A 72,089-nucleotide genomic window follows, 5' to 3' on the forward strand; every position below is an offset into this window, starting at 1 on the left:
CCGTTATTTTATACATTTTTGAAAGTCTTCAAAATTTTCCACAATTGATAATTTTTTGAAGTCCCGAATTTTTTAATACACATTTTGTATGATTTTAAATTTGAAACCAAATAAAAAAAATGTTTTCATATGATAACAGAGGGCCAAGGATCTTAAACATACGGGCCGCATGTGGCCCGCGAGAACTTTTGGTACGACCCGCGATTGCTCAAAGATCTGAAAATGCCCATCAAACTTTTAATTTTACGCGACTTTTTCGCACTGTAGCCTAATGTCGCGCCATTTTATTGCGCGCGAGAATATCGTATTGTTTAGGCCTAGCACATTTTCATCGCCTAAAATAAGGACACGTTTCGCCAGAAAGTAGAATTTTACGCTTGAAGAATCTTTTACATGTGTTTAGATCATTACAGTATAGGTACTGGTATCAAACACACAAGAAAACAGATTGACTGAACGTTTAACTTATTTTTCTCATTTCTAGTGCTTCCTTAAGACAACAAATGATTTTATATTTTTAAAAGTCAGCAAAAGGTGAAAAAAATACCTTATTTTTAGACAGTTTCAGTCAGAGAGCAATGATCACAATATTCTGCAAAATGTGACAAATCATCCACGACCTCCAGGTCAAGCCTTAACTGTTTTCAACAAGATATGGTCAGCCCTAATGAAGTTATTAAATTATTTGCAAAAAATAGGATTAAAACAGTAGGCTGCACTGTGCGGTGGCCTTGAACTCCTGATACAGACCCGGTCACTGAGGTTGACAGAGTTAAGTTTCTGCTTGTAGAAATGGAGGGGTCTGTGAATTCGTTCACTCATGAGTTGCTCCTGAACGAACAGCGTTGGAGTGGAGCACTTTTAGACATTCGTTTTGTTTGTTTGTTATATCTTTACCCTGCATTGCGGGAAAGCGGACTTGAGCGCTATGCATCGGTGTACGCCTTCCGATGTAGCCTACACCTGACCCACGCTGCAGCCGACTGCAATGTCTGTTTCCGGTTGTCTACTCTAGGCTACTTATGACTTAAATTTGGTACTACCCATTACTCGAAATCGATCACTGAGTAGAGGCAATTATCGTAAAGTTTCTTGCCCAGAGAAACAACAGGAAGTGCGGGTGGCTGGAGTCGAACATGCAGGCTCTCGACTGCGAGCCCAACGCGCTAACCACTCGGCCACTGCTGCCAATTGCGTCCTTGATGAATTTGTTTGAATTATTAAAACTCACAAAAAACGACTGAAGTGCGTTGATCTAGGGACAGTGGAATGCGTTGATCCCGCATCATAAAAGTTGAACCATAGGCTATAGGCTACAGTAGTTTAATTTTTGCCTAATCATGCTGTTTTTTTTTTGTTTTTTTTTGTAAAGTTGTTTGTTTATCTACAGACTACTAAGTATCGAGACAAACAGTGCTGTGTTAATACCTTTGAGAGCCTTGGAGCCAAAATAATTTTTGTCTCCCCTACCGGCCAAGAAGACATGATAAAATGGCATGTAAAGGTGGTTTACTTCAATACACTACCTGACCAGTTTATAAAAGAACACAAATGCAAGTAGGCTCATAGCAAGCACAAGTCCATCATGCCATAGAATCACCTTTGCTCGGAATGAAAGTCTAAAGCAGTAGGCTACAGTGAACATGTTTGCTTCTGAAACGTAAAAGTTTATCATATGTGGGCCTTCTGAGATGGTGCACCGGGAGAACGAGCCTCTTAGCCGGCTTGACACAGCACTGGAGATAGCCTAAACAAGGACCAATCTGGGCACGCCTGGTGAACTTGCAGCTCGCGCAGTGCATGTTGCTCTTTTATCGATTTTATGCGGCTCTTACTCTCAGCAACCTAAAATTCGCCTATGTCGACTTCGGCTAAGTCATTAATTTGCTGCAATTTCACAAGAAGCAACTTGTTTTTAAACAAATTTAGTCAACGTCATAATGCATGTGATCGAAATCGTCAACTACGTTCGCACTCATGCGCTCAATCAACGACAGTTTAAAAATCTTATCAATGAAATAGATCATGGACTTTCAGTTGCACTTGCACTGCAAGTTACCGTAGCCTATCGTAGGCTACAAGGCCGTTGAGAGGATACTTTTGGCCCGGTACCAGTGAGACTCTCGGACCCCAAGTTAAGACATTTCTAAAAAAATGCACTAAATCAAAATGATACGCGATATATTATGGGTCAGGCCTTTTTGGTCGTCACCGACGTCGTCGTGGATCCGCCGCCAATATGTGAAACCGGGCTGGAGGCTTCCAATTTCACCATGCCTGCCCCATTACCCGTGGTATCATCGTCACTGGGCTTTGTTTGGTCCAGGTCTAAATTCAGACAAAGGCCATTCGCCTGTATGGTTGTTTAAGGTGATCGTGGCTACGCACACGACTCTTGGCTAGCTCATCGCCCAATGCGGTTCAACAAGGTCAAAACGTGCAGCTTCAAGGGAGCTGGTTGCAACGGGCTTCCGGGTGCTTTGCTCATCGAGGCCCGCCTTACAGGATGCCTGTCCGTTGGGCACTGCCCTCTACCGCAAAAAAAAAATATTGTCGTTGGGGACTTTTACGTGTGTCTATTAGCCCCAGGAGTTGCTGGGAATGAGCCTGTAGCTTCCAGTCTGGGTTCACCTCTACACCACGTTGAGACATCTCCATAGATATGGCGACTGAATAAAATCAGATCCCTTGACACTACGATTTCTTAGCGTACCTAACCGACATGTGTGTTAATTACATGGAAAAATATAGCCTGTTAAGCCTGAAATTTCAAGTTAAAAATGCTACCGCTAGGCCTACTTGACCTGATGAAAATAAGCGCGTTTGCAGTTTTCGCTAAAATGAAACTGTTTAAAGTGCGTAGCCTATAGGCTACAGAATGGAGATTAATTACATTTGCCACTTTGCAAAAAAAAGCAGATAAAAAGTCCTTAACATCACACACATATTCGCCCCCAGTTGGATAAGCAATAAGCACCTGATTTCACGAACAAGAAACTGCGAGATCAAGCGGAGCTGGTTCGACTCTCGGAGTGTGCTCTTAAGCAAAGCATTTCAAAGACAGCTCTCCATTCAGCGCCTCGGGTTGATGGAACTTATTGGTAAGGGACCATTAAGTTATGAGAAAATCTGTCAATGGAAAAATACCTCAATTTGTGGCTTGAATTGTTTTTATGACCACGTGGAATTAAATCAGATGCAAAGAGATAGTTGAAATAATATTTCAGCTTATTTCAACAGTATTAGTGAGTCTACTAAGATCAACAATACGACATTGAAAAATAACAAAAGCTGAAAGAGTAGTTGAGTTTAATGATTATCACACAATAAACAGTTTACAAAATGATAAAAACATTATATACGATAGTTCTAATTTTATAATAAAAGAACAAAACAAAACACCAAACATTTTAATTAGGTTTTTGACCTTTGATTTTAACAATTATAGTAAGGTCGACCTTGGCCTAAACTGTTGCTAAATACGTGAGATAAGTAAAAAAATAAACAAGGGATAATTTTCTGAGCTAACTCATGATAAATAATGATTCACTCTTGCAATGAATTCAAAAGTGTATTTTCTTTCTGGTGTCAATAATTACGAACAATAGTTGAATGGCGTTAAGTGTAATCATTAAAACAATATTACGATTAGTTATTTGAAATAATAATGAAGCACTGTGGGGATATGACGCATAAAGGGTCTTTCTGTTATGCAATGATTTTGCATCTTTCGTTTCAGTGTGTCTATTCAACGTTTAATTTCAGTAAAAGTGGGAGCTTCAATATCAGCAAGCGAGAAAAAATGTTGTGACAAGGTAATCGGAACTTTTACTTCTAATCACTGCGTGTTATTTTGTGAGACCAATTAAAACAGAGCGGATCAATCTATTGAAGCGTTTGTAGGTTTCTCCCAAATTTTGCTTGCGAGATAAGCTGCATGAAAGTTAATGAGTAACCCAAGCTGATTTGGAAAAAAAATAAGCTACAATTCAAATATATTTTTTCATTATGCAGGCCAAAAGTAACGTCGAGAAAAACGTACAAACGATGAAAGCTAGTTTAGTGATTTTGTTTGCAATTATTTGTGGTGTGAGTTCCCACAGTTGGCTGGCATGCTCCGACTATATGGAGAAAAATGGAGCTGATTGGGATCCAGAAAAGTGCCGAGGTTTTCCTCGATCCGCGAATCGTCACGCGCAAAAGAACAATTTTGGCCAAGACACCGGTTGGTTGTTTTTATGAAGTTCTGATAAGTTGAACAGAAATAAAAGTAAATTATTGAAAGCAAATAAAGAGAATTTGCAATATAATACCACAAGTTAACCATGTGATTTTAATGTCTTAAGTTTGCACTTCTTTGAACAATTTTACAATAGTGCAAATGCATCGCTTTTTAAATAGCTTATGGGGGCTATTACAAAGAAAAATGAGAACTTAAAAAAACTTGTTTCGTAAAAGTTTGACTATTTATATTTACAGGCTTCGATTTCAGGCCAAAAGTTGATGGGAAAGGTTGCATGACAACTTATGCTGATGGAGGCTATTCAGACGAGTACCCAAAAGCTGTGTACTATCCAGGACAGCAAGTAGTTCTTGCCCACCCGATGAAGGTAAGCTTAACATCAAGTTACTGTGGTGAAATATCTTCATGGCCAATGTCCTGTTAACGTTTTGTCATACAAAAAAGTAAGGCGCAAGCAAAAATGAACTAAATTAAGCTAAAACAAGAATAATTGTAGCTCTGCAATTTTCTTATGATCTGTGTGTACGATTCCTTGCATTTTTTCGGCTAATCCATGTTTCCGATCTAAATCTTTAACCAAGTGGCATAAGTGTAGATTCGACAAAACGAAATTAAAATTATTCGATTACCGATAATATTGAAAGGCCTGGCACTAAAAAAAAGAGGTTGTTGCAAATTGCAGAAAATTATTGCAAAAAACACTTTCCTGTAAAGTTTGAATAACTTGTGTTAGCCCTAAAAGTTAAGGCAGTTTCAATTTGTCTATTTTGGTTTCAGAATCACGGTGCAGACCCAAAATGCACCAACGCACATATCCCTGACAATGGAAACGCAATTTACCGAGGAAGGGTGAACCGAGATCGAGATGAAAAATTTTCTCATTACAAGAAGCGACTAGTCGCTGACCTTGGGGTGTCGAAAACAGGAAGCGCTGGTGGAGATCTTAGCTCATACCCAAAACCAGGATATCAAAACGCCCCAAAATTCTGTGAAAACACAGACAGAGCAATGGGAACTTATTCTTTTAATGTACCAAAGGATCTGGCTTCCGGTAAGTCACCTTTACATTAACATGGTAATAGCTTACTTAGTCTTTCGTATGTTCCAAATATATAGATATTCAAAAGTCCCACAGTATTAAGTTGAACATAAACTGCATAGGCTAATAAACGATACGTTGCTTTTTGCTATAACCTACGTTTCTTTTTCATACACAAAAATGTAAACAAGAATTCAAAAGACACATAAGTTTGTGAAGCTTTTGAAAATTGCTCTCACTGGTATTCTAAACCAATCTTGGTAAAACAGTAGCTACAACTTTCCTTTGTTCAAAGTAAAGTTGGGTTCAGAAGTAAAGGCATTCCCTTCCCATAACAAGTGATGAATTCAACTCAAAACGCGGTCCCTTTATTCGCGTACTCTATGAGATATATTACCTATATTATATAATATATATATTATATATATTACCAATAAATTTTTGTAGTTACCAAACCTGGTTGATTTTTTATTGAATACTCTATGAGATGTTGTTTTGTTGTATGTCACTATATTCTTTCCAGCGATGTACGCGCATACAAAAAATATTGACGCCCTCCGCGTTAACGCAAACGTTCGAAAAACCATACGCCGTATGCGTCAACGCAACTTGTAAAAAAAGTTGACGGCGTCAGCGCATACACTAGCGTAAACTAATTTTGTTTGCTAGGTGCCAAACATTCACACGGTATAAACCACTCGAAACAAACAAGTTTTATTTTGAATTTCCACGAAGATACACAAGCATCTGAAAGTGTTCATCTGACATTTTGCTGTGTTTTGATTCCAATATGTCTTTACCCATTGAAAACGTTCTTTCAACTGCAGCGCTGGAAGGTATTGGCGTATTGTAGCGAAAAAAAGGCATTGAAAAGTATGCGTTGACGCTATGCGCTAAAAAAACGCGAAAACTTTACGGCGTAGCCTCAAGCGCAAACTATCCAAAAAAATGTGGCCGCAAGCGTTAGCGCAAACAAAAAGTCTACGCCGCAAGTATGCGGCGTAGAATTTGCGGCGTATACGTACATCTCTGATTCTTTCTATCAATCAGCACAAAACTGAGCGCTCTCCACAGCAGCGCGTCTTGCATAATCAACGTCATCATTTCTTTCACAGGTGAATACACATTTATGTGGAGATGGTCATTCAATTCACCCAATGATTTATACGCGACGTGCTTTGACGTTATAATAACACCAAACAAAAAAGAAAGAGACGAAATACTCAGGGTAAAACTTAATAAGAACTAATGTACAGTAATTGAATGGCTTTTACGTTTATAATATTTGCTTCGCTCAAATTTGCTCCATTATAGTTTGGTAACATACCTTGAAAATATGGTTTGCTTAATCGAAGTATGAGACGTTAAATTTTATTCATTCAATAGATTGAGTTTCGCTTTTAGCAGCAGGATCTTTGTTTGCTTCACAAATGGAAATTCAAGCAACCTGTTTCAGTGTAATGCTGGGGGTTCGCTTTGGTAGTAACGGTTAGCACGAGCTTTTCTGAACATAGTTTCTTAAAGACTTAAAGTCATGTGTTATGACGAATGGTGTTGGAGTCAGTGTGTCATTGTTTCATAAGATTTTTTCCTATAGCTTGAGGCTGCTGTTTTGATTGCTGTCTGTTGAGTTTACTCATTCAGTTAACCCGTCATCTTGGTAAAAGTTATCAGTTTTATTTTCCTCTTTAAAATGCTTAAATAACGAATTAATTAAGTTAATTGACCATAGAACTTACTCAATTAATTTTGAGAACTTTTATTTTGATTTTAATCTCAAGCTATCACAATAGGAAAGAGGAATGGGACTCTACGTTGCATGCGGAGGAAAAGTATCTGACGACTCAAATGGATATGATATCGGATGTGATGACGTAGTTGCTCCCTCTCCACCTACAGAAGTTAACCCTGGTGTTGGCCCCGGGAAGCCACAACCACCAGTTCCTCCAAGGTATGAAAGAGAAGTTACTTCAATATAAAAGTATTGATATTACAACTTAGTTTGAGTAAAGAATGATTAAGCATTAGATGTAACATCATATTTTATCAGTTGAGAAAATACGATGACATGTAAGAAAGCGATGAAAAAATGAGATCTCCCATAGAATATGTTTTTGGAGATTGAGGGACACGATATCAAGTGTTCCCCCTGGATCGGCTAATTTAATGAGCTTTACCCTACCGAGTCAGAAAACAACTACCGAACAGTTTCTAATTGACAATTAGACCTACTGTAATCTAATTAACAAAGCGCTTGCATTGGCTGCGTCTAAGTGATAAACTGTTTTTATTTTGAACGCGATAGTAACCATGTCACGAAACAAAAGATTATCATCAAAGCAATCTGATTATAACGATAATTTCACAATCAACTATTTTACCACAGACCCACGCTCCCACCAAATAGCCAACAAGTTCCAATTCAAGCCTACCAGATGGCCGGGGAGATATCTCTACCTCCCACGAGCAAAGGAATCTTTAGGAGGCACATTTCAGTTCACTTCGACTGCCCTGTTGATGCTAACGTAGGTCTAATTAATGCAACTATCAAGATAACAAAGCATGTAAAAATTCCTATCACTTTACATGTGACTGATTTTTTGTCATTATTCTATATATATATTTTTAAATGTAGTTTAGTGTAATAATAAAAGTACGAAATACATTTTGTAACAACAACCATATTATGTATATTAGTACCGGTAATTGATAATTTAGGCAAAGCCAGTGTTACATATTGGTAGCTTAGTTGAGTGTGAGACCAAAGTGGAATGGATATATTTAACGGTTGAACTTTGGCAAAATGACCGTAAGTTAGCTTTACTTGCAAAGCAAAAGAAATGGTAGGGCCTATACGTTGTTGGTATATGTGATCTATAATGTTGATTTTGTATGATTTCAATTTATAATTGTTAAGACTATTAATTTTTTTAAAAGTTTTTTTTCAGATACTATAGAATGAGTGCTTGCAGTTATTTAACATGTTATTGGAAGAGCTGAGTGGTTTAGTTTTGGTCTTAACTGATATGAACTTGAAAGGGTATAAGAATGTTGACAATTATTTTGGTACTTCCACAGTCTTTTAGTAAAAACATAATAAATCTTCTTGGCAAACACAAAAGCATTTTAAATTTATAATACATTTTAATGTCATTTATTCTTCAGTTTTGGAACGCTCGGCTCGTACTCTCGCACAATCATTCAGATCGCAAGAAAAGACACTCCGCGATACATTATGAGCTCATACAGGAAAAAGCTAAACAACTCAAGTCTGAAAAAATCTTCTACAAAGCCCGATTTGGATTACCCTGTGACGTCATTGCCACCCCACCGATTGTAAAGCTCAAAAAGGATGAATATACATTTGTGGTGGACCACACAATTTGAAGCACCCGCTGCCAAGGTCATTATGCATCGAAATCACAATTCTTTTACGTCTGTAATTATGTCGCTGCAAATGCGTGACATCTATCGTTTCAACTGTTGTATTATTATCATGAATAAATCATATTCGATCTAGGCGAGCTTTTGGTACTGAAGACTTCATGGGAGCAAAATTTCAGCTGGTCCAAAAATTTTTTTTTATTTTTCTTTCATGGAAGCTTTTGGCAAGCTTATTTCCGTATATTTGACATAAGTTTAAAGACTTTTAATTACCAACACAGGCCAGGTCACCGAGGTCGCCAGAGTGAAGTTTCCGCTTGTTGTTGAAGTTTTGTTGTTAGAGAATTATTCTTTCCATTTGATGCGGCTTAATGAAGAGTTATTTATGAAATGTGCTGCTCAACCTCGCATCCCGAGAGTTGAACCAGAGCTGCTTGATTTTGCCATTTCTTTGTTCACAAAGTCGAACGCATACATCCAACTGCGGTATTAGGGGCTACGGCGGACAAATTTCAAATGACTTTCAACCATACAGATTTTGTTCTGCATGCGGCTGTGGTAATTGAAAATCATTGTTTTCATCTCACCCTGTGTATATTGATCTAGGCTGGCGTGGATGGCTGAATAAAAGGCTACCGGAAAAAAAGATGACTTTACCTTCATTAGTGGAGTATAGGCCTACCTACTATGGACCTATACCTTGTACATAGCTACAATGAAATTCTGATCTTAGATATAGGTTAAAGGTGTGTGAGTGGTAGAGCAAAGTACCGGTCTACATGATAAGATGTTTCAAAACTTTTAAAATACAATAAATTCTGTTTGTTTGAAAATTATAACTGTTTGCCCTATCTTTTACCTAATATGCTATAAGAAATGTATGATAACAAATAAAACTAAAAACCCCATGCTCAAACATGTTTCAGTGGCAATCCAATTGAAAAACAAAATTTAGACTGGATCATAGATTTTATGAAAATAAACTATTCCGTTACAAATTCTATCAATGAAGTGTTTAGAGAAACTTCACCTTGTTGCGTGAACCGTTCGCTGAAGTTTTGTAATTTTTTCGCAGATAAAGTGACGAACTGTTATAGGCTACTTACCATAGCAGTGTGTGCAGTGCAGCATAGCAGTGCAGCATATACAGTCAATATCAGAACTAAATGGTTTGAAATTCTCATGCAATTAGTCTACATCAGGGGTCACCAAACTTTTTTGCATACCGGCCACTTTAGCACTAAAGAGAGCTGTGGCGGGCCGCACTAATAAAATTTTAGGTAGTTTGACTCTTATGCTAAAAAAGAACCCATTTCGTACCCAGTATCTAGCGTTACATGTTGTTAATATTTCTCTTAGAATATCGCAACAACAAAATTAGTCGAACAACGCTACTGCCAGGCCAAACTCCTTTAACAACACTTTTGACTTCTTTGACAATGCTTAATAAACGAGATAAGAATTGGCAAGAATTGTTGATTAACAACATTTTGCAGTACTAAGCTAAATATTTTTCGTATTACAATCTGATTTGTTGGTCGGTGGAAACGTATGCAAAGCGAAAATATGCTTCCCGGAAAGTATTTTTTGCCCTCATGCTCTTTAACTCCCCAAGAAAAGTATTTTTGGTTATACTTGTACGCTGATACCTTCCGCGGGCAGCACATAGCAGCGTGGCGGACCGCGGGCCGCCAGTTGATTGATTGATTTATTGAATCTTTATCCTCGGACTGGGAAAGCTTCTTGCAGAGCTTAATCCTGGCAGTTTTGCATACTTGTAGAGGCTTTGAATCACTGTCGCAGGTCCGGTCACCGAGATTGACAGAGTGAAGTTTCCGATTGTTGAGGTCTTGTTGCCGTGGAATTATTCCATTCATTAGATGCCGCTGAATGGAGAGCAATCCTTAACGTGCGTTGCTCAAGCGCACACCCCGAGAGTCGAACCAGCGCCGATTGATCTTGAAGCTTCTTCGTTTCAGAAGTGACGCGCTAATCAATTGAGCTATCGGGGCGGATGGGCGGCAGTTGGTGACCCTTGGTCTACATCATCGCAAAAAAAACCTTCCAATTAATCAGAAATAAGTGCAAATAGGCCTGTCCTACGTATGTATTATGTGATAATTGTTTTGAGTTTTAATATTGAATATTTAGTTGTTTTTTTTTCAGGGATAAATCGCAGCAATTGCAAACAAAGTGCTTAATGCAGCAACCAAAACTGAAACAATTGCAATAAAACTAACATGGACAAGTTGTAGGCTACTCAACATAAGAATTAACAGTGGCAGATCTACAGTAGATAAAATATTATGGAGACACACAGTAAGGGTTTGCTCTTCATAAACCTTTGATAAATCGCATCTTGTTTTGGTTGCTTTTTGCGTGCGCCATTTGGTTAGAAGCAAGCATACGCAAGAAAAAGAAAGCTAGAAGAAAAAAGCATTTTCTTTAAAAGGGCAAAGTTTTTATTTGATCATATAGGCTAATCATAAAAACTACATTTTTGGAAAAGGTGGAATTAAAAAATTTGCTTTAAAATTTAAGTTGAATTTGAACTCATTCTTTTGACAACAACAGAAAGATTTCAAGAATTTGTTTTTTGATGACGTTTAAGCTACTTTCGATTTCTACTTTCCATTTATGCTTTCCACTATGTCAATAATGTCTTGGTAGTGAGTCCGAGAATGGGCACGGCTTGAAGGGAATGGTACTTGTACCGAAAGCAAATTTTATAATATAGGCCAATAAGCTACTTTAATAAAATGCGTTGTTTTGATTACGGAAGCATTGTTTAAATTTACCTAACCCCCTGTCCGATGTCTCATTGCAAGGGGATAAACAGGTACCAGACATGACATGACATCACCGGTACATGTACAATTTTTATCTGAAGTATCCCAGGAAAGCTACAGTTACTTCTTTAATGCAGCTTATTGAGGTCATGTTTGCATAAGAATATTGCATCTCTTACAGCCTTTCCTGTTTATAAATCCCTTCTCTTTCCCATTAAGGACACTGTAAATTAAAAAGAAACATCTGCTTTTATACCAAATAGTTTGGGTTGAAGTAATGTGTGCCAGTGAGCGAAGCAAGAGTAAATGTGTGTTAAACGTAATGTCTTAAGAAGTAATGTGTGTTAGTGAAAAAATAGCATTTTTTATTATAAATATTCTTTTACGGATATAGGGGGGAGTGGTGGAAAGGGCATGTGACCAGGTGTTCTCCTGGATACGTTGCTGAGCAATACTACTAGACCTATGTCATCCACTTAGCTGAGCTAATACTGGATCATTTCACAAAGTAAACCTGCTTGTTTTAGATAGCTCAATACATTTCAGTTTTCGAGCTTTATACTCAAACTAATTAGGCAACAATAGAGTGTGGTGTACATGTAGGCTATGTGCCTTATGTGATTCACACAATGGTCTTCACATTATCATCACAAATGAAGGATATTAGATTGTACCACGTCTGTTATGCCAACTATTTAAAAAAATCAAGTAAGCATGATTGTTTTGCTGGACTTTTTACGCAATGTGTACAGCGAATAGCTTACGCAATCTGCATAATATCTTAATCGTAAAAGATAATATAGCTAACAGAGGAGCAATTCTTGTAGGAGCAGGGTAACAAAAATTTTACCCCGTTCCTTTATGAATTGCTTCCTTGTTGGCTATCCAGTTGTGTGGGCAGAAAACTATTTAATTCTAAGCATCTCGTGTGGTCTTCAAAAAGGGAATTTGTTTTGAATAGAATAGTGTATACTTGGTTTGTTTGAATATGTATGTTGTGTGGTGATCTGACACATGACACGTTCGTGTGTATTTATTTATGAATTATTTCATTATTTCATAACACTCCAATGATTTACTTCATTGCGACAATCACAGGAAATCCAATTCAATTAAAGTATTTTTTCGCTTCAACAATAAACCTCTTTACTCTAGTTGTACGTCAACAGTCACAGAATTATCGTGGAAGTACTATTGCTTTTCTGTCACGATCTTATGACTTTGTAATTATAAAAACAATCACCTTTGTCAAAGTAAAATCATAAAGAAAACACCCTGAGAACCGGAAACAGAATCATCAGTATTTGCGTTAGAGGAGGGAAAAAGCAATATCTCCGGGTTGGAAATACTTCCAAGTAAGATTGTATCAATCTCTGTTGATTCGAGTGGACGGAGGGTTAAAATAAACGAAATATATCAGGTTTGCTAACTTGGACACTTGTTCAGAAAACTAGTTAAGAACTTCAATAATAAAAAAACTGTGAAACACCATACTTTGCTATTCTGTTCATTTGCAAAGTAGGATAGTTGCTTTTGGGACAGTGAAGCTTCGTTGAATCTATGGTTTCATTTTTTTTTTGCAGATAGTTCTAAAAGTGATATTTACAGTAGATGTGAATGCAAAAAATATGCAATAAACCAATTTATCTATAATTTAATTGTTTAGTTTTTATTTATTGTATGATTGTATTTTATTGAGCATTTTATGTACATAGGCCTACTGTAAGTTAGCGTGCAGTAAAATCCCATAATAATTTTTTACGATATTTAACATGGAGACTGTTATTAGGCTGCTTGAGAGTTAATTCATTGTATAAAACTTCCATTTCTTTGCGTCTGTGTGACAGTGTCCTTGAACTATTGACTTCACGATGAGATGGACCATTTTGGTTTTGGTGGCTTTAATAAGTCACGTGAAATCCCATAGTTGGATAGCTTGTTCCGATTATACAGAAAAGAATGGAGCAGATTGGGATCCCGAAAAATGTCGAGGATTTCCACGATCCGCAGCAAGATTTGCAAACAAGAACGCCTTTGGCCTTGACAGAGGTGAGAATAAGAAGGTCGTTGCCATACTGTAAAAAGAAAATCTTTTAGAAAAAGATTAAACTTAATCTGAATAAGAAAAAAAATGTGGAGTCCAAAAACTATAGGCTACTATTGTTAAGAAACTTTTCGAAAACTAAACTGCGCAATAGCCCTGAAAATCATAATGTTATCAATTTCGTGTTTTTTGTTTTATTTAACTTGTTTTTCGTGTCTTTTTTTGAGCAATGTGTTTTTCTATTTCGGGTATTTTAAACAATTTCACTCCTATTATCAGTTCTAAAAATCAAATACAAATTCGTTCTGTAGCCCTGATATGATGAAAAACGTTTGGTTTTTTTACTTTTTAAAAACAATGTAAGAATTCATCAGAGTAGCCAAATAAGTCTATGAAAGCTCGCTTTAGTGCCACCATTATCATCGAACCACAATATTATTTGGTTTTAAATTCAATCTACAGGATTTGATTACAAGCCAGCAGCTGGAAGCCCAGGATGCAAAACAACTTACGACCCTTCAGAATATACAGATGATTACGCAAAGGCCATATATTTTCCTGATCAACAAGTTATCCTGGCTCACCCAATGAAGGTAAACGAAGGCATTTCAAATAATTAAATGTTGAATTTTTGTTCTTGTGCTTTGCCTATCTGTGGTACAAAAATTGAACTCTCTCCTGAAACTATATACTTTTTGTTTATAAGATTTAAATAATTGTAGACTTCTCAATAAATTCCTAAGCATCTTTGGCAAGAAAACATGCAAAAAAAATTGTTTGCGCAAAGCACTTTTTGAGATCTTTACTCTTTCGACATCCGTGCAAAAAGTAAAATTTAATGCTTTAACTTTTCAGAATCATGGAGCAGATCCCGGATGTACGAGTCCCTACATCCCCGACAGCGGAAATGCAATTTACCGAGGAAAGGTGAATACAGACAAGGACCAAACGTTCGGTTATTACAAGAAAAGGCTCGTTGCAGACTTAGGGGTTTCTCCAGTTGGTGCAAATGGTGACGTCAGCAAATATCCAAAACTTGGTTATCAAAACGCTCCTCACTTCTGCAAAGACACAGACAAATCGATGGGTACATACTCGTTCAATGTACCCAAAAATCTCAAACCAGGTAATGTGAGAAGTAATTTAAAGGATCTGCTTAGAAATGTTTTAGTTAGTCAGATTTAGGCTATTAGGTTTATATTTTTAAAATGGGTGATTCGTCGTACTAGCAGTAATGACTGATAAGTCCCATAGAAAATTCCTTTTTGATCATCCTTTTTAGTTTACAAATTTGTAATGGATTAGTGTATGTAACGTCACTACTGGTAAAGAGTAAAATGAGTCGCAGGTTTGTATGAGCCCAAAAAGGCCGTAGATTTTACATTCCAGTGCGAATGTGTATTTCAAGAGCAAAGTCTAATAGTTTCTGATTATATCAAACCTGAAAAGGCAATCTTACGTAGCCTTTATAAATATCTATGTATAGACTTGATGATACAAACCCATATTTGCCTTCAATGTTAAAATTGCATTCAAATAATGAATTTTAGTTATTTATTAAATATCAAATGCTAAAAATGTTTAAACTTAAATATCACTTTAATTTTATGTTTTTACATAATCACGTGAAACTGAGTTACTGTATGTCAAACTGGGCGGTAGCAATTAGGTTCTATCGTAAAGGATTAAAGTTTGCTCAGCACGATAGACTGCTTCAGGGTAACCAGTTTTACGCATCGACTCACATTCGACTTTCATTCTCTGCTTTTGCATGAGAACAAACACAGTAGGGGTCATTTTTAAAGTTCTTGCTATGCTGGTAATAAGACAGAAACCACTCCGCCATTGACTTGTACAATGTACAGTTGCCACGATAAAAACAAACTATTGTATCTTTTTTCCTAAAAATAGCTTAAACAGTTTGATGGTTTTTGCAGGGGAATACACTTTTCTGTGGAGATGGTCTTTCAATGGCCCACAAGATATTTACGCCACTTGTTTCGACGTTATAATTGCTGCAAACAAAAAAGAAAGAGATGAAATGCTTGCTGTGAGTTGATAAATGCAGATAAAAGGCTGGATTTAAATTTTCCTTTCAAAATATTCTTAAATTGCTTACACATTCTCAGCGATGCTGTTTGAATAAACTAGTGTATTTAAATGCTTCATGGCCACATGAATGCTTTATAAATCATTTTATTCAAATTCTAAAGCAGTCATTATAGGCACAACCTGCATGGGAAGTTTTCTTTACAAACTGTTTTGCATTGTAATTCATACAAGTAGGCTGCGTTCAAAATAGACCTGTAGTGAAATTTTAAATCGTTGGTTTAGCTTTGTATTTCGGTGTTCCTGATAAACATATCAATGCCACCTTAAATTAATTATATTAGTGCGATACAGTTTTGTTTCAAACAACTTTTAGAAATGCATTGAAGCAAAGTCTATAAATCCCCGTTTTAAAAGCCCTTTGTTTGTCGTTACTTTCATTCGATGGACTAAACTTTTTTTCACCCTGACGCACTGTTCTTCTTTAGTGTTGTGATTTGTTCATTGCAGAGAAGAGAGGGAGCAAGCTTTTATGTCGCATGCGGAGGAAAAACATCAGATAATTCACGAGGAAGCGAGACTGGCTGTGATGACATAAATCTTCCAAGACCACCTCCACCAGAACCTTCCCGCCCCACCCGTCCTGGCCGTCCTCGACCACCAGGTCTTCCGCTACCCCCAAGGTCAACATATATACTATATTGTGTCTACAAAATTTGTAAATGTGGCCATATTCAAAAATTATTTTTATTTTACCTTAATGGGGTATTGGGGGGGTTAATTTTAATTTCAACTTTACTCTTGGTTTTAGAATACAACAGGACATTTTAAGACCTGAAAATTTTATAAGTTACAGTCATTTTATCATGTTATATGTTGTATCATAAAATTACTGTTTAGACACTGTAAAAAGTTTAATGACTAGATTTGTTGTAAATCATGTCCAGGAGTAGGCCCAATGCATGTAAATTGGCGATGGATGCTACTATTGCTAGAACAGTTAGTGGTGGCAATCGCCTACATTTCATTATGAAACAAGTCAAATGTGCATCTATGGATAAAAGGTGAAGGTAGTATCCATGGCTGGCTGAGCTATGGAATCAAGCTGTCTGGGTTTCCACCTGTGTAGGACTACAGGTTAACCAAAAATCGTGGTGCCAAGCTCTCCTTGGCTTGTGGGTCCAAAAACAATTGGAGAAACACAGTAGGTTTCAAGAAAAAACAGTTCATTTATTCATGTTGCCTTTTCTTTGCCTAGAGTGCGATGCCGTGCATTGTAAGTGGCTTGAAGGAAAGACCTTCTGAAAGTTCACTTTACAGGGTTAGCTCATTGTGTATGTGTAGTGTCCTTTGGGTAGAGCATTCTCAACAACCACCTCGTGTCGACAATCATCCATTACAACAACTTGCTGTTAAGAAGCATTTAAGCAGCAGCTGTCAGTCTGGGTTTTCAATTGGTTGTTAGTTGTTACAGCAAAAGCATACCAAAGGCAAGTCAATTTACGTTATTAAATAGAAACCAGCAGATGAAATAGACATATAGATGAAAAGGGATTGAGCGGAGAATCTCAGATTGAGGGCTTAAATCGAAAATGCAAAGTAATTTTTTGCAGACAGAAGCCAAAAATGTTATATCAGTTAAATCAGTCATCATAATAAAACAAGTTAAAAGCGACTTTAGCCTATTTTTTGAAACTTGGGTTTTAGAGATAAGGTTTGGTCAATTTACGGCGGCTCAAATACAATTGCAGCTTCATACAAACTGCTTGCATTAATGTCACGCTTTTGCGCATGAGTATACCCATGCGCACAAATTGAAATGACCACTTTACGGTGTTTTACGATGAACCTAAAGCCAGAAAAATGTTTACGGCAATCTTGCAACATACTTGAAGTGTTTTGGTCCGTTTTAGTACCGCAGCAAACAATATTTGAACTTTAAATGCCATAAACAAAAAGTGACGTCCATACAATATATTTGGCATTTAAAGAGAAAAGTAATTTTCGGTAAAGGGAGTTTTTGGACGGAAATTTCAAAACTTTTTTCCAGAAGTCTTAGAATGTGCTGTGCTGTTGTATTCTAAATTAAGTATTTTAAACGATTAACCTCTCCCCTAACCTAAAGCACATTGATCTGAAAAGAATGAAGAGAAGCTATGTTTTCTAGTTGAACAACATACATCGCACAATGACACACAAGAACGTCCAGCACCACAACGTTTAGCCTAAAGTTCACTTTGGTGAAGATCCATGCTTAATAGCACTAAGTCATATCAGACTACCAGCTATTTGTTACCTTTGTTACAAATGGAACATTTGCTTTTTTAGACCACCACCGCCGCCTCCTGGTAAAGCCATTTTCAAAGTCGACCAAATTTCTGGAGAAATCATGTTGATCAAAGTTGAGAATGGCATCAAGAAACGTTTTGTGTCGGTCAATTTTGGCTGTCCAGTCCACGCCAGCGTAAGTTTTTGTAACAAGTCAGATAAATTACCGAAACTGTAGGTAGGTAGGCCTACTGTGTTGCTAGTAACCTTTGACATTAGGTAATTACTGATTTTAAACTAACAAGGTGTTGCGCAACATGTCACGAAATGTTTGATTTTATTTCATAAAGCTTTTACTTATAACACTACGTTTTATTTTTTAAGTTTTGGAACGCTCGTGTTCTTATTGAGCACAAACAAGAAGTTGAAAAGTATCACTTTGCCGCCACCCAGTATGATTTGGTACAAGAACAAAGAAGCCACTTGAAGTCGCGCAAAATCTACTTTACCGCAACCTTTGAAATGGCATGCAGCATTGTTACTCAGCCCCCAATCGCCTACATTGTTATGGAAGAATAGATTTCACTTCAATAAATATTACTTACTTTCCGATCAAGCAACAGTCTTGAATTTTTAATTCATTTTGTTGAAAAAAGTTGCTTATTAAAATGAACATATACATAACTGATGTAAAAAGAGACGTTTAACAACTTTAGACTTCAGTTGGACAAATTCTGTCTAACAGTCTAAGCAAAGTTTACCAAAGCAAAATGGACAACAACAAAGTCAGAAACGAAATAGAATTCTTTTTCCAATCTGTTTATTTACTTTGGGCTTCAGGTCTATAATTTTATCATCTCAGAAAACGCTGCACTGACAATCAACTATAATGAACACTCAATGCAATCTTTGCGTCGTTACAACGTTAATGAATCAAACATTGGGATACACCAGATTTTTGACCAAACAATTTTGAAATACATTCTTGTTGATTATTGAAATTTACTTTCGAAGATGGCATTCGGCTTCTGATATCGACATTGTAATATTGCTTTACGTATCAACTATCAGTACTATTGTTAACAAGTCGTACAACAAATAAATATCTAAAAAAATCTTTACCAATGTCCATCCTTCAATAGAATGATTGACTAATCGAAAAAGTCTTTATCCTTGGACTGGGGAACAACTCTCTTGAGAGATTTTGAACTACCGACGCAATAGCAGGCACCTCGGCCACTTGAGCAGTTCTACTTGTGGTTAAAATGTTGTTGCTCTTAAAGTTCCGTTTTACTGGTAGTCGCCAAATGGGAAAATGTCCTTGAATTCTGCTTGTCAGTAGTATAGTAGCCTTACACGCTGAGAGTAACACCGTCGCTTGACCTTTTCGTTTCGTCTTTTGTAAATGCAAAGGTTTTCACTGGTTTAATTACGCAATTACTAATAACTGGTGCTTTGTTAATAGACTCGAATAATTGTTCTTATATGCTAATATGCATTTAGTTTCATATTACTGTAGAGTCTTCTCTTACTGATAATAACGCACAAAATTACATCGATTTTTACAACCGTTTTAAATTATTGTATGCATCACATACAATCTAATTGAAATTTAACTTTACATCAAAAATGCTTCATTTTGCTTCACGTAAAACTAAAACCATCAAGAATGTAGGATTATCATACCTGAGCCTAATACAAATTTTAGCCTATGTTTGGCTTGAGGATAAATTTTCCATCCTATCAAATAAGTGAAAAAGAGAATTAATATTGGTTATTGTTTGGGCATCTTTTATATACTCTTTACTCACATGCGTTCCCTTAGGTAAAAATAAATTTCTGTGACAACAAAGTAAAAGAAAGCACAGTACAATAGATATCGTGGTTACACAATTGACAGGCTTTTATGCTATTGTACTGGTTGCCGTTTTGTACTCAAGTCATTGTTGAAAGTCCTTAGTCTCGTCAAGTAAGTTGTGTGGATCTTTCTCAAACATGTAAAGGGTCGGCGATTGAAAAGCAGGTACAGAAAGAAGGCTAATGTTTCAACCACATAGCTTATGTAGTTTAGATGCTGATAAGAAAACTAACCAGGTGAAAAATAATCCTTGGGTGATGTAGTTACACCTACTGCTTGCCGAATGATTACGTAAAAGAACATATTTTTATCAAAGTAAAAAACAACAAAAAGTATATTTAAATGATTAAAGAGACTTTGACAAAGCGGTGATTCTATAGCTTTCATGTCAGAGCATTTAAAACCTTTTGAAATGGGTTTACGGTTCAAGGCAAATCGTTTCTGAGCAATCTTCAAAAAAAAGACAATAGTTTAATGTCATAACAACTATTGTATATTTTGTATGGCTAAGCATATTTTATTTAAAATAAGTTTCAAAAGAAATTGAGTTGTTAATCTGATTATGGTCATTATTTTTTTGATAATCAGAATCATTTTTAAGTCTTTTCACGTAAAGTTGAAAAGTTTACAAGCGTTTAGCCAAGAATGTCGGTTGCTATAGAAAGCCTTGAAGCCGGCATTGGAAAAAGCCGAACACAGAACGTTACAAGAACGTCAGAGTTTAATTTTACTTCAAAACTAAAATACGATTCAGAAACTTCAAGAATATTTCGTCGCAGTCAACTTTTTAATGTTCCAGAAAAACAGTTATCCTTTGACATTTGGACCTTGCAGCCCCCTGATTTTAATCCCCAGGCGTTTGAATCTACCCCAAGAACAGCAAGAGAAGCTGTTAGACTTTCAAGACTTCAAAATGCTGCCAAACTAAAAGCGCAAATTGCTCCAAATGCTAAAGAACGTCGAAAAAATGACAGAAGACAGAAAGAATTGTTCAAAGAACTTGAAGAATTAGCAATGAACAAACAGCGTGCTCAAACTTGTTATGATTTTCGATCTAAAAAAGATAAGCCTGGTTTAAAACTAAGATTTAAAAAGGAAGATTCACTACAGGCGAAAATCAATTTTGCAAAGTTTGGAAAATATAAACCCGACGAATACGATATGCCTCAGCCTCACGACTACAGACAGGTAAGCATTATGGCAACTGATGCGGTAGCCACTTTAACTCAATGAATTAGAGCAAAATGTCGGTAGTTCTAATTTTAATCTAATTTGATAAAAATTAAGTTTTACTTTAATAGTAATTTTAATCTAATTTTTGTCCAACAATATTTTTTGGAAAATGAACGGAAACTGTGCTCTTATTAACTTCATGCAAGGAAAAGGCAATAAAACGATCAAGATCAAAGTTTCATTTCATCGTGCGGCGAAGTCATTAAAAACTCAATTAATTTTATCAGTTCACTGCGTCACAATGTCCGATTATGGTGTAGTGGTTTTGGTGCTGTGATGGTGGAATGACACTTTGATCCAGAGTTACCACACTGGTGTTTTTATACAAATAAAAAAAAGATATGTGACAACTGCGTCAAACTAATTCTTATCTAGTTCTAATTCTAATCTAATTTCTGAAAACTTGGTTAACTTTAATTCTAATTCCACACTGATTTGTAAAAACTTGAACAACTCTAATTATAATTATATTCGAATTTCAAAAAGCTAAAAAAATTCTAAGTTAGTTGTCCAAAACTGCATTTATAACAACTTTTGTAAGAGCCTGTAAAGCTTCGAAACTATCAATCAATCAATCAGAAGTACAGTGAGAATAGCGTTTCAACTAATCAGAAGTTAGCAGTAGAACAGAGAAGAAACGCAAATAGTTCTGATAGAAAGTAAATAAAGTGAACGTTCTGTCGAAGCCAGCGTGGCCTAGAGGAATAGGTCTATGGAATACATTTCGATGACCTGGTTCGATTTCCACCCCTGTTATAACTCTTTTTTCTTTTGTAAATACCAAACAAAGTTGAAAGCACGGATTAACTCTCTGGATGAGTGCTGGAAGGGTCAGAATTGGACGATAGCTACTTAAACATGTTCTGATCGGTTGACGATATCATTGGGTCTTACCGAGAATTGACATATTAAAGTGGCTACCAATCGAAGCAATCAAATGTTACATGAATCATTAGATTCTTGAACATTCGTGATTAAATGATTGAAAATAATATCTAGCTTAAATCTGCAGAGGACATTACTAGAAGAAAAATCGTGTCATACCGTACCGTAGAACAGGGATGTCCAGTGTCCACCCTTTTATTATAGTTGGCCGCATTGTCACTTGAAATAATTTATTGGGCCGCAGAACCTATTAAATTTCAAGAAAAATAGGTACATAAAAGAACAAATAAAAACCAGTAATTTCATCTTTGAAAATAGGAACAAATGACACACACATAGAAAGAAACAAAAATTTATTGCTACAATATTTTGACATTGTTTTCCAGCTAAGATGTTATCAACATTTGCATTAAAAAACGTTGTCTTGATTCTTAGGATGTTTGCTAAGTGTTTGTCGATCAGTCTGTTTCTTTCTGCAGTTTTTTATGATTATCATGGATGAAAATAACTGCTCGCGACAATATGTGCTGCCCCACATGCACAATAATTTTCTGGACAAACTAACTAATTTATTAAATTGATTACATGAATGTAATTCTTTGTAAGCTAAAACAAAGGAAGAGCGTGTTCTCTATGAGAAAGTTTTCAAACTTTCTCGACTTTGCAGTTCAATCAGTTCAAGTTGGAATTTGGGTGGCGCTTTATCACACTGATATGAAACTGGGTCACTGAATAATTTTTATTTAATTTCAACCTTTTTGAAGTCAGAAAATCTGACTGTGAATTCTTTGAGCAAATCTTCTATTTTACAAGCAAACCAGTAATTCACATAACTTAGCATATTTTTTATAGTTTACAGATCAGTCTTGAGCTCTTTCAGATAGACTACAAAAATATACAATTGCGCCAGCTTTCAGTTGTGCTATGAAAAGTTTTAATTTCCTGGTAAAGCTACTTATTCACTCGAACATTGAACTGCACAACTAGCCTTTCCCTTGTAAATGCAAATTGAGCTCAGCTAGCATTTCTGTGATGTCAACAATGAAAGACAATAAATAATTCAACCATTTTTCATTTTCTATCAAATTCACATTTTGTTTCTTTTTCTTCATGAACTGTTTTTATGTCGGGTAACAATAATTGAAATCTTTTTAAGGTGGCTGCTCTACTTAGCCATCGGACTTTAGATATAATCGGACTTATATATAATCCTGTCGCTTTCATACTATAATATTACTACGCCCCTAAAAACTGATTGGTACATTTGAATTAGGCTAAGATTCAAAGTTCAAAATACTACTTGGAGTGAAAATGATTAGCGGGCCGCACAAAAATCTCAGGCGGGCCGCAGGTTGGACATCCCTGCCGTAGACCCTGCAATAAATGACAAGGATAGTTTAAATCTTTTTTCACAATAACTTCTTTTCTGTTTTATTTTTGCAATGATCATTGAGTTGTTCTTGTTCAACTTCGGTGTCTTATGACAAGAGTGAGAATAGATTACATCTTGCAAGCGATTTGCACCCAACCATGTTTTCTCAGGCAGTACAACTGTATTTACACACTATGTTTAATCACTGAATCTGGGCTTGAAGTCTATAATTCAATTTAAATTAAGACAAATCTTGTTTTGCGTATTTGTTCAATAACGTTGTAAAAGAACAACATGTTTCATAAATGGTTAAAAGAATCTCTGCATGTCTTAATTCGCGGCTGGTAATAGGCTATAGCCTTACTGTACAGTAGGCCTACATTGAAACGAGATTGTGGCGCCCGAGAGCTAATTTTCTCTGACGCAACGCGCGTCACTGTGACGTCATGTCGTATTCCAGAATCTTCCTTCCCAATCAACAAATACCGCGTACTTTCGGAATGCAGTCTTGTAATTAATCTTTGCATTGTGCCTGAATTGCAGTACCACTGTATTTCAGCGACTAGTGGATCCACCGTTGTATTACGTTAGATGATCGCATGTAGAATTGGCAATGCCTGTGGATGCGCCTCTCCAATTTAAACTAGAGTTCTCTTTAAGCAACTGCAACTATGATCCTTCACTCTATTACTATACACCAGCTCAGTGGCCGAGTGGTTTCGCCTTCGGCTCTGGTGCTGGTAGATCTGAGATCGATTCCAGGTCGGGTCAAACCGAAGACTTTAAAAACGGTACCGATTGTGTTCTATCCTGCATAGCGCAGTGAGAATGAGTCGGGTAATAATGTGATAACATCGTAAACCTGATATAAATTAAAAATGAGCCCTGTCGCTAAAAGACCTTAGCTGTTGTAGAGCGACAATAAATAAAACCATAACATTATTATTATTATTATCTATTACTATACTAGACGATACTGTTACTCTATTGCTATACTAGACGATACTAGACGAGACTGCTATATTAGACTTTACTATACTTTACTATGCTGTTCGAGACGATTCGAGGATTAATTAACTCAGACTCGCTATTATTCTATTTGTAATCAAGGTGCAGTCGTAAACGAAGTTTCTTTTCCCCAAAGTTGAAGTTCTTTTTGTTGTGATGAAGTTCCTAATGTAGTACGCCAGCATGCTAGTATTTCGGTAGTGGGATTGTCAATAGTTCGGTGTTTTCTTTTTGCTATGTTTGGATTTCTGTTCTTCTGGAACTAGTGGTCAAGTTAATAAACAACGCAGTCTTAAAGAATTCTATCTTGTGTCAAGTATTATTCCGTCAAGCCAGTCAAAAGATAAGACAGTGAAGAAGACTATCGTGTCCTGGTCATTCCTCGCCAGTTCTGATCTCGGTTCTGCCCAGGAATGTCGCCGTCAGCACGGACGGCTGCATATGAGCGCGTGCTAACTACCGCGTCCGCTACAAGATAAAGCATAGGTCAACATTATCCAGTTGAGCAAGCTACTGTTTTGCGAAAGATTTTTGCCTGGTTGTAAGCTACGTAAAGATAAATTTTTTTCGAAAGACATTTTGAAAAGATTTGTAAGTTATTCAATTTCCACGCAACTCACTATCTTTGCTTCATTTATTTCTTTATGTGCGTTTCACATGACGGTAAATGAGAGAGAATCACTATTACTGCTAGAATTACTGTTACCTTAAACCTTCCAAAAAGTGTGAAACAAATTGCCAACCCCTGGGTTTAGCACACTACCTATCGTATTACAGTAACAACAATCATTTTTTGCGCCCATTGTGATAACATACAAATGGAAATTGCAAAAGACTTCACAGTCATCGAGTCAACTACTTTCATGGTGACATGTCATGAGGTGCTTTGCCAAGACACAGATGCGGGATTTTGTGTTGTACCGTGCCGACGTGTTTTCGAGTGTTGAGAAAGAGCGATCATTGTTGCGTCAGCATTACGAGTGATGTGCAAGCTCTCATCCTACCAAAATCAAAAATATAATCCTATTTTTTGAGTCTTGTTTTTTGAGTCATTTAATGACAGCTTTCAATGACAAGAAATGATTCGCTTTGTACTGAAAAATAAGTCCTTAAAACCCAAAACCCCCATTACGCAATCTAATTTAAATTTTTCTTCAGTATCCACCATTAAAGCTACTGGGATTACCTGAATTCATCACAAGCTATGAGAGAGATTGCTATGGTTTAAAGTGCAAGAATCGAGGTCTTGGAATAAGTAAGTGTTTTGCCGTATTATCAATAATCATTAAAAGAACATGAGTGCTTTTTGCAATTATTGTTTGTTACTGCTCAATGCTCAAGGTAGCTTTGCATGCATGAGTGTGATGTAAAAATATAGTTAAAACTTTACTTTCCAATTTGATGCTTTGGTCATCAAAGAGATGAAAATGTAAATAATAATAATAAGAAAATAACAAAAAAACAAACAATGAACAATGAACATGAAGATTACAATTTTAAACTGCAAAAGTTAGACCTGATTTTAACATGCCACATCCGTTTAAGTCACTTTCAGTTGCTGCATTTTGTTTACTTTACCTTTCAGTTGAAGGAAGGTCTGGGAACTTTCTTCGCCAAGTTGCCGTTCGCACGAAAGACGAATATGCTATGCCAAGATCTCCAAAGTGGGATGAAGAACTAATGCTTCCAAAGCTTCCGTTTCCAAATAAAATTGCTTCCTATTCGGTATGAAGGAACACTCCTTGCTTTGTATATTATATGATGTAGTTTTCCAAACGAGACATTTGTTTTGTTGTTTTCGCATTTGAAACGATCATTATTATAAAATAGTGTGTTTTTTAAAATCGAAAAAAATCTTAAAACTTTAGAATTTCTCACCACACCTGACAAATGTAACGTGTATCTGCAATTTCACCAAAAATTTGAAGTGTAAGTGTAAAAATATCTTTTAATTTGAGTATGCTACATTCTTTAAATTTAAAATATGTGAATATCAAACAGAAGGAAACGTTTTGAAAAAACTTGGTAGAATTTTGCTCAGGGTTAACATCAATCTCACAAAGATTTTATTAGATCAATAAATCAACTTGGTAAACAAGCTTGAACTTCAATATGTTAGTTTTGAAGCTTATAAGTTTGGCGATTTAGAATTTATTGAGGTGTTGCAAAAAGTCTTTAAATCGTTTTGTTTCACAGAGACACCCTCGTACAGACAGATCTGCCAGAAGCGCTTTCCTGGAACGGGCAGAAGAGATGATGGAGAGGAGAAGAAAGGAAGTGCAAGAGTTTAGAAAAAACACTACAAATCTTAAACTTTAAACTGATGCAAGAAAAATCTGTCTTTAAAATATAAAGAATTGGGTTGTCAAATGTGTTTTGCAGTCTTTCAGGAAGCATTATTTTAAAAGAAGGAGAACGTTTGAATTGATTTGAATAACTTAAAAAGTTTTTGTTTTATTCAACATGAGAAAATTTTGTTAAATCAAACTTTGGTTGGTCAAATGTGTCTGTTCAGTATCTAGGAATATGATTTTTGTTTTGAATGCGACACTAGCCTATGTATGGGAGATAGCGCAGCGGATTAGGCGCTCACTTTCTAACCATTCAATCCTGGTTCGACTCCCGACTTCAGATGGTTGTTGAAAAACACTGCTCACCTCTACCCAGTGTTTAATAAATTGGGTGGACGTAGTTGCTGAAGGAAAGGCAGCCTATATAAGCAAATTGGCTACCTTACTTACGTTTGTATTGGCAGGGCCGTGTGAGCATCATCTGGAGTCCCCCCGAAATCCGCTAGTGTGGCCCTATGTTTAGTGATTGCTCTTAAAAATAGGACCAGAAAGCGTTTAGGGCCCCAAACTCTTTCAATGTTGGAAAAAATTACATTCATTATTTTAGCAAAGAGTAAACAACTTTTAAGATTTCATAGAAACAACAGTTAATACGCTATGCCGACAATGCAGAAAGGGATCTAAAAAAAAGTTGGGAAGGACCAGAGTTTTAACAAAGTAAAATTTATAACATAAATAAACAATACAATGCAGAGCTTATTGCCCAAATATATAAAACAGAAAGGAGGTGTGGAGGGCTTGCCCCCTAGAAAATTTTGACAAATATAGTCTTGTTTTGGTCACTTTTTAGACATTTTTAGGAACAACATTTTTTTTTTATCACGATGCACACTTTGCATGAAGCCTAACCAAATTCATCAAATTAAAATTGGATTGGGGTAGAAGCTTTGCTTAAAAATTATTTTAGGCTACCTTTTCAATTTTTTTATTCATAAACACAGAAGGATTTCAATAATTTATTTTTTGAAAGGTATAAGTGTGTTATAGCCTTTCAGCGGGTTAGAACTTTGAAAATTTTACCTCTGAGATGTCCCCACCTTCACAGATAACATTTTCACTTCATACCCTATCTCGATTAAAATTAAAATTAATCAATTTAATTATAATTAATTAACTAGGCTTTTTGAGTCAGCAATGTATACTTCGAAATATTGCAAAGTAAGCATCAACATGGGTTATCTGCTTCTATGAGTCACGGTTTTTAGCTAGCTCACCCAGTGTCGTCAAATTGACTTCGGTCCATGCCTGGATGTTGTCATGCCATCGCCTTGGTGGTTTGTCTCTTTCCGTTAACTTTATCTTCCATGCAGATTTTGCTGACTCCGTATTTTGATCTTGTAGTGTGGCCGAATGGTTTTAGAATTTTTGATTTTATTTTTGCCGTAATTGGGTTTCGTTTCGTCATGATCAAAAGGTCTTCTCTTTCCAGTGGTCAAGTAGGCTTTTGTTGGTCATGCTTCTCATGATGTGCTTTTGGAAAGTGGTGAGTTTTTTCATTGTTGTGGAGATCCAATTTAAGCATTTTAGACTGTATAACACGACTGGTAAAAGGCAAGTGTTGAAAATGTTTGATTTTAGTTTGATTGTGCTGATAGGCTACCATGATATTTTACAAGCCGCCCTGATTCCATGCTGGCTCAAGGCAGGATGGAAGAGAGTAATTGATTTATGTCTCTGTCATTAGGATATTGTTTTACAGGACTAGAAAGCTCTCCTGCTCTGGTCAGTGGGACTACGTTTTGTCAGGCCTCTACCTTTCAACCAACCTGGCTTGGGTGGCCCTTCCAGAAGCAGATACTCGGCCAGAACAGCTCTAGAGATCATTGAGGCGCTGAAATCTTTCACCACGTTAAGGTAGTAGTCCAAGAGAGAGCAGTGTTTACTTCGAAATATTGCATCATTTTGTTAGTTTTTTACGCACAAAAACTTTTCACTTCCTTAATCTTCAACTAGCTTGCCAATATCGCCGAAATGAACAAAAATTCGTTGAGCGAGAGAAAAATTTTTATGAAAAAAAAATTGTAAAATTACAAGCCAAAAAACGCTGCACAAACTAAATATGAGTAGGCTCCTAGTTAGAGGTTGGCCCCCAGTCGGGGGTTTGGAAAGCAGTAAATATAGCCTTGCATGATGTAATTATTTATTTTTTAAACAGTCAAAAAACATTAGACAGGCTAAAATGAGTGAACCCTTAATCAGCCGTGTCCACCCACGGCCGGGGGGTAAGGGGTCAGTTAACAAGGCTCTGAGTATAAGGTAATTGTGTGTCCGATGCTCCCTCAATGACACGCAGTGTAAGACACAACAAAAGTGACCAAGTGCGATAAATGAAACTCAATTGAAGCTTAAACGGAGAAGCAAAACAATTCATAGTTAACAGACTCACATACTTGAAATGCATCAATTAACGCGCTTGGGAGTTGGAGTATCAAAATCTCGGACATTTAGCACGTTTTAGCATTTCTCCCTGACGTAGATTTGAACACTAAATTCCCTGACATGTCAGGGAAAATGTTCTGACGTAGGCCTATAGCAACCCTACCTTAGTATATTATCAGGTTAGTATAATGACAACCTGCACGTTTTTGGTTCAAGTGCAATAATTATGTCTATGCTAAACCGTAAGACTAATCGCTCACAATTTAACTTCACAGCAACTGCAAAACAGGCCTAACTGTAACACTCTTTCAACAACTGGAAATGTGACACATTCGTTTGCTACAAATCCCTAGCTGCAACACCTTTACATAATTCACATTTTGCAGAGTTTGATTTGGTTTTCTGCACCAAGTTTTTCCTCAGTGGTTAACCGTCCGACGCAATATCAAGTGGCGCTGGTTCGGCTCTTGGGTTGTGCGCTTGAGCAACGCATTTCAGTACTGCTGTCCATTCAACGGCATCTATAGTGGATTGAATAATTCACAGAAAAGAACACTTCAAGAACTATCGGAAACTTCACTTTGCCGATCTCGGTAACCGGTCTTGCGTCAATGGTTTAAAGCCTCTATAAGTCTACAAGTATGTGAAACTGCCAGGCTTAACCTATCAAAGGCTTTGTCAGACAGAGATTTAAAAAAAAACCTAATTCAAACCAAATGTGTTACCTGGCACAAGAAAGAGTTAAAAAGCCTATGTATGCCAATGTGACTATCACATAACAAAAGATACGATCATAAACTTGTTTTCCTATTTAATTGCATGCTCGGCTATGCATTATCACTCCAAAAAGCTTCCCTGCTCTATGCAAAAAAGGAATATAGCTACAGTTGATATCATATGCAAAGTCTCTGGTGATTTGACTTGAAATCAAACAGGGGGCTATCAGAAGCAATGGTAGTGACAGGCTACTGACTAGTTGCCAACAGAGCTTGTTTTCAAGACATTTTTGATACGGCATTTCCAAAACAACTCAATTTCTACATTATTTTAACGTTGTTTAATAAATATGCAACGCAAAAAAAGCAAACTGCTCATAAAATCCATGAAAAGCAAGACACACACTAAGCCTAAAGATGTTGTGAGAGTTTTACAATAAAACAAACTCGAAAGAGTTTGTTGAAGCGTGTGAAGTGGCAGTTGCAGCAGCTGGAAAGTAAAGCAGAACCATCTCAAAAACATATTGCAATTTGCAATTCGTGGACATTCGACCCTTCAAAGACTAACCGAAAAATTGTAAAAATTGACAGGATAAAGAGAATAAGGTTAAATGGATGATATCAGTCTACATGCCAAAATATTGACAAAGAACAGCTTTTTACTGCGTAAAGGCAAGAACAGGTTGATAGATGAGTATTATGAGACAATTTTTCGAAATACCGAAGCCTATAGTACTCTCACCTTTGCATTTCTTAATTGCAGTCCTGCACCATTTCAATACAAAAGAAAAAGAAGACTCAATTTATTTTTAGATTCTGAAAAGACCTGTAAGCTATCTCTGCGCTTGTAAAACCAATACCTAAGTAGCAGACATTAGAAAACGTGTTATCAGCAATACTTGTACACTCACTCAACTTTTTTTAACGTTGCATCTATGCAGTGCGAACATCTGATTATCCTGAGTGATAATTACTTTGTTCAATTGTGATTGTACTAAAAAGGATTCATTAGAAAGTCAAGTGATTGACGAAAAAACAACTGATCCATTTTCTATGTCAGGACTGTGATAAAAAGTTTATCTTCAATTCGGTTATCGTTTTGCTATTTTCATTTTATTTGTGAGATAAAATGTTAAAAATCATGAGCAAAACTAAAATTAGATATGTTATCTTGCATTAAAAAGGTCGTTTTGAGTTACACGAGCAGTGACCAGTTTTCCAGACATCAATAGTTAATTAAAGAACATTTGATGAGTGTAGTTAAGTGCTCAAGTCACATTACATTTCTAAGTCACTATCTTGTTTAATAAATACCTCTTAAACGTTGCCATAAGATGGAACAGAACCTTGATGGCTCAGGTTTATTGCGATTAAGTTAACAGTAGATAAATATAACATTATATAGGCTATAGTAGCCTAGTTCTCAGCCTTTTTTGATGCACTCCATTCACTGATTTTGAAACTTCTCATTCCTTCCATATTTCCTGAAGTAAACAGAATGACTGAAATAGTGAAGCGTCGTTTTCAGCATGACTCAGATCGAGTGTTGTAGGTTGAATCCATGGCGACCTACAATATACACACAGGCAATGTCAACATGCAAACTTCATATATAAGTTGATAGTTTGAGTATTAGTTAAGAAATATAGTCTTTTTGTGTCTTTTGTGTGATTTTAAGTTACTTTTGTGCTTTTTTTATCATAAAAATAATGGATTAAGTTTTGGCACTTGTGCGATCAGCGACTTCGGCTATGGTTTTTTTTCTCGATCTTTTTAGGGTACGAAATGTTCAGAGGACGAAATAGGTTGCACTCGTTGAGTCTCTATGTTTTCTTGTTGCTAATTTTTTTGTTGAATCCACTTGTTGAAATTTTCCATTGGAAATGACAAAATTACTGCATTTTCTGAGTAAATTGCGGGCCCCCTAATTTGTGTGCGACCGCACGGTTTGCACACCCCAAAGACCGGTGTAACGGTCCAGAAGTTACTGCAGTCTGAAAGTTACCGTAACTTCTGGACCGCGTATACGCGGTCTGAAAGTTACTGCCAGTCCAGAAGTTACTGAAACAGAGTTGTCAGATTTAAGGCTTGCAGCAGATTTGTGTAAATGATTTCAGCATTGGAAACATGTTGAATTTGAAGACTTATCCACCATTGCATCTTAACAACATAATTTACCGCAGAAACGTAATTGGGAATGAAGCAAAAATAAGATGAAAGTTAAAAGATGAGTTTTGTACCAGAAATTGTTGCTGTATTGGAATGAAATTTTGATTTTTAACCTAACAATTTACGTAGGCTATCATTTTAACCTGATTTGTTTGTATTATACCATTTGAAGTTGTGTCCGTGCCTTACGTGCGTTGGCAAATAAATTTGAACGGGGAGGTGATTGACTAGATGACCACTTAGCCTATAGCCTAGTCTTTTGCTGTCATCCTGATTGTGCTATGATGCAACCTACGATTCACAATGTAGTATTATGAGTGTTTTATTGACTCATTGTAGGCTATATGGCGCTGTTGAAACAAAAATTTAATTGATCACCGCTCCAAACATTTCAAAGTTTGAATCGTGGCTATACGTGAATCGGTGGCATTAATAAGCTAGAGGCCTTAATGCAGGGGTCACCAACTTTTTCTGCATGCGGGCCACTTTGGCACTTAGCAGAGCTGTGGCGGGCCGCACTAATAAAATTTTAGGTAAGTTGACTCTTATGCTAGAAAAGAACGCATTTCGTACCCAGTAGCCTATCCAGCGTTACATGTCGTTAATATTTATCTTAGAATACCGCAGCAACAAAAGTAGTCGAACAAAGCTACTGCCAGGCCAAGCTCCTTTAACAACACTTTTGACTTCTTTAACATTGCCTTATAAATGAGGCCACTTGTTTTGCGCACTTGTAGCGAGGCGAGAGGTTTCATCAGAATATTCATCGCCAAGCAAGAGTGTTGTTGTCACTTCGCTTCACAAAAGACATTTTGCAATTAATAGTTTCAGTAAACAAGGAAATGTTTGACACATTTCAATACAGGCTAGGCAACAATAGTGACCTGCAAACATATTAGCGAAAAATAGGCTCCAATAACAGGAAAAATGAAACAAACGCTTGCGGAAATCACCGAAAAAACGTTTCCATTGTAACTCATGAACAGTGTTCCCTCTAAAACAGCAATGAGTTGGTTTTCATCCTTTTTGTGAGAGTCTCTAAAGCCGTCTTTCCTTGATTATTATTAGACAAATGTTACTTGCGGTGCTTATTAGCATGGCAAGAATTTTTGATTAACAACATTTTTTAGTAGGCTACTAAGCTAAATATTTTCACAATACCAGAAAAAGTCTTTAATAATATTTTTCCAATTTAATATAAATTGAGTTGGCACACCGACCTATTTTGCCAAAAAAGACTTGAATAAAGGAACACTGCTCGTGAAACTCAATAACGGTGAAACGCACACTAGTGTTTACAGGACATTTACAAACTTAAAAGCAACCCTACGCTCACAGACATTTTCGAAATTCGAAAACAGACGTTTTAATCAACCACTGTGGGACAGTGGGCTTGATATCGCATTGGAATAACTTTAAACGACCCCTACCTAGAACTATAATGTGATTGGTCGGTCGGTGGAATCCTACCCCAAACCCCATAAACATTGGTCGTGAAAAACACGTGAAATTCTGAGAAAACTCGTGTAGCCTAATACACGTATATTTCTCGTGTTTTTACGAGCCAATGTTTATGGGGTATGCAAAGCGAAAATGTGCTTCCGGGAAAGTATTTGTTGCCTTTAACTCCTCAAGAAAAGTATTTTTGGTTATAGGCCTACCTGTGCGCTGATAGCCTACCTACCGTGGGCCGCCAGTTGGTGACCCCTGCCTTAATATATCGTGCAAAGTTTGCATTTGAAGGCTGACTTGTTAGCCGCTGGTCTTCAGTTGTAGATGACAAACATAGTCTTTGACTATATTTTATGCATTTCATGAAAGTTAAAACCAAAGTTTTCTAGTGAATGAAGCACTGAGCCTATTTTTGGTCTGGTTTTTTATAGCTATCGTTTTGAAGAAATATAAAGTAACTTAGGCTACGCGTAGGCCAACCGATAGTCAAAACGCCATCAACCTTCAGTGAGTAGGCTATCACAGTCTCACACGAGATGAAGGCTTTAACTTTTACGAAAGTGTTGAACACTTTGAGATTCCAATGAATTTCCGTTGAACTCCCATCAAAAACACGTGGCACGAAACTTAAAGTCAAGAATAATGGTTTCGTGGTGAGAATATTTATCCTTGGGATTCATCTTTCGCATACTTGCAGAGGGTTTAAACAACTGACTAAGTGAAGTTTAAACTTTTTTTCAAAATTTTCAGTTCATTTACAAGTTTTCCCAAACGAATTTCGAAAAAGCACACCCACTTACAATAGCAGTAACTTTTGGACTGCTTCCGCGGCGTTGCAGTCTGCAAGTTGCTGTCAGTCCAAAAGTTACTAGGGGTGCCCGGCGTTTTCGCAATCGATAGAAAAGCGAAAATTGTTTTAACTAAGTGTAATGAATTCATTGCTCTCAAACTAATGCAAGCTTTTCAGTTAACATTACAAAATACTTACAATTATTAATCTGACCTTATGAGAGGTTAAAAATTTAATTATTTTTCAAAACAAAATTAAATAAAATTTAAATGAAATATTTGGCAACTCTTGTAACTTTTGGCCTGCTGTAACTCTTGGACTGCTACACCGGCACTGAGTGTGTAGCATACCACGCATAGCCTCAAGCCTTATACAGGAAAAAAAATAAAAAATTTCTTGACCTTCTCGTAACCTTCTGTCACAAAATCTAAATGATAAGTATGACAGTTCATTAAGAACAAATAGTAAGTTACTATAATTAATTGAAAGGGCCAATGACAACTTTAAAACAAATTAGTACTTACATCAGGGGTGTCCAAACTTTTTCCCAGGCGGGCCATATTTGATAACTCGAAAGTGCCCGCTGCCAGCTTCTGACAATTCTGTGAGGATGTAGCCTATTTGATATTAGGTTGGATATGATAAGTTAGGTTGTAGGTTACCCCAAAAGTTATCCGCTTTTGCATCAGAAATTAATACACTCAGAAACTTTGTAAAACGCAGTTATGTTAATGTGAAGGTTGAAACTGACGTCTTCATTTCTGTAACACTGTGAAGTCTGTGGTTCGAAATTAGTGATAAACAAGCGTAAAATATCACATAGGTGAGGATGGAAGTCCCTCAGCTTTGATCTCAAGTGATTCTTCTTCAAGTTCATAACCAAGAACGTCTGCTCACACGAAAATTTTGAACCGCACAGGCGCATAAGCTCAACATTTTTCTTGCAAACTTTCGCATTTCTAGAAATTTATTTTTATTCAGCTGCTTGTTCAAAGGCACGAGGGAAAGATGTTGCCGCCGGCTTCGCAGAGAAGCTTAATTAGCTGCAAGTGAGCTGGAGCCTCATCTGGGTTCAAGCAGAAAGAATTGAATAGCAATCAGTTCTTTACATTTTAGCAATCAGTTCTTTACATTTGAGACAAAATCTCGAAAGCGATTGTCGAATTTTTCAGCGAGAAAATGAATGAATGGTCGACTGTATCGTTCATTACCATTCTCTCCGGCAATAATAGTTGATTTTGCAATTATGGCTCAACAATGATATTAACTTTTCTTGCCTTGCATTTGTCTGAGAAAATACGGTCTTCACTCTTCATTATGTATGTTTTAAAAAATGCAAGTTGAATTTTTATGATTTCTGTGTATCTGCGGTCCAAAAGTAACATATTGTAGGCATACAACAGCAGGCGCGGCCATACAAAAAGGTCTCGCAGGCCGGATTTGGCCCGTGGGCGGACTTTGGACACCCCTGGCTTACATCAATACCAGCTATTAAGATAAAGCTACAACCCTCTCCTGAATTCATAAAATTCCACGCTGGGGAAAAATAAATTTTCTCCTGCTGAGAACCACTATATTCAAAACAAGTTTAAGTATGGAGTGTCAAATCTACTATTGCACGTATTGTGTGAGTCTGATTAATTAAATAACAAAAACATTTTTGAGGTCTCTTACCTCTTGTTCAAAATTCAAGAAGCTTAAACGATTACAAAGGAATAAAAAGGTTTATGAATAAAGATTTGTCACTAATGGAAAGTTAACGACCAAGCAATTATTTTCATGTTTTTTGCTTAAAAAGGGTCATTGGAATCCATTTCACGAAATGCAACATCAGACATAGGCTTTCTACTACTGTATTCATTAGATTTAATTCATTTTTCTTGCTCCGCAAACAACTTTACTTCGGTTATTATTGCCAAGCAGGATACATGAATAATTCCGATATCCTATCGCAGTAGGCCTAGATCAGGGGTGGGGAACCTTTTTAGTATTGCGGGCCACATAAAATGAGAAATAACATTGGCGGGCCACTAAAAAATTCAAAATTTTATTTACAGATAAAAAATGTAGCGAAGTAGACAATGATTTATTTCACTTTCACAGCTAGTGGAAGGGCTGAAAGCTTTTATTTTTGGTGAGTCGTGTGATGTCTGCTGACACGGAAGATGTTGCAACTCTTAACTGCATCTCCAGGTTTTTATCAGTCAATCTGGAGCGAAGCCGACTTTTGTTAGATTCAATTTGGAAAAAAAATGCTCGCAACGGTAGGTGCTTCCAAACAGAGACACATATTTCAAAGCATATTTCCGCATGACTGGAAAATCATCAGCATGTATGTAGCGTTGATAAAAGTTGAGCAGTGGAACGTTTTGGTACATCGCTTTCAACGTACAGTCATTCTGGAGCTCTACTATTTCATGTTGGAAGTTACTAGGAACATCAGTTGCAATCACATTGAAAGAAGAGGCAAAAATATCTAACTCCATTTCTTTACTCTTTATGTCCAAAAATCTTGCATTAAATGTCTCCATAAGATTGACACACACATGGGCATATTTGGTTGTTGTAAAAGGCTTTTGCTCTTGCAAGGTAGGGAAATGTGCGGTATTATTGTTTTCAAATTGTACTTTCTACAGATGTAGTTTAGCTTCAAATGATTTCACTTTTGCAAACAAGGAGCCCAATTTTAACGCGGGCCACATGGAACAGTCACGCGGGCCGCAGGTTCCCCACCCCTGGCCTAGATGATATTTTGCATTCGAATGTTGTTACAGGCGAAGCTTACAGCTTTAAGTCTTGATTTTTCTGGTTAAACTTAAAAACAAAAACTGCCTTTCCAATGCCTTCCTTGCAAATTGATGAAGACAATATTAATCGAGTGTGGGATGTTATAGTGTCGCAAGGATCCCAACAAGAAGTTCTTCTGGCATTTCAATCCATCTTCTGGAGGATCAGCGGACCTACGGTGCAGTTGAATATTGTGGACAGCGTGGAAGATTTATATTTTTACAAATGCAGACTTAACTCTCAGCCCATTTTGATACAAAATGGCGACATATTTCCGCCGCCTTTTCGTCTACATAACTATCTCATAGAGGAGTTTGAAGGAAAAGGTTGGAGACTTACTTTTCAAGAAGTTTACAACATTGATCAAGTTTTTGAAAATTTTAAATTGTGTTTTGAGAAATAGCTTTGAGACAGGGTTTCGTTTCCAACTTCTTCACCTATTTTCATGTACTATATAATCATTCTTACCCATTCATCTTCACCTTTTAAGTTTTGTTTGAAATTTCATTTGTTCGATAACAATGATGTACACCCGAAGAAAGGAATATTTTGTTAGCTCTATAATAATTTGTGTATTATCGTATCTTCTACCGTATTTGGAAAAGTTTAATTTTAAGATCCAAAATATTAAACTGCAATGATTCTAATAGCAATGCGGCACAACAGCCGCAATGCCAAGAGGCAATCAATTGTCAAAAGGCAAGCTAATTTCAAAATATGACAAATACGTATTGAAAGCAAAGTTGGTTGGTTTTAGATCTTTATCCTCAGACTGACACAAGCTTGATGAGTTATTCCTGGTAATTTTGCATACTTGTGGAGGCTCTTGACGCAGGGGCGGTTACCGAGATTGACAGAGTGAAGTTTTCGATTGTTAAAGTGTTGTTGCCGGCGAATTATTCCATTCACTAGGTGTCGTTGAATGGAGAGCAGTCCTGAAATACGTTTTTCAAGCGCACACCCTGAGAGCCGAACTTGCGCCACGTGATCTTGAGCCGAGTGCGTAACCACTGAGGTAACGGGGCGGACAAAGTATAAGAGCTTCCGTTGGATCTCTAGCATCATGTATGCTGTAAAATTTTGCTTTGGAAAAAAATTATTACAATTTTGCTTCCTTGCCAAGTTGTACTTCCTTTTGGGAGGCACGTGGCCAAATGCCCCTTAAACCCACGGCGAGTTTCGCCGGATAGTACAGCACTTAGTTTAGACTTTGGAAGGCTTGGTTAGTTTTGTCACATCTAGTTTTACAAGGTCGACAAGGAAAGGAAGAAAAATAAAATAATTCTGAGAACATTTTCAACACGTTTAGAACTTAATTCTAAACCAGTTTGGTCCAAACCCTGACGCATGGATCTTTTTGTGGAACCCGCGAACACTTTCTACATGCAGGATTTTTCAGTACAAAATCACAGATGTTAAAATACACGTACGTGTTACAATACATAAATGCATTGCATCAGCCACAACCTATATGTCACACATCATCAAACTGTAGATCAACAGGCAACTAGGTCCAATATTGGGTCCAATATGGGGCAATAATATGTTTTTGCGATTTGTCACGACACAGAGTTGCCTTGACTCTCGCTCTGTTGCGAGCACAGACTCTCGAACTCAGTTTTAGTTAGATGCTAACTTATCTGTTTAGCCAAGTGAAGTAAGGTAATTTACTGATGAAATGAGTGTCAAAAAAAAAGTGTCAGAGGAAAAAAAGAGCTCAATTCTACTTAGGAAAAAATATATTTGCTAATAACAATGGTGAACCACAGTGTATGGTGTGCTTGCAAGTAGGCTACAGTAATATCTTTACAAGGAGTTCAATTTAAAAGACTTTGCAGTAAAGATGTGCTCCGTATTCGGTAACACATACATTTGCAAAAGCATTTTTTCGATCATAAAGCGATTGAAAAACGACACACGGAACAGAACGGCTGCTGAAACCCTGAATTGAAAGCAGATAGCCTATATTGCCACAATAACCAAAAGCAAGAAACAAAAAATTGTTTTGGTTTACTATTTTGTTGAAAATTTATGTATTGTACGGTATCTTGTTTATTAGCTAAAAACCACTTTTTTCAGCGGCAAACAACCTAAAGATCATTTTTATGCGCCCGCCAACTTTTCCTCAAACTTTACTGTGGCCCTTCGTGCTTGCAGTCTTGGACCACCCTGTTCTACATTTTACTACTATACAGTACATACATTTTACAAGAACTACATAATTAAATAAAACAAGAAAAGCAGATTTTTTGAAGAAGAGTTTTATTTTTATTTAGGCCTAATGTGTTAGAAGAATATGTTGTTGTCAGGGACGTAGCCTCGATGGAGAGACTGGATATCATTCGTTTACACTGCCATTTCAACGTCGTTATAGAAAACACGTTCTATAGGTAAAGTTTATTGTTAAGCTGTGCATCTTTCAAAAACACGAACATTTAAATATGCGAGTCGCTGTGTTCTTCCGCTTGAGCTTCAGCACGTTTTTTCCTGCAGGTAGAGGTCTCTCCATCGCAGCACTGAAATAGATTCGAATCAACTATTCAAAAATGCCCATCCTTCAGTTGGCCTACTGGTGTCACTCTTGTCGGTATCAGCATAGCTTGACTCCAGCAATTGTAAAATGAGTTTTGCTTTAATTTTTCACGCAATGTTTCCATAAAAATCTCCAAAAACAAGTCTTTTTTTAATTTAAATTGGAAAGTAGCGGTAGTGGGAGTGTAACTGAAAGAATTGTAACGCCTCTCCGCTACCGCTACATTGAAAAAAATTAGCGCTGGTAGGCCTACTGCAAGCAATACTCCAACAAAAATGTAGTGGCGCTACCGCTACTTCTACCAAAAAAGTAGCGCGCCACTGCCTACCTCTATACTGTTTATGTAAAATTTATGTTTATGTACTATTAGACCACAACTTTCTTTCGGCAACACTGGGCAAGCGTATTTTCAGCAGTGGATATAAGAGGAAGGAGTCTTATGTGCCCCTAAAATCTAAGAAATAGTTTAATCTTTCAAAGTAAACACATTATTAACACAACTACAATAGTAAACGAATTAAGTAACCCAAGCCAGCGTTCAGATGACTTAGCTTTTGAGGTAAAATATGCCTCGCGCAGGAATACGAAAGGGGAAGGTAGGAATACCTTGGATAATGTTTCGAAAAAACGTATAACTGCAGTGAGTAGCGTTGACAGGGAAGTCCAGGGGGAACTTTTGGATCCGAACCCGGGCTGATTTAGGGACCCAAAACCTTTTCAAAGAGCCCAGGATGATTTAGGGACCCAAAACCTTTTCAAAGAGCCCGGATGACTTAGGGACCCAAAACCTTTTCAAAGAGCCCGGGATGATTTAGAGACCCAAAACCTTTTCAAAGAGCCCGGGATGATTTAGGGACGCAAAACCTTTTCAAAGAGCCCGGGATGATTTAGGGACCCAAAACCTTTTTAAAGAGCCCGGGATGATTTAGGGACCCAAAACCTTTTCAAACAGCCCAGGATGATTTAGGGACCCAAAACCTTTTCAAAGAGCCCGGGATGATTTAGAGACCCAAAACCTTTTCAAAGAGCCCGGGATGATTTAGGGACCCAAAACCTTTTCAAAGAGCCCGGGATGATTTAGAGACCCAAAATCTTTTCAAAGAGCCGGGATGATTTAGGGACCCAAAACCTTTTCAAAAAGCCCGGGATGATTTAGAGACCCAAAACCTTTTCAAAGAGCCCGGGATGATTTAGGGATCCAAAACCTTTTCAAAGAGCCCGGGATGATTTAGGGACCCAAAATCTTTTCAAAGAGCCCGGGATGATTTAGGGACCCAAAACCTTTTCAAAGAACCCGGGATGATTTAGGGACCCAAAACCTTTTCAAAGAGCCCGGGATGATTTAGGGACCCAAAACCTTTTCATAGAGCCCGGGAACTTCAAGCCATCACGTAGCCTATTCATGGGATATAATGATGCGTTTTTTCTTAAAAATGATTTGATTTGAAGCCCAAAAATCTGATTAGCACCGGGCTAAAAATATCTTCTCAACGGCCCTGATTGCGGTAACTTACTATTCAAGACAATGAAAACTTTGTTAAAAATAAGTTATTAAAATCCTTCTGTGGTTCTTATAATTTGAACCTCACTTCAATTTTATACAAAGTTTGTAATGTATCTCCAACTTTTATAGAAATCTAGTCTTAATTAGATATATTTGGGCCAATACAAAGTGTGCTTTTTGAACAATAAACTATTAGAATGAAGAGGATGCAGGGATTCGTAAAGTCATTAAAGCCCCGATCAGACTTCCAAAATACTCATCAAATTGGAAGTTCGATTCCCGCTCAAAATACGTGGATCACCACTGATGATTCCAAAAAAGGGACTTCCACTTTCATTCCATTGAGGTTTTAATGAACTATTAGCCTACAGGGGCTCAAAATGCACATACAGCGACAAAAACAAGGTTTTCCGGGCGGAAATCCCGAGACCCATGGCCCACTATATTACCGGCCTTCCAGACCCTCAGTTTGGTTTATTTTGTTCTGTTGGCAAATAAACAAAAATATACAAACACTACAAACACAAATATTTCACACAAGGGTGGCAGCAAAAGACCAAGAGGTCACCAAAGTTAGCTGCCACTCAAACATTTAAACAAAGCACCAAACATTAGAAACAATAATTAAAACACAGATAATACACAATTTTCTCACGAGCATCCTACTTTTTGAAGACCTGCTGAATTCACTTTCTGCCGGAAGAATTCACTGTACCATGGCAAACGAATGTCATCTTGATTGATTTTTATCAGCTACTATCTTAAATATCGTTAGATAGCAGTCGAATTTGTGGCATTCTAATTGGAAATCACTGGAATATTTTGATCACGTAGCAGTTGGAGTGGAAAACTTATGTTAAGTAACTTAATTTGTATCACCACGTAGGCTTCTCAGTGATCGCTTCAATACGTAAGGATTTACACATTGTGGTCACAAAAACGCATCGTGCTATTTTTATTGACAAGAAACATCGAAAACAAAGATGAAAATTGTTGACTTGTTATCATAAAACACATTTTCAATAAGCGGTCGAGAATAAAAACAAAAGTAGCCTACACTATTGTAAAACTCGACATTAAAAGTTAGTTTGTAACTTTGAATTGAAACTAAAAACCGATGTAAAAAGTGCTTAGGCAACTTGCCTGTTAGCCTGGTTGATGCCACAAAACGTTAGATATTCAGAATACGGTAATAGCTTAATACTGGCCTTTTAGAAATCATTCATCGTGTATGATGTCAACAGTCTGGAGCTGGAAGTACCACTGAGAAGTACATTTACTGTGAGTGAGATCTAAAACTCCGTAGCCGACCAGCGGGTAACCATGTGTAAAGAACGCTTCTAATAGATTGACATGAAACATATTCTGTTTGTAAGGAAAAGGAAAACGAAACCTCGGTTTGCAAACAACGTTTTTCCCATTTTGTTGGACGATCTTCATCTTGAAATGACAGTATACTCCAAACTGGTCACTTTCTTCCATGTTAGACAGTTCTAGAGGTGTCTCCCCACCACATGTTCCATGAAAGGCTGTCCGCAACGTGTTTTGGATAGTTTCTTTTTTATCTATTGGTGCTGTGACGTGAAAATGCGGTGATCCAAAGATTCTTTGCTCTATTATTACAAAGCTCATGATCTTGTCTGCTAAGATTAAAAATTCAATAAAATTATCTTTTCTGAAAAAAATACTACTGTATAATATCAGTGTAGAAGAAAACAGATGTTCAAAATATATACACATTTGTGAACATAGCAAAAAATAAAGGATTGTATACATAAACAGCAGATCTTTTAAGTGGCCGATTAAGCTAATTTCCAATGACCAAACTGAAAATATAGTTTGTGCAGAGTTCATCGATAGATGATTACTTGGCGATTCGAATCAACGGATTCCGTTTAATAAATAAGAAAAAATAATCTGCGGATTAAACTATTAATACCACCGATTTGATTAACCCGCGGATGATCTGGTGGTGATGCATCCTACTCAAAGTGTGCTATTTTTGTAAAGTGTTGCTTACCAGTATAAAGTGTGCTGTTTAGCTAAAATGATGATCTATGGATCTTTATTTCTGCCTCTTACATCCGTTATTAAAAACCTACCAAACTAAAGTGGGATAAAACCAAAAGAAAAAACAAAGATGTATTTTTTGTAGAGAAAATAAAATAAGCAGTAAATTAACAAAAACATAGTTTCACTTCACCAGCACAACTTAACATTTTTACTACGCTTAGCTCCTCTACACGATAAAAAAGTAAAGCAACTACTTTTGAAAAATATGTAATTTTTTCCTGCTTTTTGATCGAGATTCCGAAACAGTGCCAACTCTTACACCCATGCAAAACTCAAGCTGCCTTCTACTATACTGCGACAACAATCTACTGTAAAACTGATTGTGTGGTAGCTCCAGGTAAGTCTTGAGCACAGCTGAATAAATCTTTTAACCTGAAAGAGAAGTGTTTCTTGAATATCACGCTACGTTAATTACAAGGCAATTGTGCTTGAAAAATGCTACAAAAATGACTTGATTGCAGTTGTGCTTAACCAGCATTCAACAAACTCTAAAAAAATGAAATTGTTTGAAATTGAAGTGACTCTGGTAGTTGTTACAATGGCTCTTTACTTTGTGTTGAATTTTAAAGATTTGAAATAAATGTTACAAAGCGTTAAATATTTCAGCTTATTTTTCCTTAGATTTTTAAACAGTATAAGACTTTACGCGGTCTACGTAGTCGTTTTGGTTCTGTTGCAATAGAAGAGATTGTATTGCGGAAAAGCATGAGAAATTCTTTTTAACCTGCCAATTCCTTTTATATTAAGTTAGTGTCTATAAATCTGAAAAATGAATGAAAAGTTTTTATACAACTTCATCTCGAATTCTCAACTCTTATGCATATTTCGATACGTAGCATATGGACCTGTGAGCTGGCAACACTTGTTCAGCTGATCTCAGCGCTCTGTTGACGCACTGAATAAATCTCAAGCAACGTAAAATAAACCTTCAAAAGATATATTCATCTACTCATCTACTCAAAACTACTACTCATCTACTCATCTACTCATCTACATCTACTCACTTACATCTACTCACTTACTACTCATCTACTCAAAACTAAAAAAAGATGACGAATGGATTTTCAGTTTGTTTAAAAGTTTATGGCTAAGAACTTGCAAACGTCATTTCTAAATTATAACTAATGAATTGATGTAACAAACAAAAAACAAATTTTGTTGAAATCGATGTATCTTAAATATAAACATGGTTATTAAAATATCGTTATTTACACACCAGACTGCACTTTTGACAAAATAAGTGAAAAGATGTATTGTAGATTAGAATTAGATTGTAGATTCATCTGCAAATCCTTCCGGCGTCCTAAATAGATAGAGAAGATTAAATCATTTTAAATAATGCCTGAAAACATAATCAACCGTCCTTCGTAACATAACATTCGTGCCACGAGAGGATTTAAACATAATTCACTTAGAAAGAATGTGCTCAGGCGGATTTGGCGGAGAGAGTCTTACCGTCATGTTGTCTTTGTTGAAGACGTCATATGCTTCATATGGCCGGAAAAATATCACTTTGCCCAACCACTTATTGCTCTGCGTTAGTCGGGGTAGGCCATCTCAGGCAGAAAATCATTAGCCAACTTTTTTACACTCCAACCAATGAAGGAAAAAGGCTTATTTTTGGCTGGGTTAGAGTTCCATGACATTGCCAATGGAATTTTGTTTTTTCTGCAGCACATTCACAGCACTAAGTCTAATGAGTCTAACTCCTATTCATTTAGATATTTACCAGAATAAAATCAGCTAGCCTACTTATAAAGAAGGAAAACCTTCTCCCCCTTTCAGAGCTTTGTGGTAGGCTACAGCTTACTGTGAGACTGTTTTCCTCCAAAAACAAGTTCGTTCGGCGCAGTTCAAACTTTGGTGACAATTTTCTTTTGGATCTGTGTGCTTGTAAATATAATGAAACTTCATTCAACATATATTTCGAAATATTCGTACTCAGTAGAAAAACTCGGGATTGATTATGTTTTGATTACTGAACAAGACATCGAAAGATAATACAAGAATGTTCTAAACACGTAAGCTGCAGCAAACCAATGTTTATTTGCTCTACTGGTTTGTAGGCTACTAGTAGGCTACTACCACAAAATGTGTTTTTAAGATATCAATGGCAACTAAAACTTTATCAAAGATGAAATGTTTAAAATATCAATATTTTTCTTGATACCTTGTAGTCCGCCTGGTATGATATTTCGCCATGTCAAAACAGCCATTGAGCAAAACGAAAATGTCATCATCAGTCACCATCTACGATGGCAGCAGTTTGCGCATCAACATGACTTAGTTGTTACTAAGAGTGGCGATTTTGAGTTAACTCGCCCAGTATCGTCAAATTGAGTCCAGTAGCCTACATGCCTGAATGTTATCTTACCACTAAAAGATTAAAATTCGAAATTAGCAAATTTTACACAGAAAGTAAAGTCAAAGCAAAGAGGAAACGTGGCAGACACCCAAATGAAAAGGTAGGCTTACTTTCATATTTAAAACTATAGAAGGTTAATGCTTTATAGAAGAATGAAATCTACTTGATAAGCCGTATTTGCAAGCTTCAGTATCTCACTCTACAAACACGCGACTCTGCAAGCAAAGAAAAGACAAAATTAAGTCGCAGGAAGTGTAACATCTTTCTTGTAAAGCTCATTAATGTATTTGCTCTGTTTTTAGAATACGAACCTAGTTTTACGAAGCCTATCTTTTTTTCTTCAAGTTGCATGTTATTAAAAATTTATTTTTTGCGAATGTTACATATGGCTCAGTTTTTTTCTTAAGCAAAACCGAACAAACGTGTTAAATTATTATCATTGTTATAAACACGTCATTATGTGTTGTATCTAAGAATAATTGCTTGAATCATTGGCTTTAGTAATGATAGGTAGCAAAACACCGGCGGTAAGATAATTAAATGTATGGTTGTAAAACAAAAACAATAAACCAATTGTTGTGGGTTAATTAAGTCATTTAATTAATTTTAAACCTTAAGTCAGTAAAATTAATGTGAAATCATTTATTTTCATTATTTTACATTTTGAAGCAATTTATCAGATGAAAAGATGATTTTAATTTGAATTAATCATTTGTCACAACAATTAAGCATTGAAGATGTAAGACCAACTCATTTGTTTCAGAATGAAACACTTCAATTCGTTTTATGCAAGCTGCCTTTGAACTGAAACAATCATTCAACGATCAATACCAGTTCACTGAATGGAAGATGCTTGCAATGTAGCATGGTGTTCAAACGACACCACATTTCATGGTTTTATACTTCATTTAGTGACCCAACCTCAGAAATGGATCTGCCTTGGCCCATTGGGTTCATCTCCAGCTCGGGCTAGCTCCATCGAATACAAACATAAGTTGACCACTTCCATTTCTGTATTCGTAAATGGGAGGCTGAATGCGGCGTGACAAACAATCTGCTGAACATATTATTATTGAGAGTCTAGTCTCCAAAGCAAAGACATGAAATGCGTGGAAGGGTTATATAGCAGCACTGGACAAAGCAGCACTGGACAAAGCAGCACTGGACAAAGCTAAGCTATCCTAGTCTGTTTTCCAACACCTGACCTACATTTTGAACAATCTGTTTCATACAAAAGAAGAAGACGAATACTTTACGTTAGTGATGTAAGTCTAAACACCTATTTGATTACAACATACCAACCGTCGTTCTCACATTGAGAAACCTCTTGCTGCCAATCATACACTCGGAAATAAGTGCGTCTCCGCGCCCTTGTTTATTGTACGGTATTTAAAATCGTACGATTGTTTAAAGCAACTTAAAAAAAGATATGTTGTACTTATTGCTACATCATCACTTTGCTAATTGCTTAGGTTGGCCATCGCCTATAGTATGAATAATATACTGCATTACTGCATTAAAAACCGAAGTGTATTTTAATGTTAACCCATATCATCGTCAAAGTACAAAATGACAACAGTTGTAAATACAATAAGTGACTTTTGTTTTGGTTGTCGTACCCAGGCTTGCACCAAGTGGTTGAAGATTTAGATTAAGTGGACGGGAAGGCAAGGAAGCCAATCTTCGTATCCACCTTCAGGCATGCCTTTAAGTGTCCTGCCAGAGACACAGCCGCATGCTCTTGAGCGGTGTCGAATCGCGCCCTTTCGATTGCCGTTCCAGAGCTCTCACCACTCGGCTATGCAGCCGACAATAAGTGATATTATTCTAACATGGCTGCGCTCAATCACGAAAACTTAACAAACACCTGTTTTGAGCGGCAAACACCTGTTTGGGTGGAATGGGCTGCTTCAAAAGTTTCCTAGCCAATCTCATCATGTCATGTTTAGCCAGAAATCGTCAATGTTGAATTTACCCATTTGCTTTTAACTCATGAACAATAAAACTGAGGAAGATACAAAAGACTAATTTATGAGCGAGAATGACTTGCAAATCTCATCCGTCTTCAAAGTTTTAATCTCGCCAGCGGCAATTCATTTTTGTCTAGAAACAGCGATACAGGTTGTTGGCTAGCGACAAGCTATCCATTTGTGCCTGACATCGGTTCGGAAAGAGAGCAAATTGTTTGAAGCTTCATATTGTTAAAAAATTTAGAATACTTTAAAAATTTAGATGGTATCAAAAAAAGTAAGGTAAACTGTTGTGATACCGGTAATACAAAAATAAATGTCAAATACTGTAGGCTACTTGCCAAATAACCTACCGTATTACTTGCTTCATTTGGATTTTTTTGCAAAACTAAGACAGCTTTTAAAATTTATTCTGGAAGACCAACACATGTTTAAACAGACATAAACTTGTAAGACGAGTGTCAATCGCAACATTTTGTCAGATCTGTTTTCTGCTTTTTGTGAAGAAGTTAACTGAGCATTAAACGCGAGTCAAGAATTCAAAAACCATGAAGCTCACTGTACGTCCTATGATAATATTGAACCAGTTATCAACTGTTGAGTGTTGATATCAAGCTGTTTTCAGAGTTTATAAGTTTGTGGAACTGATTTCTGCAGCAGGATAAGCGATTGTTGTAGAAAAAAGTACATAAACATAACGCATTTGCTTGTATTTGCATTTGATGCTTGCTAACTTAATGTAAGTTATATGTGGTGCCCAGAGGTTCCCAAACTTTCTGTTCATCAGTACCCTTTGGTCAATTTATAGATTCGCTCATGTACCCCCAAAATTTTCTCATATTTTTGGCTTTAGAAAGTTTAGATATTGCAACAAATTAACAGTAGAGCTGCATTAGAAGACTGCATAGTGCATACATGATATTTTGTACCAATCAAAACACACAAAGTTATTTATAACTATACAATCCAAGGTTAAAAAACAAACACTACAATCAATCAAACAAACAATATATTGGCTGAATAAGACCAGCAATCCTAGCTAATGTGATGGATGAACTTGGTAGTTACTGTAGTTGTAGTTAAAGCTTCTACTGGGGTGAAAATGTGACTTACTAAGGAGTTCTAAATCTCAGGTCTTCAAGCTATTAACATCATCAGGTGATAAAAAATATTGGCAGATTAGAAGTTATGGAAAGAATATCCTTATACTTAATCTAATGAACCCCTTGAAAAGTCGAAATGTAGCCTACCCCTGGGGGTACATGTACCCCAGTTTGGGAGCCCCTGAATTGTAGCCTATAGTTTCTTTATGTTACTGATGCATAAGGAAAACGTAGCGCAAAACCATAAACTAAACTCATTGTTGAACAAACATTATAAAAACTGGATGATGGGTTATAGGTAAATTGTTCGTAAACAGTTGTTCGTAAAACAGTTGTTCGTAGAATTAAATTCATAAAACAATTCTTTGTAACTTAAAGCATTTCTTCGTATACATCAATTCTCAATTGCATGCACGAAAAAAACCTTTAGGAAGAATTGTTTTACGAAGAATTAAATTTATGAACAATTGTTTACAAACAATTGTTTACGAACAATTATTTACGAACAATTCTTTTACGAACAACTGTATACGAAAAAACGTCGGACACCGTATGATGGACATCATCAGTGCTAATGCTAACATACTACATCTTTGTAGATAAACAGCGACTTAAACGTAACATAATATTGTCACGTGACTATACACTTGCGAACATATTTCACAAGTGTTGCTATTTGCAATTATTTTGTGTTATCTCCTGCTTATAAGATTTTGACAACAAAGTTAGTCTTTTGGGACACAACAGAAAAGTAATCATATCAAAATGGAAACTCCTGTTCTTGAACGACATACTCCTAGTTCCTGTGCATCTTCTGAGGAAGGGGCCAGTGTTGTGAACTCACACGAAGCAGGTCATATTAAACGGCCGATGAACGCTTTTATGGTTTGGTCACGTGGTCAGAGAAGACAAATGGCACAAGACAATCCAAAAATGCACAACTCAGAAATTTCTAAGGTAGGCTAAGTTATTTATATATCATAATTCATTGTCAAGATATAACCAGAAAAAACAAATCCAACTCCATATGGATTTGACCGGAAAGGGACTGATGCAGTCGATGAGATTTTAATTAAAGTAAAAGTATGTCTGAAGATAAATCATACATAAGATCAGCTTGACAATACTTTTTGAAGTTAATGATTTTCTTGATATTTAATGCTTGATTACTTTGGCAGCCTTTAGCATAAACACCATGAATCAACCTCTTGAAGATTGGTTATCAAGCTGCTTTCTCTTTTGACTTTTGTGTTTTGATTGAAAAAGATTGAAATGATTGAAAAGGCCTTGAAAACAGAATTTAATTTTACCCCTGACACGTTGAAGTTCAATGCAGACTTTTTGCTGTGAAATATAAATTAACCTCAAATTTAACAATAAGACCACATGGTAAACTACTTTCACTAAAATGGTATAAAGTAAACATTTTTTGCTGTTCCAGAGACTTGGCGCTTCTTGGAAGATTCTGACAGAGACTCAAAAGCGACCATACATTGACGAAGCGAAGCGACTTCGCGCGCTTCATATGAAAGAACATCCCGATTACAAATACAGGCCAAGGAGAAAACCCAAAACAATAAACAAACCTAAAGATGACTTTTCTTTCTCTCATTATCCTAACTCTCCCACAGCCCAGGATAGACCTAAACCAGGTAGTTAAATAATTCTTGTTGCAAACTACTTTATATTCTGAAAAAAACTGAGAATAAGTTGAAACATCGCAAACATATTTAGTCCCAGTAACAAATTAGCATTACTAGGCTATGCTATGTATAGCTGACTAACTGCGGTTTGCCAATATGTCCAATATCATAAATTGTAAGACTCTTCTTTGAAATTTCTTAATTTAGTATTTCCAGTTGTAGGTTGTAATACTCAATACATAAATCAAAAAGCATGTCAAAAGGTTTATGTTACGAAAAAGCAAGAAAAATAGTCCATAAGAAATATCGCATTTTGAACGAAACCTTACTGATGCAGCTTCCCTTTCAATTGATCCGATTGTGGTCGAAAAAGCACGAGCCGCTGCAGCTGCTGCACTTTACTCGACGTCACAGCCCATTACGACGACTTCATTTCCAAGTCTGAATGCCTTCAGTCTGGCTTCCCAATCGAACGCAGCTAGCCTCGCAGCAGCCATAACTCAAAGCCAACTGGCAGCTGGGACAATACCACGAGAAGGAAGTCCTGTGTCAACTCTTTATCCGTCGCCTTTGTGCTCTCCAACGTCATCAGCTCCAGGTAGGTTGAGAAAGTTCAATTATCGTAGACTATGTGCCAATGTGTGAAGAATACTTGACATTACAGGCAGGACAATTATTTTTTGTGAGGATTGCCCCCTCTACTTATAGTTTCTGAACCTTTGAGTGAAGGCAATGGTGTAGTAGCCAAACGTTGAATATAACTTTAATCTTTCAAAGTTAAACTTTTCAGAAAATGTTTGTCGGTCAAGTTAACTGAAACAAACTTAATTGTCAACGCGGAAGTAACACGGAGCCAAAGTGTCTGTATCTTCATAAGATATTTTAAATCAAACGCTTGATTTATCCTGGTAGGCCTACGTTTTTCAGTAAAAATTCAAAAATGTTGCCGTACAAATAAACTTTTCTTAGTTTTCGTCTTTTCAGAATGTTGGATTGGCTAACTATACAACTTCACAAGGCAAAAAATATTTTTCAGGACTGTTAAGTTTTATATTTTTGTTTAGCATCTCCTACGAGCCCGGGAGGGTTGGTTTCTCCAAATTCAGTCATTACTTTATTGAATAGAGGATTCGGCTTTCCTTCTTGTGGACCATGGTTTCCATCTGCAAGTTCCACTCTGCAAAATCCGTTTGCTTACATGCTTTTTCCTGGAATGACTTCTCCTTACTCCACAACTAAATCTGGATTTGAGTGTCTTCAACCCCTTTCACTTTCTGCCATTTAATACACTATAGCTCTACACCTGATAGATGAAGATATTGCTTGTGATATTGACTTAAGATATTGTCTTCTGCGCTACGTTTTTTTTTTTTTTTTTTTTTGAAGTTATTGTTTTGATTTTTTTATGATTTAATCGTTTTGAACGACCCTTCGTCTTGGGAAATTTTCAACTAACTGTGCTTATTTAAACGATAAATTGTCATGTTTTTGTACAGTAATTATTTTCATTTGACTTGGTAGACCAGTAAACACCACCTGCACAGGTTTTGGAAGTGTAGTTATATTTGTGATATATTTATTCCAAATATGTTGTGCTTCTATCCAACTTCTGTTCTTGCATGTTCAATTTTCACATTTTTTTATAAAATCGATGATACTCATTCTTTTTTAACGACTCAGTGGCAAGTTGTCATGTAACAATAGATCCATGCAGTTTGAACTGGCGACGAAACCTTTGCCGGATAATTTGGTTTCATCTGCTGTACCGTGACAATTATACGACAAAGCGAGTATTTTGCTGACTTTGAACCTGCGTAATAACAACAATGCATGTGTTTTTTCAGGTGTATTCTAATTGTAAACTAAGAATTGAGATCATGGCAGTATGGTGCTTCTCAGTTCTCAATAATTCCAGTCTATTGTCCATGTTGAATATAGCAATTAAAATTACTTGGTGTTTGGATAGACGTTTTTTTATGCAAAAAACGTGATGGAATTGATGAGAGTATGGTAACCTACTGTTGGCCTTCCTGACAGTCTGACAGTAAAAATTTCTCTTTTGACTGTATTCTGTATCAAAATAAGACATTTACATTCAAACAATGTCCAGTGGGTCTTTCAAGGGCCTAAAAAGAAACTTATGTTGGACGTCACCCTTAAAAAATATAAATTTTGAAAGTTGTAAGTGATATGGCTAGGGGTAGTTTGACCTAGGTACAGACTCTTCCCTCCGTAAAATAAAAGTTAACATTTTTTCTTATGAAATGTAAATAAACCGGAATGTAATCTGCAGACAAAGAAGTAGTGTCATAGCGTCTTGTTGCCCTGTAATCCATGTTATTATTAATTGTTTTTCTCACAATGGTACCACGCGCCACTGATGAATCATGTGTTAGAATAGTACTGTGACATGATAAGACAACATCTTATCGATTCATTCGCCTTGGGCGATAGACTATCGATTTTACATTGTCCAAGGCTCTTTGTCTGCACCTTTGCACGCTATCTCTCAATGGAACAGCTCAAACGACGATCACCACTTTTTTGACGAAGAGCTATCGTTCGACTTCCGTTTGTCGCTTGCAGTTGTTCTTTCGTTTTTTACACTTTAACGTTTAGAAGCCATTTTGTGATCAATACATTCAACTGGTTGTACAGTATGACGTTCTTTGCTTTTGTTCTCAGCTGCTGCGTTGCCTCTGGTCCACTCTAGCAAGGCCGTTAAAAGGATAGTTTGGGAACGGTACCAATAAGGTTCTCGGGCTCCGAATCGTGACACCTTTAAGAAAAAGCACTATATCTAGAGAATACGCGGTGGTTTCTTCAAGCTTTCCGGTCCTTAAAATTATACCGGATCGGGGTCTAAAAGTTTTTTATTTTTATATTCTGTAGAGCCTAGGCAGTAATATTATTTAGGCTAAGTATATTTCAAAAAAATATTAAAGATAACTTACAAGCTCAGAAAATATGGCAATTTTCTTAACGGATGCTTGTGGGTGGCCAGGAATGCCGTGATTTAGCAATATGAAAAACGTGGGCTACGATAGTGTGAAATAGCAATTCGAATGTTGCTTTTTCTCACAGAAGCTTTAGTTTATTTTCACAAATTCAAACTTAATGACAGAAAATTCTAATACACAGCAGGAACCAAAAACACCTCAAAGCGCTTTTTAGAAAAGTTTGAACGTGCAGCACCTAATTTTAAGAACATCAAGCAAGCTTTTAAAAAAAAAACAGTAAGTTATTTATAGATTTGGGAATAGTGTCGCAAAGATTGAGTAGGCTACACCACGCTAATCGCTACGCAGGTTAATCGCAAGTTTTCCATATTCATCAGAGGTTGCAAATGCAATTCAATTCTTGGGTATGAAAGGAAAGTCTCATACATCCATAGAAAGAAGGTTTGAAGCTACCAAGAGGAAAGAACTTCTCTTTTAAGCTATATCTAAAAACTGAACTCCATTTGCTTTTATTTTTGATCAAAACTTTAATTTATATTAGAAATGCACCAGCACCATTGAACCCGGTGTAACGGTCCAGAAGTTACTGCAGTCTGAAAGTTACCGTAACTTCTGGACCGCGTATACGCGGTCTGAAAGTTACTGCCAGTCCAGAAGTTACTAAAACAGGGTTTTCAGAGTTGACGCTTGCAGCAGATTTGTATGAATGATTTCAATATTGGAAACATGTTGAACTTGAAGACTTATCCACCATTGCATCTTAACAACATAATTTACAGTAGAAACGTAATTGGGAATGAAGCGAAAATAAGATGAAAGTTAACAGATGAGTTTTGTACCAGAAATTGTTGCTGTTTTGGAATGAAATTTGAATTTGTAACCTAACAATTTACGTAGGCTATCATTATAACCTGATTTGTTTGTACTATACCATTTGAAGTTGTGTCTGTGCCTTACGTGCGTTGGCAAATAAATTTGCATGGGGAGGTGATTGACTAAGATGACCACTTAGCCTATAGTCTTTTGCTGTCATCCTGATTGTGCTTTAATGCAACCTACGATTCACAATGTAGTATTATGAGTGTTTTATTGACTCATTGTAGGCTATATGGCTCTGTTGAAACAAATAATTTAATTGATCATCGCTCCAAACATTTCAAAGTTTAAATCGTGGCTATACGTGAATCGGTGGCATTTAATAAGCTATACCGGCCTTAATATATCGTGCAAAGTTTGCATTTGAAGGCTGACTTGTTAGCCGCTGGTCTTGAGTTGTAGTTGACGAACATAGTCTTTGACTGTATTTTGTGTAGGCCTATTTCATGAAAGTTAAAACCAAAGTTTTCTAGTGAATGAAGCACTGAGCCTATTTTTGGTCTGGTTTTTCATAACTACCGTTTTGAAGAAATATAAAGTAACTTAGGCTACATGTAGGCCAATCGATAGTCAAAACGCCATCAACCTTCAGTGAGTATAGGCTATCACAGTCTCACATGCGGGGAAGGCTTTAGCTTTTATGAAAGTGTTGAACACTTTGAGATTCCAATGAATTTCCGTTGGACTCCCATCGAAAACACGTGGCACGAAACTTAAAGTCTAAAATTATGGTTTCGTGGTGAGAATATTTATCCTTGGGATTCATCTTTCGCATACTTGCAGAGGGTTTAATCTACTGACTAAGTGAAGTTTCAGTCCATTTACAAGTTTTCCCAAAAGAATTTTGAAAAAGCACACCCACTTACAATAGCAGTAATTACTTTTGGACTGCTTCTGCGGCGTTGCAGTTTGGAAGTTACTGTCAGTCCAAAAGTTACCAGCGGTGCCCGGCGTTTTCACAATCGATAGAAAAGAGAAAATTGTTTTAAGTAAGTGTAATGAATTCATTGCTCTCAAACTAATGCAAGCTTTTCAGTTAACATTATAAAATACTTATAAATATTAATCTGACCTCTTGAGAAGTTAAAAATGTAATTTATTTTCAAAACAAAATTAACTAAAATTTAAATGAAATATTTGGCAACTCTTGTAACTTTTGGCCTGCAGTAACTCTTGGACTGCTAGTCTGCTACACCGGAGTGTCTGTTTGCTACCAACACAAACCACTGCATACTTCATTCTGCGTATAACTGTTAGTAAATATATTTTACTGACACAAATTGTAAACCAAATAAAGTCAAAACTTATTTTTGGGCTTGTATTTTCGTTAAAAAAAACTTTATGAGATTGTCAGCGTCATTTAAAAAAAAAAAAACTTTTAATTAACCCATATAGGCTAATTATAATCATTATTGCTAAAGTAAAGATATAATTGGATAATGGGCTACTTTGCCGCGACAAATAAAACAAGCGTACAAAGTGCTATCAACAGCACCTGAAACAACTAAACAAAATGGAAAAGTAATATTTAATGCAAGGGTCTCAAACTCAAATTGCTCTGAGGGCCAAATGAACACTTGTAAATAGACTCGAGGGCCGCACCACACAATAAGAAGTCAATTGTGTCTCCGTTAGCTCAGTGGTTACGCGCTCCACTTAAGATCAAGCGGCACTGGTTCGGCTCTCGGGGTGTGCACTCAGGCCCGGATTTAGGGGGGGCAGAGGGGGCAGGTGCCCCGGGCCCCCCGACTTTTGAAGGGCCCCCCTACGTGGAAAAAATGTGATTTTGTGTTATTTTTTCTTCCTTTCAGCCTTTGAAGTTTCTGCAAAATGCTGTGCAGTGCTGGATTGGTGCTACTGTAGACGCAGAGGTGGATTTTCGCGCCGTAGGCTTAAAAATTTTTTTGCACGGGGGCCCACCGATCTAAAAGTGCCCCGGGCCCCCCATCAGCTAAATCCGGCCCTGTGTGCACTTGAGCAACACATTTCAGAACTGCTCTCCATTCAGCGGCACCTAATGGATGGAATAATTCCCGACAACAACACTTCAACAATCGAAAAACTTTACTCTGCCAATCTCGGCAACCGGGCCTGCGTCAAAAGCCTCTACAAGTATGCAAAACTACCAGGAATAACCTATCAAGGGTTTATCAGTCCGAGGGTAAAGATTCAAAACAAACCAATAAACAAAATAACACAGTGAAAACGCAATAAAAAAGATACTGTACAGTAGTAAGAACACACCAAGAACGTTAGATCGCAAGAAAAATTAGTAAGAACAAAGAGATAAAAAAACACTGTAGCTTATTAACGCAATAAAAACGAAAAAAAAACAACAGAAAACACGGACTTGGACAGCTAAAATCTTGCAATCAACTTTCAAAAACGCGAAAAAAACTAAATTGTTGAAGCATTGACTTCAGCAAGTACCAAAGTTACTATTGCAATTATGACACAATGAGTGAATAAGCAATGTGATTGAGATGTAACAATACGAGTTTCCCGTACCATGCCCGTACGCAAAAATGGCGCGACAGTAGTGTTAAAAAGTCGTCTGAAGTTTGTTGGGCATTTTCAGGTTTTTTAAGCATTTTATCTTTCTATATAGAAAAATATGTTGCCTACTGTGATTATGATTTATTTCAAAGTTTAAAAATGCATCGCGGGCCGCACCAAAAGTCCTCGAGGGCCGCATGCGGCCCGCGTGTTTGAGACCCTTGATTTAATGGAACAAACAATAGCCCAAGAGAATACTTTCTTATGTTTACACAAAATACATCGTGTTTTGTACCCTTGCAAGACAACTTATAATTTTTTGACTTATTTATCGTTATTTATTTATTCTCAAACACGGACTGCTTCAGTTGCTCATCGCTTCATTTTAAATGTTTCGGTACTTGACATTTGTTTCTGGTTTACAACTGTAGTAGGCTATATACTATACTCTACTAGGGCTTTTTCAGTTTCATCACCATTGACGTTGGCCTACTAGCTACTACTGCATAAACCAGTAGGCCCATATATTTCTTAAACTGGTAAATGATTCATCCTTATCTTGGTTTTTACATTTAAACTTGGTAGGCCATATATTCAAGCCTATAAGTCCTGTTTGTTGTTAAACCGATAAAATGCTTTGCTGTATAATACAGTTATAGGCGAATTCTTCGTAAACAATTCTTCGTAGTGTTGGTGAAATGAAATCCGTAAAAGAATTTTTCGTAAAGCATTTCTTCGTATACATCAAATCTCCATTGCATGCACGAATAAATGCTTTGGGAAGAATTGTTTTACAAAGAATTAACTTTACGAAGAATTGTTTTACGAAAAATTGCTTACGAAGAATTGCTTTAGAAGAACTGTTTACGAAGAAAACGTCGGACACCGTATAATACAGCTCTCGGATACTCTAATACTTTCTCTCGGAGGCCCTGCCTGTATTCCTTAAAATAGGCACTTAGCCTATAGTGAAAGGCTAGGTAATTTAAGCCCATGGCATAAACATTTTTTTTTGAACAAACTTATTTTGTGCTTATTTTTCCCAGACTAGCCGATCTACAAATCAAAGTTCTAGACTACATTTCCATTGTTTTGTTTGCCAAATTGAGTTTGGTTGTTATGTTTATCTATTTCACTTCTCGTTTAGTAGACAGACTATTCTTTCAAAACAGTCTTGGAAGCTGATGGCAAAATTCAATTCAATTCAATTTATTTTTCTTTGTCGGAAAACAACAGCAATGATAAAGTTACTAGCCTACTGTAATAGTTTACGGGAACAAACCAACAAAAAAAACGGCGGCAAAACCACAGAAGTTTAAAACGTGTTACGTGCATGCGATGTAAATTTAAAGCATACGTCGATGAAAGTAAAGTTAAGCACGGCCACCAAACCTAACAATTTAAAATAGATGAATTAGTTGAAAGAACCAGTTGGCTCCACATACCTAAATCAACTGGAGGTGTGACAGTTGATGAAGCCATGTGGGGACGACTGAACCTCACAACCAATACAAAAAAGAAAAATCAAAAACGCGAGCATTTAAGAATAAACGTGCGGTGAGCATATTATAACTTACAAAAAACTATAGCCTACACAAATCAAACAGCAAAGTTTAAGCATATTTTTGCTAATGTATTTTTAACTTGCAGATTGATTTTTCGAGTTCCAGAATTTAACAATATCTAATTTGCTGATCTAATTCACCTTTGAATTCGATTTCGGAAAAAAAATGGCGTAGTTAAATATTTTTGACCTGTATAATTTTAATGGATCTGCATTCTACAGCTACAGCTACAGCGGTTGTTTTACAACATAAAATATTCCGCTGCAAGACGATCGAGTCATTTTCTTTATTATCTAATCCAAGTAAAAACGGGTGTTCCAAAAGTTGGTTGAACACTCGCGGAAATCAAGACAACGTTATTTTTTTTGCTTACCCAACGTTTACTTTATGGTTACTTGAACTACTTATTAAGGCTTTTTTTTCTTGCGTTTTTTAAAATCTTTACAAATTTGTTATTTTCGGTTGACTAATTTTTGGCCTAGCCTTCAGAGTGAAATTTCTTCGTCTATAAAAACCTCAATAAGATCGGAAAACAAATACATGTCTCGTCTCTCCATCACTTAAAACAGGACACTGGAGTGCAAAATTACCACGAACTGACGAACTCGATGATGAATGACAGAGATGTTTGAAAAAACTAGCCTATATGGTCAGGGCCGGATTTAGCTGATGGGGGGCCCGGGGCACTTTTAGATCGGGGGGCCCCCGTGCAAAAAAAATTTTTAAGCCTACGGCGCGAAAAACCATCTCTACGTCTACAGTAGCATCAGTCCAGTACTGCACAGCATTTTGCAGAAACTTTAAAGGCCAAAAGGGAAAAAATAACACAAAATCACATTTTTTTCCACATAGGGGGGCCCTTCAAAAGTCGGGGGGCCCGGGGCAACTGCCCCCTCTGCCCCCCCCCCTAAATCCGGGCCTGTATATGGTGTCTGAGCACGCCCGAAATTGATGATGATGATGATCTTTGCACTTGCATCTACAGGCCTACTCAGCCTAGTAAAACGTTTAATCATGGTGTGAAATGTATAACCGCTTCAAGAGAAAAACCTAGGCTACTGGTTGTCAATTTATTAGCCACTCTTTTAAAAATAACAAATGGTTAACCCTGTCTCAAAATTTTTACATCACAAATCAAAACTTACGGTCAGATAAAAATAACTTACAACGAATTACTGGTGGATTGATAAGACGAAGTGCCCAACTCTGAGTCGTGGATTGAACGAGTCAGCGATGTGCATCTAAACGTCATGCTGCACCTATAACATTTCATAAAAAAAAAACTATTCTAAACTTATCTGCCCCGATAGCTCAATTGGTTAGCGCAGTGGTTCTCAAACTTTTTTTTGTTGCGACGCCTTTGGAAAAGTTTTCTGGACTTGCGACGCACCAGCAAATAAAACTTAATGAGGAAACTTACTAATAAAGTTGTGTTTATTCATACAACAACAAAAAGCAATGGATATTATTTAATTTTAATGTGAGGTGTGGGCTTGTTTGTTTTTACAAAGTTCATTGAATCTAGGGAGAATTTTTGAAATTGCCACCCGCATTTCTCTTTCCGTGTTTATTCGTGATCGATATTTGCTTTTTATCACCGCCAAGGCAGAAAATCCTGCTTCACATAAATACGACGTAGCAAATGGGATAATAATTCGTAGTGCTTTCTTCGCCAAAGCTGGATAATCGTCAATCATTGAAATCCAAAAATTTGCCAGATTTCCTGAATTAAACATCCTTTTCAGGGAATTGTCACAGGAAAGGTCAATGTAGGCTTCTTTTTCTTGTGCAGTAAAAGACGATGGAGTAGGTTGGACGAAAGGATCACGAATCCATTCGTAGTTTGATGAATTTCCTGGGAAGTATTTTGCAAATTTCGACTCGAGCTTAGACAAATGTTGCTCAAATATGCTTCGCAAATTTGAAGGCAGCGTCATATTTTTCTTTTCAAGCAAAATAGACAAAAAAGTAAAGTATTGAGAGCTTTCAGACAGGTTTGCTATATCCTCCTTCCACAATAGCAGCTTTTTAACGAATGCTGCAATTTTATCTGAAACGTCAAGCATATTTTTATCCGGCCCTTGCATAGAAATGTTCAGTTTATTCAGTTTGGCGAAGATATCACATAGGTAAGCCAATTTCAATAAAAAATCGCTCTGAGCTAAACAATCTGCAAGTGGATTATTTTCTTGCTGCAAAAAAGCCTGAAGTTCATCTACCAATTCGTAGAAGCGTTCAAAGGATTTTCCAAGCGAAAGCCACCTGGATGAACAATAATAGAGCAAACTCCGATGCTCTGCATTCATTTCTCCACACAGTTTTTCGAAAACTCTTGACTTCAGTGGGCGTGTTTTAATGAAATTAATAACTTTGGTGACAACTGAAACTGTGTCGCCAAGTTCAGGACTCAGTTCTCGAGCAACTAACGCCTCGCGGTGAATCATGCAATGGGTCCACTTTGCCATGGGTGCACGTTCTTGTATTAAACTTCGCAGACCACAACAGCTGCCAGACATAGCTTTGGCACCATCTGTGCATATACTGATACACTTTTCCCAGTCTAAGTCGTTTGCTGAAATATAATTGTCGATTATATTGAAGAGATCAATTCCTCGGCATCCAAGTTCAATAGGTTTGCAAAATAGCAGCTCTTCTACTAAGTTTCTTTTGGAGAAGTCGACAAATCGAACATAACAAATTAAGTGTGCATCTCGACTGCTATCAGTTGCCTCATCTGATTGCAGACCAAATTCTTTCAGCTTCATTTGTTCAATCAGTTGATCGTGAATGTCTTCCGCCATGTCATCAATCCGGCGACACATGGTATCATTAGATAGGGGTACCAACTTTAACTTTTCTGCAGCTCCTTCTCCTATCATCGTATTTGCAAGATCGATTGCAGCAGGCAGTATTAGTTCCTCAGCAATGGTATGCGGCTTTTTACACTTAGCAATTTTGTGCGCAACTTGATAGGATGCTAATAAAGCCTTTGATGGAAGCTGCGTAAATTTTGAAATAGCGGACACTTGCCTCTTTACATCATTTAACTTTCGATCAAAAAACTGTCTACACTGTTAAAAAATTTTACTGTCCTTTGGACAGGCAGCAAAATAACTTCCTAAGTAGTAATTTTATTTACTGTAATGGAAGTATTTTTACTTCCGTTGACAGTCATATTTTTAATGTTTCTGATCAGTAAAAATACTGATCTGGATAGTCATTTTTTAAATGTTTCTGATCAGTAAAATTACTGCTCTGGATAGTCATTTTTTAAATGTTTCTGATCAGTAAAATTACTGGTCTGGATAGTCATTTTTTAAATGTTTCTGATCAGTAGAATTACTGCTCCGGATAGTCATTTTTAAATGTTTCTGATCAGTAAAATTACTGCTCTGGACAGGCAGCAAAATAACTTCCCGAATAGTTTTTGTGACAAACGGCATTATGAGAGTAAAATGACTTTCTCTAGAAGTAAATATTACACACGTGCATTTGCAGATATAAATTTATTGTGTACAGCAGACCTCACTGGCGACAATGTTTCACAATATATTTCTCAAGATGTTACAAGTACAGCTATTTGTTTGATGTTTCACGAACACGTGAATTCGCTTTTTTAACTGCAGAGTTCAGCCGAGGCTATATTTCGGCGAAGCATGAAGCAGCAGCGACTGAACAGTGGATTTCTTGACTTGCTTCAATCTTCATAACAAACATCCCTGCCGAAGCATGACCTCGTTGCACAGTCGGAGTACTTTAGGGTGCACATCCCACTTTTTCTTGTCATGACGGATGGCCCCAATGCGAGCAAAGTATCTGAGGAAACAACACAAGTTATATCAGTGGATCTTTTCAAATTTGACCGTGATATTTAGCAATGTTTGTAACTACACCACAATACCATCGTGTAGTGAAACCTTCAAATTGATCAGAATGCGTTGTCACTTCCACAAACCTTAGAATAATCGCCATCCTCTGGAGTTGTGGCTTGGAACTTGCGTACATAACTAGTATTAACAGTTTAACACCTCTAATAATCAGTCTGGATGGCTGAGTGGTCTAAGACGCAATCCCTCCGGTAATGGGTGCAGTTCTTACTAGCTGCAGTAGAGAGCACTGACAAGAACTTGGTGGATTTGAATCCCACTCCAGACCAGCTTGTCACTGGTATGAATGACTTTGTGAAGGAGGGAGTTCCATTATTGTTATTCCTTAGCTCATACATAAACAATTAAACACATTACAGGTTTACATACCTCTGTATAAACTCCAGACTTGCAGCTGCACTATCTGGATATGACATTGCACAGACGTAATATGAGCAGAAGAAGTAAGCCAGCGCTACAAAAAAACGACTTGGTTTCCACTGCAAGGTTGCCTTCGATGAATACGAGAAACTTCACTGCACTGGCAAGAGTGGGTTCTGCAGATGCAATGAGGCACAAATGAAACTACGAAGACTGAAATTAGTGCATATTTACATTTACCAACTTCATATTTAGGTGAGCAATTCAAAAGTTCACTTGTACATCAGTCAAAATTGTACAAACGCTCATTCACAACTTACCAAAACACACAATTATTGGATGCTGGTACACGAGTTTCTTCAAACTGGGAGATAGCTGAATCCTACAAATTGAATTCAACATTTTTAAGATATTGAAAATAATACAAACATTGTCAAACACTCATATAGCCGCACTCTTATCGCTAAGAAGGCAATGAAATAGCATTTATTAGCAGTAGTAGCATGGTGTTCATATCACACAAGTTATATATAAGCTATATATAAATTTGCAAAGTATGTGTCGGATGTTCTTCCGGGAATGAGAAGGTTGGGTATTAAAAAATCTGTGTTTGCAAGTAAATAATAATAGATGTACGTTACCTCAAAGCATTGATAAATCGCTGAGCAATCTTCTTTAAAATATGTTGTAATCAGTTCCACTAATCCCACTGAGATGGGAAAGTTGTCTCCCAGCCGCCAGTTGTCTCCCGGCACATCATAAATGCACAAGGATAATATCCAAGTATCAAGTCATTCAATGAAATGAAATACAACACATGCTCAGGAAAGCATGAAAAAACCTAAATTGGTTTAAAACATGTATTATGAGACGTTGTCACGAATAATACCGGTAATAAGTACTGGTCCTCTTCCTGTAGCCTAATGGGGATTTTTCCTTCTTGATCTTTGGCCAGGGCTGAGGGTCTATCGTTTACCACCCTGGACCTGCTGCTCAAATTATTCACGCTGGTCACACACGAAAGATCAGCCTACCACAAGTTTTATCACCACAGCTGGATAAACCACTCAATTATTTAGTTCTCACTTTTTAACAGTCCTGGGCATTGACTAGGCCTATAAACTGCAACTGACGGCAGAGGTTTCACTCTGAGGTAAAATGGAGTTGCATCTCAAATGTCGTTACTCCCTGGCTACTCATGGGCAAGGCGTAGCACCAGATATGGCAGATATACTCTCTAGCTAGGGTCACAGCTTGTTTTTTTAAAACTGTGTAGGCTACCTAATATTTTCTCATTTTGAAGACAGTTGCAGCAGCCATGCCTAGTAATCTTTTGGCAGTGGCTATTTGACCGGCGCCGGTCTTTGAATCTGAAACACTATTTGACCGGTCATGACATCACTATACAGGCACCTTTTTCTTTTTCTCTTACAAAGCAAAAGACGAAAAGCGCATATATAAGTTCTAAATTCGACAATTTTATTCAACTTGATGCGCCGGCGCGTGCGATACTTCGCCGACTCCTATTCTAGAGGGAATGAGTTCGATACTACCCGGAAGCATTCTTTTTTTTTTAACTAAATTTTGACCCAAAGTGCATTTTGTAGTCAATTTTTAATTTGAGTTGCATTACATTTACATACTATTACCATTTTTTTTAAAAGAAGCATTGTATATATATATCTAACTTGTTGAAAGCAAAAGTGTAATGCTTCGTTCGGCACACACGGTCACATCAATCAATCATTTTATTTTTGTCATTAACGCGTCCGGGACGAAAAAGATACTAACTACAAAAATCGATATAGACCTACCAGCACGTTAATGAACGGGAAAAGGTGGCAAAACTTTGAAAGGTTTAAAACGTGCCTGAATGAAAAATTATGTAGTAGGCTATATATCAGTAGTTAGCACGGCCACAAACGGAAAATTACCCAGAGAAATTCTCAAATTCCAGCAAATTAAAAAAACTCTAACTTTATTACTCACATTTGAAGACATAAGAAATTGGGCTGTAGGCAACTGAAATTAAAAATTGACTACAAAAATGCACTTCGGGTCAAAATTTAGTTACAGAAAAAAGAACGCTTCCGGGTAGTATCAAACTCATTCCCTCTAGAATAGAAGCCGGCGAAGTTCGGTATCGCACGCACCACGTATCGAGTTGAATAAACTTGTCGAATTTAGAACTTATATACGCGCTTCTCGTCTTTTGCTTTGAAAGAGAAAAAGGTGCCTGTATAGTGATGTCATGACTGGTCAAATAGTGTTTCAGATTCAAAGACCGGCGCCGGTCAAATAGCCACTGCCTAATCTTTTTATAGTACGATTCCAACACTGGATCTTCCAATCCAGAGTCCGAATGCTAGAAGCTACTACAACAGAGCTCGACTACTTCAACATTGTGTGTTCAGTAGGCTACAATACTGGTATACCGGGAAGATGTGTTAGGTAGTTCTTCACATTGACTCAGGGGTGCAGTGGTTAGAAAATTGTAGGGAGGGGCAGAGCCTCACTGCATTGACTGACAGACCGACCTGCCTAATCTAAGTCATTGTTGTTCAGTGCATATTGCTTAACTATGTAATTTCGTAGCAGTTTAATGCAGTTAACTTACTAAAAGCATCGAAATAAATTAATTTCAATGGTACGCTATTGTTCTCATTTGTCCATGGTAAACATAAAAAAAATCAGCAAAGATACCATTTGTAGGATTAAACTTGTTACCTGTTCAGTGATACAGGTTTAACGATGCTACTTTTGCTATTGACACGCTTCCTCTGTCTATCTGAAACTTATGACTGCAACAAAACCAGCTGTAACTAAGTTACTGCACTATTCCTGCAACCATGCTTGATGATTGCATCTTTGCACATGCTCAGTTGTCAGACTCAGTGTTGCCAGATGCTTAGCACCAAAAAGTAAATAAAATTTCACCAGATTGCATACAACTTCACCAGATATATAAAACACCCTAAATAAAACAATTTCGCCTAAAAATACAAATAGTTTTTAAGACATAAGACACTGCCGTCACGCATGCGCAAACCTCTTGCAAAACGTTTTCTATACGAGCGGGGATTTTTCGCTTAAAAGTTTAAAAAAACTTTCTTGAAAAAAATAGATTGGGGGAAAATTTCACTAGATTTCACCAAAAGGTTTTCTGGTCCCAAAGTCAAAAAATTTGGCATCAAAGGCCTCTAAAATTGAATTTCACCAGAGTTTTTTTAAATTTGTTATCCTATTTCCCAATCTGGCAACGCTAATCAGACTCTGCAAATTCTGAGCGGGAAGGCGGGAAATTGAGCGTGGACCAGGATAACATTCGCCAGCCCATTGGCTGACGACTGATAAGTGATAATAATTCTCGGGTTTTAGTCAGAGAGTCGAACCGTTTGACTATAAAACTCGGGTTCGGTTCGACTCTCTAGTACTTTCAGTGCATTTTTAAGGAACCAATATTACAAACAATTAAAACATTTTTGTTGGATGCCCGTGAGTTCGGATCTCTAGCAAACTTTCCTTCCAGTCATGATTGTTTCAATTAACCCACGAACTCTATATTGTTGGCCAAGGTAGCCTATATCAGATATCAAAACAGAAAGGCATGACATAACGTAGCATCCCACTGTTTCGAGAATGTGCTGGTGTGACCGTAAATATGTTGACCGGAAAAAAGGTTGACGTTTCGTAGAAGTGCTAAATATATTGCTGCACAGGAGTATAGTAGCCTAATCGGACTAAAATAACGGAGTTAATAAAATGTTACTGCCCATGTAGCCTACCGTACCTATAGTACAATTACTGCCAATGCAAGTTAAAAAAAAACTATAAAAAGTCAGTGAAATTTTACTATTTTTGTCAGTAAAATTGCAAAACACCTTCACAGACCAGTAAATTCACTTCCAAAAAAGAAGTGAAATCATCTACTACGAAAAGAAGTAAAATTTAAAACTGCTCAATCAGTGATTCTACTATATTTAGAGTAAAAAAACGTCTTTGTCTTGTAAATATACCACAAAATGGCCAGTAATTTCAAGTACTGTAACAAGATAGTAATATTCTACTGCTCTTTTGACAGTAAAATTACGAAATTTTTTAACAGTGTAGGCTTGTTTACGAATTGCGGATGTGATGTTGTTAAATGACGTTTAAGCTTATTAGGTAACATGCTCTCACTGGCCAATACTTTGCTACATACAACACATTGAGGTCTTTCCTCATCATCCTGCAAGACAAAGGTGAATCCAAAATCTAAATAGCTGTCCTTGTACTTGCGAGATTTCTTCTTAGGACAGTCATCTTTATTTGTAGATTTACGCTTAGCTTGCAACATTAACTTTCCGTTTACATCCATTTATTTGTCTCATGATAAGTAGGCTAAATTAAAATTGCACAATGCTACTGCTGTATAGAAGACTGTTGTTGCGTAATAATGCATTATTAACCAGTTTGCTATGGCAAGCGTTGAGTTGATGGACGCTGCGTGTTTGCGTGCCACAGTACCGGCAAGAGACGCAACTTTTTGTTGCTTAACGTCGGAACAGCGTTTATGGTCGCATACAGCTGATATTGCTTCGGTGAACTCCCTAAAGCTTCTGTTATCTATCAGAAATAGTTTGGCTTCAATAAATCATCGTTATGGTGCTGCTTTCTCAGCGAAAAGTAGGTTTATTTACAAGCAGTTTTGAGAAAAGTCTAAAAAAGTTGTTTTACATTGATTGAAGGCCCGAATATGTTGAATCTGTGTAAAACAGGCTAATTTGCTGTTTGAAGTACAAGATCTGCTATTAGCGCAAACGCCCACTGGTTAATAAACGTGCCAGGAATTAAAACTATTAAACAATTAAATTTAAATTTATCAAACAGCACTTAGAGAACAACTTTAGCTAACTATTCTGCGACGCCCTTGGAAAATTGAAACGACGCACCAGGGCGTCGCGACGCACAGTTTGAGAACCACTGGGTTAGCGCATAACTTCTGGAACGAAGAAGCTTCAAGATCAAGCGGCGCTGGTTCGACTCTCGGGGTGTGCGCTTGAGCAACGCACGTTAAGGACTGCTCTCCATTCAGCGGCATCGAATGGATGGAATAGTTCCCCGGCAACAAGACTTCAACAATTGGAAACTTCACTCCGTCAATCTTGGTGACCGGGCCTGCGTCAGTGATTCAAAGCCTCTACAACAGGGCTTCCCGATTCGTTTATCACCCCACACCCCATGGGATTGATAAAGCCAATCTCGCACCCCCTGTTTTGAAGCGGAGTGGTTCTGAAAAAAAAATTCAAAATACGTACGAAAACAACGCAGAAAAGCAGTTCACCGGCCTTTATATGGCTAACGAATAGGAAAAAGGGCAGCCTTCAACAACGCAATCACACAAAATGCAAAAGCGAACAAATAAAGAAATAACACAAACTGAGAACACAATGGCGTTAATCAAGATCTTTGACTTTTCTCCTGCCTCTTTGTAATTATTTGTTCGACTAGTAGCTGACACTTTCCTTTTGGTACGGTAAGTCAATTACAACGTGAAAAACTTCGTTCTCGCTTAAAACGCGCTCTTTCTCAATGTCTACGATAAGAAATTGCCAACAATAAGAGCAACAATTGCAATCAATGAACAAATTGCTGACACAATATTATCGCATTATCCCGCCACCAATCACGTAACGTTCGGACCATAGCCTTTTTGTTATCAGCAACTTGTCGGGTGGTATTTTCTTGTTGTTATGCATTGTGCCGTATAGGTCAACATACAATGCTCTGAAAGATAATCACCACCTCCTTCGTTAAACAAAATCCATCTCTATATAAGGTATAGCTCTACTTCCTCGGTGGATTCTCGCACCCCTAGCAACAGCTACTCGCACCCCCAGGGGGTGCGGGCGCCCCCAATCGGGAAGCCCTGCTCTACAAGTATGCGAAACTGCCAGGATTAAGCTCTGCAAGAAGCTTTCCCAGTCCGAGGATAAAGATTCAATCAATCAACTTCATTGATTATGGAAATCCTTTCAATTCAATTTATTTTTCTTTGTCAGAATGCAAAATAAATGTCGGCAGCCGTGGCCGAGTGGTTAGCGCGTTGGGCTCGCAGTCGAGAGCCTGCATGTTCGACTCCAGCCACCCGCACTTGCTGTTGTTTCTCTGGGCAAGAAACTTAACGATAATTGCCTCTACCTCGTGATCGATTTCGAGTAATGGGTAGTACCAAATTTAAGTCATAAGTAAAGTAGACAACCGGAAAACAGACATTGCCGTCGGCTGCAGCGTGGGTCAGGTGTATGTCGGAAGGCGTACACCGATGCATAGCGCTCAAGTCCGCTTTCCCGCAATGCAGGATAAAGATAAACAAACAAACAAAAAATGATATTGTGAAAAAGAAATAGCCTACAGCAAAAAATCAACAAAAGGAAAAGGTGGCAAAACCATAATGGTTTAAGACGTGCATGAAAGGATCTAATATTGCGGTATATGCGTCGATAAATATAGTTAAGCACGGCCACCAAACTTGATACAACAAGTAGGCTAGATGAATTAGTTAAGAATCAGTCGCCTTCTCGTTCCTGAAACAACTGGAGTGCCAAGTAGCCTATAGATTGCAGAACAAAATATGGCAGCTCATTATCAAGATAAATAGTTAAAAAAGCTTTGCTTTTTAAGTTAATTTCCTGCACATAAAAGCATAAGAAGTATGATGATAAAGCAGCGTGTTTTTGGTACTGCCAATAAGAGTTGAATCATCTTTTATAGCGTCAGTGAGGGATGGAGGTCTTTATCCTCGGACTGAAGCTTCTTTGAAAGCTTAATCCTGACAGTTTCGCATGCTGATGAGCAGGGGCGTGTTAACCACTCCCCCGGCCTGAGGGGTCATTTTGTATAATGCCCATAATATACTCTCGCCACTTGTAGCGCTTAGTTTTGTCATTAAACCGGACCTGGGGTCAAACTGCCCCCTTGAATCATTATATGAAGCTCCGTTCTGTCTAAAAACGATCTTTTAAAACAAATGTATTGGATCTGCAATTATCAATTGGCTGGGAGTAATAGGTAAGCAATTTTATTTTGATTACGTCAGAGTGACGTCATTTAAATATAAAAAATATATTGTCAAATGTGAGTTATCTCTTTCTTAAACACGTAGGGAAAAAAGTTGAAAATGAAATTAGGAACTTGCGCAAAAGGAAAAATGCACTTTCGCCACTAGCGGCGCAAGGTGTTGCTTAAAAAACGGCCATAACTTTTTTTGCCAAGGGTCTTTGGTTGGAGGAAAGTAAAAATCTTAATCTAGAGGAGTTAAGCTTTCTAACGATACTTAATTTGATAATGTTGCAATTTATTCCAGGTCAATACGTTTTACGCTCAGACCATATAGACATCTTATAACAACTAGACTGCGCTTCTCGCATCTCGATTGAAGAAATTAAAAAAAGGCGTCCGCCATTGTTAGTGTCTCAAAGTTGCGTGAAAGCTGCGCTGTTACAGCCAACCCATACAACAAAATCTTTCTGTCTGAGAAACGATAACATTTCTAAGCTGGTTTGCGCTTCTGAAGAAAACTAACTTGTTACCGTAACTATAATTTAGAACTTTGGTGTAATAGAGGTTTTATTCATCTATGAAATGAATATAGGCCTAAGCATGTATTAAATTGCACAGAATTACATACAGTCTATAATAATAGGCTATAAAGCAAAAACACTGCATGCATGCGAGCATGCGTATGTGATACACTGAATTTACATCATTTCCAGCAGTTTCAGCAGAGCTCTTATTGAGTTTGGCGTTACAGCTGAGCTGATGATTATTGTAGTGCAGTGCTACTCAAACGCCGGTACACGTACCGGTGCCGGTACGCGAGCACTTGGCTGCTGGTATGCGGTCAGTTAGGAGAAATTGTAATATGAGTAATTTGTTTTATGTTGATCAGAACGTCTATAGCCTATATTAATTTTTAGGCAACGATAATGTTCAATCTGCTTTCCCAGCTATAGACTGTTTGGTGGCCCGCTACTACGACGACTTCCAGTTACGTCACAAAGAAATGCTATTTCGTAATTGTTATCCATTATTCAACAAAGTATCGCAATGTTCGATGCGAGATGATCATCCTTTTTGCGTGTTTGTGCTGTGTCCACGTGCTTGACTATACCTGCAGGAGACTGCAGGGTCCAGTAACGAGAAGAGAAGTGAGAGGCTCAATCGATCGGCCACTCTCTGACTTCAAAATATCAGATGAATGTAGTGAGCTGAGCATGTTTTTAGTTTTTAGTACAGTGATTGTAACAAATTAATATTGACTACAAATGAAAAAAGGGAGAAATTCTTTGTAACGGTCGCAAGAATTCTATTCATTTTTGATAAAATTTATAGAAAAACATTAAATCAGCATATATCTTACTGAATTTTGATTCTGTGTGCCGATATATAGCTCATAACAAAATTTCGTCAATGTCATCAATCGTCATAAGTGCGTCACGAGTTAAGCAAATTCTTCTTAGAAGTGTGTCGCTTCGAAACTTACGAAACATTTGATTCTATTAGGAGACGCGATACAGGCTACTAAAATTTCAGATAAATTTTGTTTAGGGGTCCGCGACCACTTCGAAGGTACCAAAAGGGGTCCGCCAAGACAAAAAGTTTGAGAACCGCTGCTATAGCATATAGCCCAACCAAATAAAATAAAAAAATATATTCACCAATACTGATGTCGAATTTGCTTGCAGGTTTCCTTACCAATGCGGTAAAACCTAATTTTTAAATAACATTTGGACACAGTTTTGACTAGAGTAAAATATGATTGGTAACGGTGCATTCGAACACATGATCCGAGAGATTAGTAAATATCTTGGAATAATTTACTCCTTTTATCATCTGAATTGTATTTTCTTCGTTTTCTACATCCATATGCACACATTGCACAGCACGCCATATCTAAAGCATTGACAAACGCGCGGAATTGGTACACTAACAATGGCGAACGTCTGAACGTGCTTTCTTCAAAAATCGTAAAGGAGAGAGATGACGATGCGCAGTTTAGTTGTTATAAGATGTCTATGGCTCAGACCCCATGCTCAGACTAAAAACGACTGTGTAGAAATTCACTCAGCACCCTTTGGCAACACTGTTGTATGCCAAAGACAGAAAAAATTGTTTTCCAAAAACAAAAATCTAAATTCAGAGTTCAGAACTTCAGACCTAGATTCTGCCTTCATATGTTCATTAAATAGAAGGAGGACTCCGAACCTCGGGTCGGCCCCGAGTTTGAGATGTTGGTTAGGAGATGCAAGGAACGATGGGAGGAGCTAACAGACTCGCTCCCAGTCAATTCAGCTTCCTTGCCAAACATAACAATTGGAGTCCCTCCCTCATCTGCAGGGAAAAGCAGAAGGTCTGCGCATACTTTAGCTCAGATTGATCTAGAAACTCAATTAGAACAGATTAAAATTGAGAACCGCTTAGATGAGGCCCAGGAACAGGAAGCCCGAGAAGAGCGTAAGCTGGCCAGAGAGCTTAGGGAATTACAAGCACGTGCAAGCTTGCAGAAGCAGATGGCCATGTCGGAATGCTACACAGAAAAGACACATAGCTTGAGGAGTTATCGTACGCGGGATTTTAAGATGAGCGCCCAAGTGAAAGATGGTCCCCATTTCAAGGAAAGCGAGAAACCTGTCAATAAAAACGCCCCTAACTCAGTGTTGTCTAAAGTCTGTGCCCATATGGAGGCAGCTAACGAAGTAGACAAATTAATGGCTCCTAGCTTAAATGTACCTGTCTATGAGAGACCTATTAGACCTTTGCCAGGATTTACTGATAATACTAGGTAGGCTATATCCCTAAAGGTAGTGCAGTCCATGATGGGTATCATGGCTTTCCCGTGCATGAGGGTGATGTAATTGCAAGGAGAGAACAGCAACCGCCCCAAGTCTATGACGGAG

The 72,089-nt window shown here is 37.2% G+C and overlaps 5 protein-coding genes across 5 annotated transcripts; 4 read left to right on the forward strand and 1 right to left on the reverse strand.

Annotated features, from left to right (window-relative positions):
* Positions 1-4,020: 4,020 nt before the first annotated feature.
* On the forward strand, positions 4,021-8,802 carry LOC145765188 (uncharacterized). Its single transcript, XM_082576966.1, has 7 exons — positions 4,021-4,225; positions 4,480-4,610; positions 5,021-5,294; positions 6,398-6,510; positions 7,076-7,233; positions 7,669-7,807; positions 8,448-8,802. The coding sequence occupies exons 1-7, from the start codon at positions 4,048-4,050 to the stop codon at positions 8,667-8,669; spliced, it is 1,215 nt and encodes a 404-aa protein (XP_082433092.1). The 5' UTR covers positions 4,021-4,047; the 3' UTR covers positions 8,670-8,802.
* Positions 8,803-12,968: 4,166 nt separating this feature from the next.
* Positions 12,969-18,937, forward strand: LOC145765165 (uncharacterized). Its single transcript, XM_082576940.1, has 7 exons — positions 12,969-13,504; positions 13,962-14,092; positions 14,355-14,625; positions 15,437-15,549; positions 16,059-16,231; positions 17,877-18,012; positions 18,201-18,937. The coding sequence occupies exons 1-7, from the start codon at positions 13,327-13,329 to the stop codon at positions 18,393-18,395; spliced, it is 1,197 nt and encodes a 398-aa protein (XP_082433066.1). The 5' UTR covers positions 12,969-13,326; the 3' UTR covers positions 18,396-18,937.
* A 1,280-nt stretch (positions 18,938-20,217) lies between these two features.
* On the forward strand, positions 20,218-26,648 carry LOC145765370 (putative uncharacterized protein C7orf78). Its single transcript, XM_082577183.1, has 4 exons — positions 20,218-20,862; positions 25,331-25,427; positions 25,758-25,897; positions 26,369-26,648. The coding sequence occupies exons 1-4, from the start codon at positions 20,320-20,322 to the stop codon at positions 26,489-26,491; spliced, it is 903 nt and encodes a 300-aa protein (XP_082433309.1). The 5' UTR covers positions 20,218-20,319; the 3' UTR covers positions 26,492-26,648.
* A 22,328-nt stretch (positions 26,649-48,976) lies between these two features.
* Positions 48,977-52,638, forward strand: LOC145765205 (transcription factor SOX-14-like). Its single transcript, XM_082576988.1, has 4 exons — positions 48,977-49,321; positions 49,806-50,016; positions 50,345-50,605; positions 51,072-52,638. Exons 1-4 carry the CDS (start codon positions 49,130-49,132, stop codon positions 51,290-51,292), a joined length of 885 nt encoding a protein of 294 aa, XP_082433114.1. The 5' UTR covers positions 48,977-49,129; the 3' UTR covers positions 51,293-52,638.
* A 6,741-nt stretch (positions 52,639-59,379) lies between these two features.
* On the reverse strand, positions 59,380-66,592 carry LOC145764265 (zinc finger BED domain-containing protein 5-like). Its single transcript, XM_082575888.1, has 2 exons — positions 66,255-66,592; positions 59,380-60,966 (listed from the first exon to the last, which is right to left on the reverse strand). Exon 2 carries the CDS (start codon positions 60,781-60,783, stop codon positions 59,380-59,382), a length of 1,404 nt encoding a protein of 467 aa, XP_082432014.1. The 5' UTR covers positions 60,784-60,966; positions 66,255-66,592.
* Between the last annotated feature and the right edge of the window lie 5,497 nt (positions 66,593-72,089).

Source organism: Aplidium turbinatum, chromosome 2, assembly GCF_918807975.1.
Source record: "Aplidium turbinatum chromosome 2, kaAplTurb1.1, whole genome shotgun sequence".
Classification (NCBI taxonomy): Eukaryota; Metazoa; Chordata; class Ascidiacea; order Aplousobranchia; family Polyclinidae; genus Aplidium; species Aplidium turbinatum.

Coding starts and splice junctions, on each gene's coding strand:
- LOC145765188 (XM_082576966.1), top strand. CDS start 4,048: ATGAAAGCTAGTTTAGTGATTTTGTTTGCAATTATTTGTGGTGTGAGT. Junction 4,611..5,020: donor TTCTTGCCCACCCGATGAAG/GTAAGCTTAACA, acceptor TTTTGGTTTCAG/AATCACGGTGCAGACCCAAA. Junction 5,295..6,397: donor ACCAAAGGATCTGGCTTCCG/GTAAGTCACCTT, acceptor TTTCTTTCACAG/GTGAATACACATTTATGTGG.
- LOC145765165 (XM_082576940.1), top strand. CDS start 13,327: ATGAGATGGACCATTTTGGTTTTGGTGGCTTTAATAAGTCACGTGAAA. Junction 13,505..13,961: donor CGCCTTTGGCCTTGACAGAG/GTGAGAATAAGA, acceptor TTCAATCTACAG/GATTTGATTACAAGCCAGCA. Junction 15,550..16,058: donor AAAGAGATGAAATGCTTGCT/GTGAGTTGATAA, acceptor TGTTCATTGCAG/AGAAGAGAGGGAGCAAGCTT.
- LOC145765370 (XM_082577183.1), top strand. CDS start 20,320: ATGTCGGTTGCTATAGAAAGCCTTGAAGCCGGCATTGGAAAAAGCCGA. Junction 20,863..25,330: donor AGCCTCACGACTACAGACAG/GTAAGCATTATG, acceptor ATTTTTCTTCAG/TATCCACCATTAAAGCTACT. Junction 25,428..25,757: donor GAATCGAGGTCTTGGAATAA/GTAAGTGTTTTG, acceptor TTTACCTTTCAG/TTGAAGGAAGGTCTGGGAAC.
- LOC145765205 (XM_082576988.1), top strand. CDS start 49,130: ATGGAAACTCCTGTTCTTGAACGACATACTCCTAGTTCCTGTGCATCT. Junction 49,322..49,805: donor ACAACTCAGAAATTTCTAAG/GTAGGCTAAGTT, acceptor TTGCTGTTCCAG/AGACTTGGCGCTTCTTGGAA. Junction 50,606..51,071: donor TCCAACGTCATCAGCTCCAG/GTAGGTTGAGAA, acceptor ATTTTTGTTTAG/CATCTCCTACGAGCCCGGGA.
- LOC145764265 (XM_082575888.1), bottom strand. CDS start 60,783: ATGATAGGAGAAGGAGCTGCAGAAAAGTTAAAGTTGGTACCCCTATCT.